Source organism: Lactuca sativa, chromosome 7 (assembly GCF_002870075.4).
Source record: "Lactuca sativa cultivar Salinas chromosome 7, Lsat_Salinas_v11, whole genome shotgun sequence".
Lineage (NCBI taxonomy): Eukaryota > Viridiplantae > Streptophyta > Magnoliopsida > Asterales > Asteraceae > Lactuca > Lactuca sativa.
In genome coordinates, this window is record NC_056629.2 from 93,044,867 (window position 1) to 93,116,955 (window position 72,089).

The 72,089-nt window shown below is 38.3% G+C and overlaps 1 protein-coding gene and 1 long non-coding RNA gene across 4 annotated transcripts; both read left to right on the forward strand.

Moving 5' to 3' along the window:
- The first annotated feature begins 18,118 nt into the window (after positions 1-18,118).
- LOC111912363 (leucine-rich repeat extensin-like protein 3) lies at positions 18,119-18,883 on the forward strand. The gene has a single exon (XM_023908098.2). The coding sequence runs from the start codon at positions 18,209-18,211 to the stop codon at positions 18,764-18,766; it is 558 nt and encodes a 185-aa protein (XP_023763866.1). The 5' UTR covers positions 18,119-18,208; the 3' UTR covers positions 18,767-18,883.
- A 3,654-nt stretch (positions 18,884-22,537) lies between these two features.
- On the forward strand, positions 22,538-24,718 carry LOC111912133 (uncharacterized). Of its 3 annotated transcripts, none has more exons than XR_002857090.3 (5): positions 22,538-23,140; positions 23,749-23,834; positions 23,952-24,023; positions 24,251-24,319; positions 24,393-24,718. It is a non-coding gene; the product is annotated as an uncharacterized LOC111912133 (long non-coding RNA). The 3 variants fall into 3 exon arrangements; XR_002857091.3 differs by having other exon boundaries at positions 24,483-24,718; XR_002857092.3 differs by lacking the exon at positions 23,749-23,834 and having other exon boundaries at positions 22,539-23,140.
- Positions 24,719-72,089: the final 47,371 nt, after the last annotated feature.

Consider the following 72,089-nt stretch of genomic DNA (forward strand, 5'->3'; position numbering starts at 1 on the left):
CCTGGATGGGGTCGAGGACCCAGATGACTTGCGGTTCAGAGCATCCCCAATCACGTTCGCTTTACCAGGATGGTAAAGGATCTTGCAATCATAGTCCTTGACCACATCCAGCCACCTGCGCTGCCTCATATTCAGGTTTGGCTGATCCATGATGTGCCTCAAACTCTTGTGATCCGTGTATATAGTACACCGAACCCCATACAGATAATGCCTCCAAATCTTGAGAGCAAAAACCACCGCTCCCAACTCAAGGTCGTGCATAGGGTATCTCGTCTCATGCAGATTCAGCTGCCGCAATGCGTAGGCTACCACTCGTCCTCTCTGCATGAGGACTGCCCCCAAGCCTGTTATGGATGCATCACAAAATACCACAAAATCCTCCACTCCCTCGGGGAGTGTCAACACCGGCGCCTCGCATAAACACTGCTGGAGGGTCTCAAACGCCCTCTGCCGCTTAGGGGACCACCGGAAATCCACCCCCTTCCTCGCTAGACGAGTGAGGGGTACGACAATCTTGGAGAAATCACGAATGAATCTCTGATAATACCCTGCTAAATCCAAGAAACTCCTGATGTTTGAGGGAGATTTCGGGGTCTCCTACTGCATAACCGCCTCCACCTTGGCCGGATCGACCAAAATCCCCTCCTGGTTAACGAGATGTCCGAGGAACTGGACCTCTCGTAACCAAAACTCGCATTTCGAGAACTTGGCATACAACCGTTCTTGCCTCAGAACCTCCAGCAGCTCCCTGAGATGCTCCTCATGCTGCTCTCGAGTCATGGAATACACCAAGATATCATCTATGGACACACTGACCGAGCGATCGAGCATCTGTCTGCAGACTTGGTTCATCAAATCCATGAACACTGCCGGCGCATTGGTGAGCCCAAACGGCATCACCATGAACTCGTAATGACCATAACGAGTCCGAAACGTGGTCTTCTCCACGTCTTCCTCCCTCACCCTGACCTGGTGGTATCCTGATCTCAAATCAATCTTGGAAAACCAAGATGCTCCCTGCAGCTGATCAAAAAGATCGTCTATCCCCGGGAGCGGATAACGGTTCTTCACCGTTAACTTGTTCAGCTCCCTATAGTCAATGCACATCCTATGCGAACCGTCCTTCTTCCTAACGAAAAGGATTGGTGCTCCCCAGGGTAAGTGATGTGTGTAAAACCCACAAGTTTTAAACCTACTTTTAATTATCAAATAACACACAAAAGGCAGTCAACCTATCAATTGTGGTATAGCTAAATAAGCAGGGTATCGAACACAGGGAACGGCAAATTAAACTAAAAACTAATTTAATCTAATTTAATTAAAAAGCAGAGGTTGTTCTCTAGTTTTACAAGACTAGAAACTTACTAATTATTACTAATTTAAGCTAGAAAATAACGATTTAACTAGATTCAATAATTGGAAAGGAACTTCTGTTTAGTTCAACTTGGTTAACTCTATGGTTGATTTTTAAGGTAATAGTGCAATGGATTAATTCTTTCGTTGGTTATCGATTCAAGTGATTAGGTTCATGTTCACTACCCTAATCCTTAGCAAATAAAATAACTCAAACAGTGGCCAATTGTCTAATTTAATTATATTTACTAGATTAATTATTCGGGTTAAGTTAGACTTGCAATAGTTAACTAATTTAGTCTTTTTAATTAACCTCTTGTTTGATAGTCATCTTACAAGCTTGCACATGAATTTACTCAATTTTCTTATTAATTCTAGTTTCATATTCATTAATCCTAGACATATAACTATGTGGTCACAATATATCATATGAGGACAATAATCAATAGATGTTCATTCTAATCAATTATCTTCCTATTAACAGAAAATTAATTATTATTCATACACAAGGTTCTTTAGCAAGCTAAAATAACAAAAATTCACCAACTTAGAATTAATCCTACCAATCAATCAAACCATATTGTCAACTTTGTATCCCCAACCAGAAGTCTAAAGGTTTTATCTCATCATTAAAGTAAATAACAGCAAACAATCAAAGTCAAATTGCTTAGTCATGATGAATAAACAAAAGAATAAATGGAATGATGAAATTTTGCCTTAATTACTCTCCGGAATTGAATTCTAGCTTCCTTTGTCGTCTTCTAGGGTTTTTCAGGCTTCTCAATCGTAGCAAGATACTTCTGAATCGTCCCCGAACTCCCCTTATCGATCTGTGGAATTATCTTTAAATAAGCAATCCGACTCGTCGAGTCAAGTGGTGACTCGTCGAGTCCCTCTCACATTCCCCGTATTGCGATGACTATCTGGGATCCCGAGTCATTATCCTTCTGATTCCTCGACCGGACTCGTCGAGTAGCTATCTGACTCGACGAGTAGAAGCTTTTTTTAAGTGTTTTTCCTTCTTCATTCCACTCTCGATCTCCTAACCGCTTCTCTTGCTTCCTTTTGCTTCCGAGCTTCATCTTTGGACTGAAAAACATAATTTAACACTTTTAAGTACCTTTTGTCCATAATATGCGATAATTTAGCTAATATATGAATAAAAAACTATACTAAATACACACTAAATATGCACATATCAAAATACCCCACACTTGTCTTTTGCTTGCCCTCAATCAAAACTGAATTTTAACACATTAGAATTATGTATAACAACTCCAATCTAACCCAGCCATTATGCCAAGACCGCAACGCATGCATTTGTGTCTAAAATTTTTCCTATAAACCTCCCATACTCTAAATACTCACAATCCTCATAAACATTCGCCCACTCACCCCGAACTATGCTCATTTTATGCAACCCTCCGAATCCATCCTCAGAAAACCTCTTTACCCTCAAGGTATTTTTAATTGAGCAACCCAAGCATACATATTCTAGAAAATTACAATTTTTCGATACCACTATAAAATTTTTTGAATTCTTCACTTTCTTGATAATTTGATCTTTGATATCTTTGAATTCACCAACTTGTATTGACTTTCGGGTATCTTCAACTTTTTTGGATTTCTTGGAATTTTGATCTTTTGATCTTCACTTTATTTGCTCCAAAATTCTTACAACTTTTCTTGTAATTCTCTCTTTTTTTTACATGTATACCTCACTTTTTTTCACTCAAAACCCTACATGCTTAAGCAGGGGCGCTCAATCTCAACCTTTATTGGCTAATGATAAAAATTTTCCAGGATACATTTCAGGTTTAGGCTGCTAAACATATTGCATCCTTCAAACTAAGCAAGGTCGTGTTTTTGTCTCATGATTTCACTAGAATAAGGAAGCCACAAATGCACTAGAACGTATATAGGCTCAACTAAACATTTGGGTTTTCATGCAATTATTAACACAATCCTAACATGGAATCCTAATTTTTTTACCAAAGTTTTCTAATTAAGTCCTAAATAATACTTTTGGTATGCAATTTTTTTTTTAAAATTGACTATTATGTAACCAACCCCCTACCCCACACTTATGTGATGCAATGCCCTCATTGCACATGATGCATAAAAACATATAAAGACTAAAGAGGGAATTGGAACAAACTCCCCTGGGATAGCAGTGGATAGGTTGATCACTCTCATTTAAGCTCCAACTTCAATCAACTTTAGACATGGTAACATCTCATCCATGCCTTGGGTGTCTCGTCTCGTGTGGGTCGCTCCAAATACGCGGAAATCAGTGTAAGATCTTCAAGAATGGATATGGAAGAATAAGTGAGCAAGTGGGACAAGTAGCAGCATCAAATCAGCAGTCTGTCGGTACAAAAATTGAACGACTCGTCGAGTCTTATGGTGGACTCGTCGAGTACCAGCGCGCCTTCTCAGAATATGTAGAAATACAAGGCGACTCGGCGAGTCAGCTTAGTGCACTCGTCGAGTAGGCCACTGAACGAAAAAACTTGGTATTTTGCAACTGTTTTAGCCTCTAAAAACGTCTCTAACTCTTCCCCATGTTTAGACTCAATTTCTCATACCCCCTAAAAACCGGACTCGACACTTTGACGTTAAAGTTCCACTTCCTTGACTCGCTTTCACTCGTGATAACATCCAAGCTATAACTCTAAACCATCCTAAGCAAGCAATCCTAATCCAATCCTAAAAAATAACTAAAGCATACAATCATTAAACACAATAAAATCTCAAACAAGTCATACACTCCAAATAAGAATAAAAACAAAACAAAAATAAAAATTGTTTAATTAAAACACAAAAATCAATCTTCGTCCTCCTCATCATCATTGGCGGCTCCACTTCCTTCGGCTCCACTTCGTCTCGCAGCAATCACCTCATCCCAAGATGGAATAAAGGGGTAATTTCCACCATCAATATGTGGGATATTGAAGTGGTCAAAAAGTCGTATATGGGATTGGTTGCAAAAGTTCAGCCCCCTCGCCATTTGATCTTGCATCCGCCTCATCTCCACATTGTACCAATCCATTGGTACGTCTTCATTGTCGACCGGAATCACTGGCGGCTCGTCCTCCACATCCCGCTCTCTTCTTGATCTTACCCTCCTTCCCGGTGCTTCGGGACCAACAACGGGGTCATCATTTAGGATGGCATAATGGCCACCACCATAGTCTTCAATAATCCGTGCTCTTCGGAAAAGAATGGGATTAAACGGAGGTGTCGGGATTAATGTCATGAAGTTCCATGCACCGCGGTTCATCAACCCGAATGAGTTAGCCAATCGGGTGACAAACATCCCACCATTAATACGGGAGGTTTTGCGATCCTTGACCGCACCCTCCGAAAGGTATGAAGCTATACACCAAGGGATGTTGCAAAAGACGCCGGGTGTAATTATACTCCATAAATAGAAGACGTCAAGGTTGGAAACCTTGTCATCATCTTTTCTTTGATTTATGGTGGAGGAAATAAGGCGGTGAGTTGGGGATCGGATGCTCCCTTCCTATGCAGACTTCGGGATGTAAACTTTATTTCCAATGGTATTCCACCAACCCGTGCTTGTAACTCCATCGGGAAATGCCATATGTGCTTGTGCTAAAAAGGCCCGAAAGATGTTTGTTGAAACCAAGGGCTGATCGTAGATCCCTAGTCGACAGGCAAGATCCACTACCGAGCATTGACGAAATTCTTCCCCAAGGCAAAAACTAAAGCTTGTTGGGTGAAAGACATCCACTCCCCCGGTGAAAGACACCGTGGAGAAAAACTCCAAACAAAGCTCTAAATAGATCGGCTCTTGTATACGGAAGACCTGGCTCCACCCGTCGCAGATCATTGTTTGGCCTTCATGTTGGAACTCCTTTAAAAGGTAAGGAGCTAATTCCTCCTCATATCGAACACTTTGCAGCCACTCCCAATCAATCCTGTTTGGCACATACACCTCCTTCTTCTTAATATCAGATAGCTTCTTCTTCCATTTCCGCATTGTTGAGGCGGACTCAATTTGTGGGAAGTTTAGCCATGGAAACTCCCCTTGGTTGCCACTTGAAGTTTGTCCCCTTCTGAACATGATGTCTGCAAAATAAACACACAAAACCCAGAAAACACAGAATATAATTAAAAAAAATGTCTCCTGTCTGTTACTCGACTGGACTCGTCGAGTCCAGGCCCGACTCGGCGAGTCGCGCAACCTGCACGAGTCGGTCGACGGGTCACTACAAATTGGACCATAAAACCTGTAAATTCTTTCAAGGGTTTTGACTCAACACTTAGTATTGATGTATTAAGGCCAAAATAGACATTCAAAACAACTTAATTCATGAAAAATCAAAACCCTAGAAATTTAATACTTCTCAAAAACGGGTTTTTCATGCAATTACTACCATGGATGGCCTTATAATCATGCTCTTAACAGAAAATAGGAAGAAATTTGTTACCTTTTTGGATTGGGCTTGAGAAATTTGAAAGAACTTGAAGAAGAATGATGAATGCTTGAGAGAGAATGAAAATTGCGGCACCCGACGAGCGTGGTTTGTGAAATCTGATTCTTAGGGTTAAAACCCTACTTACCCAATGTAAAAGTAATTTCGAAAAATTATTTTTTTTTCTGTAAATAATACCGACTCGTCGAGTCGTGGGCAGACTCTGCGAGTCAGGTCGCGAAGTCAATTCTTTTCTGAAATTCATGTGGACTCGTCGAGTTGTGGTCAGACTCGGCGAGTCGCTTAAAAAAATGCATAATTTTCAAAATTTTGTTATGTATTGTAAATCATTTCACCCCACACTTAGCTTATGCACACTCTCAAGCAGACATGCCCGATGATTTGGAAGATTAAGAATTTAAAAACAAACGAAGGGAAAATAAATAAATAAAAAGAAAACTAAGACGTAAAAGAAAGCAAACTCTATATAACGGGTTGCCTCCCGCCAAGCGCTTCTTTTTGAGGAGTCATTAGCTAGACTCCTTCCCATCTACGTTTTGTCATCTTCGAGTATCGGGAACGCACGCCTAACTTTTTGTGATTTGTACTTGGTCTTGTAAGCGTGGATCTTTTTCTTGTAAGCCCTTTTTAATGCATCCCTTTTTCTTTTCATTGCCTCATCTTCAGCTGCTTGGGCTTCCCTTTTTCTCTTTTTCTTCTTTACCCCCTTCTTTTTCACCAACTCTTGAACCTCCTTCTCTTTAAATTTAATAACTTCATATTTCATAATGGTCCGTGCTCTAGGTTTAGTGGTGAATAGGTGACCAGCTTCCTCCCTCCTTTCCTTTTTCTCTTGGCTCGTTTCAGTGCTTAACCCATCTTCAAGATGAACCGTATGAAGACATGCTACATCGGCGTATTGGACTCTCCTTTCCTTTCCTCTTTCTGCTGTTTGTTCTTCTAAAGAATCCTGTATATTATTGAAATCCAAGGTATGTGAAGGACTAGTAACAAGCAGATCTAAGTCGGCCAAGTGTTTGCCCAAATCGACTGGACTCGTCGAGTCCATTAAAGTGACTCGGCGAGTCGGTACGAATTCCATAAATTCTTGGGTTTTTTCTGAGTGGGCTCCTTCCAGTAGCTTTTCTAATTCATCCAAGTCCTTGTTAACATCTCCTTCTTCTTCAGAGTGTATCACAAACTTGCTTGGGTCTTCTTTCATCAAACGTGCAAGCTCTTGTTCTAATATCTCATCATCCAATTGGATCATTGAGACTTCATCAATCTTTTCCTCTTCTTGCTTGATTTCTGGAATAGCTTTAAACGTCATAGCCTCATCACCCACTCTCAATGTCAATGTAGACTCACTTATATCAATTAAAGCACACGCGGTGTTCAAGAAAGATCTCCCCAAAATAATTGGAATTTCGGGGTCTTCTTCCATATCAACAACCACGAAGTCTACTGGGAAAATAAACTTGTCAACTTTTATAAGGAGATCTTCACAAACGCCTTTTGGATGGATTGTTGTCTTGTTCGCCAAATGGATCTTCATATTCACCGGTTTTGGTTCTGGTAGATTCAACTTCTTATAGAATGACAAAGGCATCATATTGATGCTTGCCCCTGAGTCAGCTAATGCTCGTGTGAAGACTTTATTACCAAATTGGCACGGAAGCACAATATTTCCTGGATCACCCTTCTTTTTAGGCAGTTCACTCATCAAGACTTCTGCAACTTCAGCCAAATCCTTCCTAGCAGCAAAAAGGCCCTTAAGCAAGTTGAAGTATTTAGGCGTTTGAAGTATTGTTTCCACAAATGGCACATTAACTTGTAAAGTGTTAACATGATTCATGAAGGTTCTGTATGCTTCAACTTTTTCTGCAGGCATGGCTTTGGTTGGGTATGGCAGTGGAGGCTTATAAGGTTTTGAAGAACTGATGGGTTTCTCAATTTCGCATGGACTCGTCGAGTCCATAGGAGTGACTCGGCGAGTCGGGTCGGGTTTGGCTGGCTCCGATTCTTCTACCTTTTCTTCCTTCTTCTTGGAGATCCTTAGTGCTTCTGTAAGTTTTTCTTCACTGTTGGAGGTTATTACACTCACGTTCTCCATTTTTGGATTGGGCTCGGTGTTGCTCGGAAGTTGACCCGGTCTTCTTTCATTCACTTGATGTGCAAGCTGTCCCAGCTGTTTCTCAATGTTGAGAATGGAAGCTTGCTGATTCCTCAACATGTTTCTGGTTTCTTGCATTGCTACATCGTGATCATTATGCCTTTTCTCGGACGCGGTTATGAACCTTGTGAGTATATCTTCTAAATTTGCCTTCTTTTCCGTCACCGGCTCTTCCTTTTGATAGAATCCCCTCTCCCTCTGTTTGTATTTCTCCTCCTTAGCCTTTTTATACTCTTCGTATGGGAGCCATTCCTTCTTTGGTTTCCTCCAGTCTTCATCGTATCTATCGCCACTGGAATAGAATACTTGAGCCTTTTTATTTCCATTCTCGTCTCGATCATAATCCTTGGTAAGATGGGGGCCGCCACAATTTTCGCATCCTACCCTAATAGCATGGATCGTTTGATCCATTTTCGTCATTCTTCGGTCGAGGCTATCGAGTTTAGCTATTACCGCCGCCATGCCATCATTCACCGAGTTTACTGCTCCACGACTCACTTCATTCCTCGGATTGTGGTATTCTCTAGAATGCTTAGAGAATTCTTCAATTAATTCCTTTATTTCCGGAGGTGGCTTTCGGGTGAGCGGGCCTTGTGAATCGAGTAGTTGCCTTGTGGTGACATTAACTCCATCATAAAAGATGGAGACCTCTTGTTGGCTATTAAGATCATGGTGTGGGCAATTTCTAAGTAGGCTCTTGTACCTTTCCCAAGCTTCATAAAGAGATTCACCGGGTTGTTGCTCGAAGTTGGCAATGGCTTTCTTTAGCTTGGCTATCTTGGAAGGTGGGCAGAAATGGTCAATGAACTCTTCTTTCATCTTGGCCCATGTGGTGACCGATCCGGGAGGAAGTGATTTTAACCAATCTTTTGCAGCGCCTTTAAACGTGACAGGAAGAATTCGAAGAAGCTGGGTCTCGCGTGGAACATTAGGCACGTTGAAGTAATCGGCCACATCATTTACTTCGTCCAAATGCTTGTAAGCGTCTTCATGATCTCTCCCATAAAAAGGGATCTCCTTGAGTTGAGCGAGAATATGGCCCTTTAGCTCAAACGTAGCGGTTGCGGGAATTGCGGGTTGCACAAGTCCCGGTCTGGTGTCATCACGCATCCTTTTCTTCCACTCCCCCATGGGGACTTCATCGATGTTAGCCATAATGATAGCTAACTCTTCTTCAGAATTGGTTTCGTGCTCGGAAATATGCTCTTCTTCTTCCTCGGTCTCGTACTCGATATCTTCGTGAATTGGATCTTCAATTTTTAACGAGGCACTGGATGCTCCTGATTTGCTGCCTTTCTTCTTGCTGAAAACGGATTTCAAGTTCTTGAGTGGTGAGTTCTTTGAAGTTGCGGTTTCTCCTACGGCTTTTCATTTGCTTCTCTTTAGTGCGGATTCCGGGTCTTCCAAAGGTGGTACTAGAGGTGTGTCCGATCATCGGGTCATGAAACAGCTGAAAAAAAAACGAAACAAAAGAAACGAAACGCGTAAAAGGAACAAAAACGAAATAAAAAATAAATACTAAAACAACGATGGACTCACCGAGTCGGCACGAGTGCACTCGGCGAGTGCAAGGCAAAAACCGAAAAGAAAAATTTCTAGTAAAAAAAAAAGGAATTGTAATAAAACTAAGTCTACTTACTGGATTTGCTTTGTAAATAACTTTGTGTAAGATAAATCCCACACAAAGGATCGATTAAACTAGACTTTATTATTAATTTTAGAACCGTTCCCCGGCAACGGCGCCAAAAACTTGATGTGTGTAAAACCCACTAGTTTTAAACCTACTTTTAATTATCAAATAACACACAAAAGGCAGTGAACCTATCAATTGTGGTATAGCTAAATAAGCAGGGTATCGAACACAGGGAACGACAAATTAAACTAAAAACTAATTTAATCTAAGTTAATTAAAAAGCAGGGGTTGTTCTCTAGTTTTACAAGACTAGAAACTTACTAATTATTACTAATTTAAGCTAGAAAATAACGATTTAACTAGATTCAATAATTGGAAAGGAACTTCTGTTTAGTTCAACTTGGTTAACTCTATGGTTGATTTTTAAGGTAATAGTGCAATGGATTAATTCTTTCGTTGGTTACCGATTCAAGTGATTAGGTTCATGTTCACTACCCTAATCCTTAGCAAATAAACTAACTCAAACAGTGGCCAATTGTCTAATTTAATTATATTTACTAGATTAATTATTCGGGTTAAGTTAGACTTGCAATAGTTAACTAATTTAGTCTTTTTAATTAACCTCTTGTTTGATAGTCATCTTACAAGCTTGCACATGAATTTACTCAATTTTCTTATTAATTCTAGTTTCATATTCATTAATCCTAGACATATAACTATGTGGTCACAATATATCATATGACGACAATAATCAATAGATGTTCATTCTAATCAATTATCTTCCTATTAACGGAAAATTAATTATTATTCATACACAAGGTTCTTTAGCAAGCTAAAATAACAAAAATTCACCAACTTAGAATTAATCCTACCAATCAATCAAACCATATTGTCAACTTTGTATCCCCAAACAGAAGTCTAAAGGTTTTAGCTCATCATTAAAGTAAATAACAACAAACAATCAAAGTCAAATTGCTTAGTCATGATGAATAAACAAAAGAATAAATGGAATGATGAAATTTTGCCTTAATTACTCTCCGGAATTGAATTCTAGCTTCCTTTGTCGTCTTCTAGGGTTTTTTCAGGCTTCTCAATTGTAGCAAGATACTTCTGAATCGTCCCCGAACTCCCCTTATCGATCTGTGGAATTATCTTTAAATAAGCGATCCGACTCGTCGAGTCAAGTGGTGACTCGTCGAGTCCCTCTCACATTCCCCGTATTGCGATAACTATCTGGGATCCCGAGTCATTATCCTTCTGATTCCTCGACCGGACTCGTCGAGTAGCTACTCGGACGAATAAACTGCTTACCCAACAGCTCCTACAACTGAGATGATAACTCCTGCATCTTCGGTGGTGCCAAACGGTACGACGCCTTGGCGATAGGGGCCACACCTGGCACTAGATCAATCCTGAACTCAACCTGCCTCACCGAAGGCACTCCGGGTAACTCCTCCGGAAACACATCAGCAAACTCTCTAACCACCGGAACCTCTGAAACTGAGAGCTACTCTCTAACCTGTGTATCTACCACATACGCTAAATAACCGGCACACCCGTGCTGAATATACTGTTGAGCCCTGGCTGCCGAATAAAAACCTGATCCCGACCTAGTGCCCTCACCATATACTACTAGTTCTCCCCCACTTGGGGTTCGAACCACCACCCGCTGTCCCTAACAGTCGAACATGGCGCCAAAACGGCTAAGCCAATCTATCCCTACAATCACGCGTACATCCCCCATGGGGATAGGAATCAAATCTACCGGGAAGGACACCCTGAAAATCTCCAACTCGCATCCCCGGTAGACTGAAGAAGCAAAAACCCCGTGCTTGTTGGCGATCGAAACTCGCAACGGACACTCAAGATCATCTATCGACACACTGAACCCTTTAGAGAAGGTCTAAGATACAAATGACCGACTCAACCCCGAGTCAAATAATACCAAAGCGGGCAAAGAATTCACTAAAAACGAACGTAACCACAGGCACAATCCATAAGCATAACATATATACAATAATTGAGACAAAGAGTAGAAACATACCAGCAACCACATCCGGTGCTGCCTTGGCCTCCTCGGCCGTGAGCTGGAAGGTGCGACCCTGAGCCTTCGGAGGCTCCACCTTGACTGGCCTCCCATCTCCAATCCTCACAGTAGCTGGCGCGGAACCCTGCGCCGAATTGGCGGCGAGCTGCGGACAGTTGGTCTTCACATGACCAACCTGATGACAATGATAACAAATCCTCATATCTGCAGGAGGGGCGAACTGACGGCAGTCCCTGGCATAGTGCCCCTCCTTGCTACATTTGTGGCACCCACCTCCCGCTCGACAAACTCCCGAATGACCCCTGCCACACTTTCCACAAGTGCGGCTCTGCTGACTCCCAGATCGAGTATCAACGGTCTTAGACCGCTTAGGCGCCGACTGAGACTGTGTCGGTGCCTGACGCTGCTCCTTCAGCTGCAACTTTATCTCCAACTCACGCCGCCTCGCGGCTTCCTATAGATCCAGGAGGGTATCACAACGTTGTGTAGCCACAAACTGCCGTATATCTGTCTTGAGCATACTCAGATAATGAGTCATCTGAGACTGCTCTAACGCAAACTCCGGGCAAAATATAGCCCTATCAGTGAACATCCGGGTAATCTCCATCACAAACTCCCCATCTTGTCTCAATGTCAAAAACTCTTGAGTAAGCCGCTCCCGTTCCACGCGTGGAACGTAGCGGGTGCGAAACATATCCCGGAACTGCTCCCAAGTAATAGCAGCTCGTTGATCATCAGAATATGAACCTGTCGTCAATCTCCACCAGTCCTTTGCTCCGAGCCTAAGCAGGTTCAGAGCACACCTGACCTTCTGGTCAGCAGGACATGAGCACGTGAAGAAACAGCCCTCCACGTCAGACAATCACCGCATAGCTCTGATCGCATCCTGAGTACCATCAAATGTCGGGGGCTTCGTATTATCGATGTCCCGGTACTGGAAAGCCCTGCCGACTCCTCCTCCAACCCCTGCCATAGTTACAGCCGAAGCGGCTGCAACGGCTGCTGTCTCTGCCAGAGCAGCATATCGCTCATCAAAATACTCGACCATTGTGGTCTTGATCGACCCAAACATCTTTGGTAGCTACGCTCGGAAAGCCGCAGCGACCTCATCGTGCATAATCTCCCGGATCCTGGCATCCAGCTCCTCAGTCCCTATCTGAACCACGGGCTCAGTTGCTACCGGCACCTCTGACTCTCTGTCTCCCGACCCTGACCCCGACCCGGATCCCGATCCTGATCCGGATCCAGCAGCAAAACGTCTCGTCACCACCATACTGAAAGGTACACTCAAGACATCAGATAAACAACATAATGTCGGGAGACGCAAACCCATAAACCCTAGGGGTTGTGACTTCCTTGCTACGCGTATGGGTCCTGTGCTTTCAGTAGTATGGGCCCATAATACCTTCCACACCTACCCATATTTGTCTCAAGTATCACCACAACACCCTAACAATAAAATCAACATAGAAATGCGTTCAACCCTCACTTCTAGAGGAATACCAACTATCTCGCATCTAGTCTCACCACTTCTCATGACACACACACACCCATGAAACTTCCATCATCCCTTGCATCGCTAGTGCATGCTAGCTGCACATAACGCTGGACCCAATAGACTTTCTAATATCCATTCCTACCGAAGGCCGAATCAACATTCTCAGGCTATAAGGTTATTATTATGCACAATCATGATGCATACACTAAACATCTGCAGTTATGATGTCAATTCCATATACAAGAAATCCCTAGGCTAATAGGCATCATATAATCAGGCAAATCTATCATGCGATTCCTGAAGATCCCTAGCCTAGCACTAGCATGTTGTTCTAACATATCAGAATATCAAATAACTGTATGGTATTTTTGGGTTTACTTACTGGCTCCGGCTGATCGTACCCTCTGCATCCTCCATCCTTTATTTTGAAAACCATTTTTAAAACTTACTTTCCGAAAATATCCTTGATTTGAGATTGGATTCACACGAGTGTTCCTCCAATTCACTCAAACCAAGGCTCTGATACCAACTTGTAACATCCATAAATTTTTACGCCAAATTTAAACTTTTGAATCATAAATAAAAATCAAATATCATTGTTTACAAAAATGTTCTCAAATCAATATCCATCAGAGTGTCCCAAAATCATAACATAAGGATGAGGAGCGGTACGGTCACGCCTTCGCCTTGCCATGATCTCCTGAAGTACCTGAAACAATAAACTAAAAGCTATAAGCCCGAGGGCTTAGTGAGCTACCCCCCAAATACCAATACCATAATGACAATGCCACATCAGTAACAATCAATCAATCAATAAATCAACATGCATACTGGCCATCGGCCTGACTGGACCGCCCTACTAGGCCTATAGTCTATCTGAATCTATCTCGAGCCTTCAGCATGACTAGTCCGCCTCGTGGGCCTGCAGTCTCCCCGGACCGCTCATAGGATATGTTGGCCTTCAGCATAAAGTAGGACCGCCTCAAATCAACCAACAAACACATAACCATGTGCGCATAACTATCATATACTGGCATATACAAACATCAAACATATCTATCACACTGATCATCAATTATAGAGTTCTCTCGTAACTAGAGTACCGACCTAGCAGGTCACTATCATACCAATCCCTACGGATCATAAGAGCATAACATATACCCTAATTCCGATCTAACAGATCATATCCACATATAGAATACTATAACAATAACAACCAAAGGGCCGACCTTGGTGCCGTAGACCCTATCGATATAGTGAGGATAACTCACCTTGTAAATGTCGACTCGGAAGATAAACTCCAACTCTCGGATCACTTGACATAGGCTCCACCACCTATGATCATAATACCATATACTCATAAGTCCTTAACTTTATAAGGTACTCCATAACCCACCAGTCAAGCCCTGGTCAAAGTCAAAGTCCTCAGTCAAGGTCAACAGTCCATGTTGACCCCAACTCGCCGAGTACCCTCGACTACTTGTCGAGTTCCTCGAAGTACAAACCAACTCGCCGATTCATTGGGGTGACTCGTCGAGTTCCTTCGATTCTCGTTCAAACATTAAGGCCACTCGTTGAGTTCCATCCTTACAACTCAACGGATACACATACATACATATTCTAGGGAAAACTCATCCGACTCGCCGAGTTGTTCTTCAACTCGTCGAGTCTTATGGTAATCTTCATCGGACTCGCCGAGTTGTTCATCAAACTCGTCGAGTTCACGGCCATCTTCATGTGACTCGCCAAGTCAACCTTGCGACTCGCCGAATCCATTCAGTCCTTTTTCCATAAAAACTTACTTTGAGCCATGCAGCGGCTCCAAATCATAGATCCAAGTTTCTAGGGAATGCTTATCACGTAAAGTTGCAAAATTTACGTCCATGCATGGCTATAAAGGCTCTAAATGCCTATTTTAAGTTCTTAATGGAACTTCATGCTCAAGAGGGACCTTAAACATGACCAAAACTGAAACTTTATGCTTCTAGAATCCAAGTAGGGTCCAGATCTGAAGTTACAACCTCAGATCTAGCCCATAGCTCATCTTCCCAAATTGTTATCTCACCAAAAACCCTAAAACTCAACCAATAGAAGATATTCACAAGGAAAAGGCGATGTGGTTACCTCAAAAAGATGATAACTGAGATAAGAGTTGATTTCCACACTCTACTTGCTCCAATCTCCTTCTCCTCCAAGCCTTCTCCCTCCAAAGATCCTCTTTTCAATCTTCAAACACACAATGGGCACACACACACACACGCATATTAGGGTTTTAAGGGGCTCTCAAAGACTGCAAAGAGGCCAAAGGAGGCTGAGGCTCCTTTAAATGGAGGAGCAAACCCTGGGATTTAGGGTTTCATCTGCCAGCTCCTACTCGCCGAGTCCCAATATGGACTCGTAGAGTAGGTCACTTAACTCGCGATCCCACCCCGCTGCTACTCGACGAGTAGGTCAACCAACTCTTCGAGTAGAGCTTATCCTAATAAATCTTATTTAAACAATACCTGAGAATCGGGGCGTTACCTAAATGATAATATTTTTAATAATAGTAGGGTCTATTTGGTTGCCCTCATGATCCAATTAAGTAATAAGGAATAAGAAGAAAATAAGTCGTTAATTTTTTATAAATTAATAAATTAATTAGAAATTATTTTGGAATTAATTAAATAGTTTTAATTAATTAAATAAGTTGAATATTAATTAATTTATTCTTAATTAATTAAATATTACAGAATCTTCCAGAATATATATGGGATCGATTTTATCCTAGAGATAAAAAGATATGGATTGATTCATATAAGGATAAGGATTATACTTGGAAATTTTAATTCAACAGGAGACTATACATATGGATTGATTTGTCAACCTTTCCCTTTTATTTATATATATATATATATATATATATATATATATATATATACATATATATATATATATATATATATATATATATATACATACAATGTATGTATATATATGGATGTATGTATATATATATATATATATATATATATACACACACACACGGAAATCATAACTCTTTTCTAGGGTTATAGGATTTTCAAATGAAACATGCTCTCTCCAAAAGTTCCTTCTTGCTAGTTGGTGTCTTGAGTGTGATTCCACTAGAGGGATTCATGGTTTGTGTCCTTGTTGTTAATTGCAAAGTGGTTGTAATTGGATCTGAAGCTAAGAATCAAAAGTTTAGTTTTTCTTTCATGTTTTAAAGTAAATTGCTACAATAGTAAAACCTAGATCTTTATGATGCATGTACACATAGAATTTAAATATTAACGCTGTGCAAACTAGTGTGTATAGAGTGTATCAATTCGCATCATATATATATATATATATATATATATATATATATATATATATATATATATATATATATATATATACACATGACTATTATATGTTATAAATTAACAAGATTTTGATAAGTGAATCGTATATAATTTCCCTTTAAATGGCGATGGCAAGGCAACGACAAGGCGAGGGTTCCGAGTCACCAATTTATTTCACCACCAAAACCCTAGGAGCACTAAGAGAAAATGAGGTAAGAGTCGACATTGATCTTAGCATGTAGAAACCAGATATCAAATGAATAAAAGACTACTACTTTTATAATGGCGATGATTTTAAGATAGAGAAAATGACGTATATTTTTTGTTTCAATTTTCAATTATGACATTAAACTATGTCATACATGTTTTGTATTCTTATATTATTCAAAAGACGACGTACGTTTGATGTAAATCCTTTAGATTTTGCAAAAGATGACATTATTTTTTATTTAATCCGTTTGTGTGTCATAAAATGAATAAAATGAGTATGTGGCATAATTCGTATGACATTAAATACCCTTATTCTAGCCGTGTTTGTTGGAGTGTGGTTTGGCAAACGGTACTTTTATAAGGTTAAATGCAAGAAATGGCCATATACTTTTCTTGATTTTTCTATTATATCATTTTACTTTCATCTCTCTTGTATCACAACATCTTACTTTGAAAAACTACCCCTATTACATCAATGTCAGCCAAATACAGAATAATTTTCAATGCTATAATTATAATGTTATAATAAAAAAAAAGAATTAGATGTACAATGCCATAATTAATTCAGACTTTCAAAATATAATTTAGTAATTGAAAGATAAAAAAGAGGATGCTATAATAGACAAATAAATAAATATACATGGCTACTTTTGGCAATTAGACCTACAAAGTAAATTAGCTAAAAATGAGTGAAAATTGAATAAAAACTCCTAGAAGAAGACCCTAAAGTTGAAAGATACTTTGGATTGAATAGAAGTATATGGAAGGATTTGATGCATAATCCACGTCTTTAAGTAAAGGATATATGTTGTGCATGCAAAGAAGAAAGCATAAAGGGCGGCAGAACATATGCTTAATAAAAGGTGGATTGTGCATAGAGAAAGGCATGCCAAAATATTACTAAATCTATAACTAATTGGCTTACTCTACTAAAATTGTTTAACTGTAACTAACATTTAATTTATGGGTTCTGGAATAAGAATTAAAAGAGTTTTTTTTGAAACGAAATTTACATAACTAGAGTTCCAAACCAGCTTTTACATACCGACTAATCTCCCGTTACAAATTTAAGACAAAAATTAAAAGATTTAGCATACGTAATTTTTAAAGTTAAAAATCTGAAAATATATAATTTTTATAATGATTCGGAATATTTTATAATTACTTTCTAATTTTTGTCTTAATGATTGACAAATTGTTTGGAATAGCAATATATTTTACTCTTATTTCTTGTATAAATGTCGTACTCATATATCCTTATATATAATAACAACTTACTTATATTTTATTAATAATGGTAATATCCATACTACTATATAAAGTATACTATTTCCTATAGTTTTCTTTAAATGATTATACTTCCAAAATAAGCATCTAAAATTGAAAAGCACATACACCCTTGATAGAAGTCTATAAAGTCACAAAGCAGGTGAGTACCACAAGTTTCTCTCCACACCACCACTCTTAAACTCTTAGTTCTTCAAAGTATTACATTTTATGCTTATATGGAACAACTCCATACTTCCAACGCAGTAACACGTAAATGGTACTTCTGTTTCCTCTTGATCTCTATATTTTCGAAAGTCGAACCATCAACCACACCAGACGCAAATTTACTATGCATTAGTGAGTGTGGCACGTGTCCTGTCATATGTTCTCCACCACCTTCACCACCGGCCCAGTCAAAGTCACCATCACTGCCCGTTGAGTCAAAGCCGCCACCATCACCATCAACAGATGACTCAGAGCCACCACCTTATCTGACTCCCATATATCATGCAACACCACCGCCACGATCACAGCCTATGCCTTCATCTCCGCCACACACTAAGTCATGTCCACCACCGTCGTACATCACAATGGGTACCAATGCACCTCCACCTCCGCCTCCACCCAAAGTGGTGGTGGTGCCTTCGACTCAGGTTCCGGCTGTCGAACCGAAGAACAATCCATACCCGTATTACTACTTCTACGCCTCGAAGGGTGTTACCTTTTCTCTTGATTTTACGGGTTTTGTTATTGTGTTCGTGTCTTTTCATGTCATCTTTCTTTTGCTCGGGTGATCATAGTAGTGTCGATGGTTTTACGTTTTGGTTCGAAGAAGGATTTTTATTGAATTTTGTTTCCTATTTGTTATTTATACGAGTTCATAGTGAAATATACGCTTTATTCATTGCAAATTTTCCTATTTGTAATTTATACGAGTTCATAGTCAAATATACGTTTTATTCATTGCGAATTTTCGTCTAAATTGTTATAAAAGACTAAACTATTTTGCAACAGATAACCACCAAAACTTGTTTTTAAGATGGTCCCAAAAAGAAAAATAGTTTACTCTTTTTTAATGCCAAAACATTCTTCCTGCACTCCAAATTGTTCTTCATATGCGAATTGTTAATATTATTGCTAAAGTATATATATAGTATATTTTTTCTTTTTTTAATCAAAATTTCATCTTTTAATTTTTTGTGGGGATCTTTAAAAGAAATTTTCGCACAAAAAAAGCAATTAAAGCTGCATTAGCTATTGCGAAAATTGATTGTATATTTGTTAAAGACGGTGAAACTTTTAATCTGTAGATGAAGAAATATAGGTCGATATCATTGTAACCCAACTAAGTATTGGGTTTGTCATAGTTTGGTGTCTAAGTAGTTTTTATATATTGTAGGTCATCAAACTTCTAAATATGGCCGAATAAACCATTTTCATATTTTCATAGATATGAAGTAATTAATCCGGTTACATGACATGTTGTCAACTAAAAGTGGTCTGGTGTACATGTGGCGCTGAAGTCCTCATGAATTTATTATTAAAAATTAATTGTTATTTAAGAATTAGTTATTGATTAAATTTATTATTATTATTATTATTTATTATTATTATTATTATTATTATTATTATTATTATTATTAGATTTAATTCAATATATAATAATTATTAATAAGTTTAAATGTTTGAAGGTGTTGACAATATGAAGAACATCATTACCACAACCACCGATAAGTATTATTCAACATCATTCCTGTATTCAACCAAAGAACATTTGGCATAATGGTAAAGAATAACTCTTTTGGTTGATAGATCATAGATTGAAGTCTAGTTTGAGACATAAGTGATAATTTAGGAATTTGTTAACATGTCTTTCCAAAAAAAAATATCACTTATACTACAAAAACAACACTCAATTGGCAGTTTGGCACTACTAGAAAAAAAAGCTTTTCTTGGGAGACAGCATACATGATACAACAGTTTTATGACAGACATACAGGTCTGTCATAGAATTTATGTCATATATAGTAAGATATCAATGATTTACGACAGATATAAATATCTGTCGTAAATTTGTGTCATATTTCAAGAGTAAATTAAATTATTTTTTTTGTTAATACTATAAGAAAAAGTTGAAATTAAAAGGATATATAATGTAACATAATTGTAAGATAGAGAATTTTTTTTGAAAATTAAAATTCAGTCTAGCAATAATTAAAGTTTTTAAGATAATATATGATAATTTTAATTATAAAGATACTATCTTAGATGGATAATATTAAATATAGGGTATATGTGATAAAGTTTGGTAGAAACTATATATAACCGTTATTTCTTAAAAGATATAAAAAAGAAATGAAATAGTTGTACGTTTCTTAACGATGTAAATTTGAAATTGATAATTTAAATATATGATTGACGATTTATATTCAGGAGATAAATTAAAGTAGCATGTCTTAGATAAAAAAAAACATAAAATGAATTTCTTAACAATTTGTATAGTGATATTTCAACTTATTATTTATAGTCTATAAACATATTTTTGCATTAAGAAAATACCAAATCACTATTTTATCTATTTAAAAACATATTTCATTTCCAAAGAATATTCTATATTAGTTAAAAAAATAATGGCAAACAAAATATTAAAATGGCAAGATAAAAAAATTGGTTGAATATATTAAAATGACATTTAAATTTCATTTCTAAAGGATAATTTATATTAATTAGATAAGGTCAATAATATCATACAGATAGATAGATGTTATTAACTATCTATTTAAATTAGATATAAAAAAGTATTATAAATATGAAGGATGAAATTCAGATTTTTCATATCTCAAGGGACTAAAAGGGAAATTAAAAGGAAAAAGAAATCATTGTTTTGCAATTTCAAAGTCATAAACTTCATTTTTATTTCTCATTAATTTCATTGATAAGAAAATGGCTTATAACTTAACAACTAATATTACATTATCCATAATGAAAATTGACAGAAATATATGCCTTAAATTAGTTTTGTTTTTTTGGGTAAGATGGTATACTTTTATATATTTGTTTTTTTATATAAATTAAATAATCAGACAACTATCAATTTATTTGATAAATATTTTTTTTAGGGGCTGATAATTCCATTTTCAATTTCTATTCTTCCACTTAATATAAATACATTTTTCCTTTTATGTCCCTTTGGAAACAAAAACCCTCCTCTCCTCTTATTTTGATTTTACCACTTATTCTATTTTTGAATTTTATACATTTTATTTGGAAACTCATGAATTTCCCATCGTGACCTTAATTTGTTTTATTTTTGCTTTATTTTTATTATTTGTTTTAGTTTCATTTTGATTTTATTATATGTTATTAAAACAAAGTATATATAAATAATAATAATAATATTTAATATTTGAAGAAAAATTAGATAAAAAAATATATAATGTGACACCAACATCATACAAAGGTATTAATATCTTTATTTGTTTATCAAGTATCATATATAAGCCAAAAAGAATAAATTTTTTTATTAGTACTGTAATCTAAACAAATATCACGGTCATAAGTAAAATAATAGTCATAGATTGCGATTTGAAATAATATCTCGTTTTGTATTAGTTTAAACATTTTTGTGACATGTATTGTTTTGGAATATTTTTGGCGGACATCTTACCTCAGTGGGATGAATGCATCATTACTGCCATTATTACATCGCGAAAACTGTTGTTTCAAGTTGAGTCCCCTGACTGCTATTTAATTTATGGTTGTCCCTTTCCAACCAAAACTCGTCCCTTTCGACCATGCTAAGGATGATCGTGATACCTGGTTAGATTACACCATTAATAAGAAACAAAATTAATTTCTTTTTAGTTTATGGTATGACACTTAATAAATCAAATAAAGATATTTAACCGATTCCAATAATACGTACATATGATGTTGGTATCACATTGTATATTGATTATATATCTATTTTTTGCTTCAAACATTTATTATTATTATTATTATTATTATTATTATTATATACTTTATTTTAATAACATACAATAAAACTAGGATTGACTAAAAAAATAACAATAAAAACAATTAGATATCACCTTAGGAAATCATAGGTTGTCAAATAAAATGTATAAAAATCAGAGACGGTGGCAAAAATCAAAATAAAGGGCGATGAGGGTTATTTTGTACAAAGGGCATAAAAGGAAAATGGTATTTTCATTATGTGGATGAATAAAAATCAAGGTTTTAAAAAGCTCGTCATGGCGCGTTACGACTCCAAAGCTTGTATCTGCCGCCAAGCTTTGCCAAAACGCCGTCTTAACTCATATATGTGTATAAAAATGGATAATAGTTGAAAATACATATAAAAATATTAATTATATAGAAAATTACCGCCTTAAGTCACGCCTTACAAATGTCGTAACTCGCCAAGGCTCGAAAAAGTTTGAGGCTTGACATTGCCACCAAATCACGCTTTACATTATTTAGAACCTTGATAAAAATTATAAGTGGAGTTATCACCTCCCATTTTTTTTATATAAAAGCTTTTTTCCACGTAATAAAAATGAATACGAACCGGACTTTTTTATGATCCATTAACCCGTGTTTTCCCCACTCCATCTCCTCACATCCCTTCTGGATCGCCTTTGCTACCGTTGAATTGATTATCCCGACGAATCTCTCCTTACAGTTAGCCGTAAATTGACACACCAACCATCGACAGTTCGGAACCAGCGTCCTCGGTCAGACATAAACTCTCTTCTCCGCTCCGACCATCGATGTAGCTACATCTATTGCTTGCATGTCGCATACATCACTTTCCTGCTAATCAATTGTTCAATTGCTAATTAATCGGGTCCATTACTTAGCTTACATCGAATACTATAAATCACTTGATGCGCTCCTTCTCCTCGTCCGGGTTTGGTATTCATCTATTGCCTTCGACCTATATTTTCAGCATATAAGGACTAGAGTTCATCTTCTCCCCCATTCAATATCATGTGCACAACAGTTGTTCGATGAAATGCTCACATGAATTGGGAGTGCATTTGTACCGGAGGTCTGCATCTCGTTCGACTTATTGCAAATATAGTTCGCCGTTGCAAGTTGCTTCCTAAAGTTTCCTAAAGAATTGGTTGTACCTGAGTATATCCATATCCGTTAGTTCATAATTTGTGAGCACTCTGTCTCTCTCATATTTTTTTGAATTTTTCAAATCGATTTCTCTCCGTTTTCCCACAACTGAATCACTTGTTGGTCCTCAATCGATTTCATCATCGAGGATAGTGATTCACTCAATAATTTTTTTCTTAACTAAGTTCGTTCTATTAACTACAATTAGTTTTGTTTCTTTTGCTTTCTATAAAGTTTTAAATGTTGATTTCTGTTTTGCTGAGTAATTTGTTCTGATTTTTGCAAAGTCTGTATATCATATGTTCATCACTCTTTCTAATTTTTGCTGATACCTGATTGTCGAATCCGCAACTCTGCATATAGCTTCAGTGCATCACTCACCAGTTTTGATTTTTGTTGATACTTCATATTTGATCAGTTGATTATTCATTTGTTCCTGAATTGTAAATCAATTTCAGTTTGTTTCTAAATTCTGAAATCTTGTTGATTGTTTTTGAATTCTTGCTGATTGTAACTGTAACCACTAATAATATCATCTGTCATCGGTGTTTTTCTCTATGAAAGAGAGTACTGCAAGCATCTATAGATAATGTTCAAATATCATATGCATGGAAAGGGCAACAAGTGAGTATAATTGTTGAATTTTCAGGTCTACTAAGAGATTTGACTCTGAAAAGGAGAGGTTTGAGCATTTGGCATTCTTAAACTTGGCAAACGTGCTGTTTGTTTATAATGGTCCTTCATTAGAAAGCCTTTCTTGTGTTTCTTTATTTAATTTCTTCTCGTGATTTTAAATCTGAGTCACTACCATATGTAACTATTAATACTAACAATTTCTATTCATTGCATTAGTGATAAAGCTCTGGGGAAAATATAGAGGTGTTTGTGCTCTATGCTGCAGTTATTACAGTACTGGAATTACAGGTATTTAAACAGTATAAAAGCAAGTGATTTTTCAGAAATGCATTTTTTTTTACAATTTTAGTCTTTTTTAAAGAACCTGGTCCTTATAAAACTTACATGTCTTGGAAATATCTTCCAAAATGATTCTAGGTGTGTGATATGTTCTTTATAATTCATCACTTGTAAAACCTAGCTTCATAATCATACAATTTTTACAAAATATGAATCAATCTTAATCTTGTACACAGTGATGCTGATGGGGTCGCTAGCTTATGTTGATGATACCATTTAAAAATAATGCAGTTTCTGCACCTGAGGTTTGTTTTTTTGTTATTAATTTTGATGTTGTGAAACATGTTTTTTTAATGCATTTAGCTCATGAAATTCTAGGTTAAATACACGGATGTAAGGAGGATTGATCAACTTCTAATTCCTATTACATTATTGAAATAAAGGATATGTATCTTCCACCATATGCAGGTGGTAGCTGCCATGTACCCAACAGTCCCTTATGTTAGCAAAGTAGTCATGAAATACACTAGTTCTAGTAATGTTTTGTGAAGAAAATATGAGCAAGTTTCAAGATCATGGAACTACATTTATTGGAAGCTAATATGCGGTTTGATTGGATTGTATTGGATTCAGTTATTGTAATTTTATTCAAACATTATCACTAAAATATTTAAGTATTTTTTAATTTATAGCAATTACATCAACATAGTCAGTATGTTCCTTTCTTGTATTTTCCTGGTTAGTGGCCACCTTGTTTGGTCTCTAACAATAAATATTTAGTGACCACTTTTTGGTCACTATAGTCATTAATATGGTAAAGAAAATCGGTGACTTTTTTGTGGTCTATATATATATATAATTTATTTATTAAAAATGTAAAACCATGACATACAAATGTAAAACTATGTCGAAAATCATGTTGTACAAAACATATGTTGTAATTTGAAGTTGTAAATGTCTATCATAATTACAAATTATGAAATACAAAGTTTGTCGTAAATGTATGTCGAAAAACAGTTGTATATGTATGTCCTAATTGTAGGTCATAAAGATTTGTAGTAAATTTTATGACCATTTTATGACAGGCCAAATGCCTGTCATTTTCGTTTATGATATGACTTGCAATGACACTCTGTCATGATAGACATTTAAGACAGACATTTTCGATTATGTCAAGGAAAACCTTTTTTCTAGTAGTGTGGGATCCCAAAATCAACTTGTACAAAATATAAACCCAAAGAACCTTTTACAAAAAAATGAAATAATAAGAAAATTTAGGTTAAACCCCAAAAAGATCCGCACCCAAGAAAACCCAAAAAAACTTGTTTATCATCTTCAAAGAACAAATCAACAAAGAAACCAAATTTTTTTACAAAACATAAAAAACCAAAAAAAAAATCCGTTAATTATTGTCTACGAAGATAAAATGAACAAAGCAACCAAAAAAAATGATTTCATACAAAAAAAACCCCAAAGAAGAAACAAGAACACTCATAAAAAATGATTACATAAACAAAAGAAAACAATTCTAAAAAGAATCATAAACGAGTTAACCTAGTCAGAGTCGAACAACATAAAGTCTAACCTAGAAATCAATAACACAGATTTAACCTACAAAGTAAAGACACAAAATCTAATGCACATTTTAAATCTATAAATTCAAAACAAAATCTAACATCTCTTAAGTTACTAAAGAATTTCCAACCTATTGGAACTTCAAAAAAATTTAAGTCGAGACTTTTTGCTATAACATTAAGTGTTTAGGGGAAATTTAAGGGGTTAATAAAATGGTTTTTGGCATTTTAGCACAATAAAGTCTGACGAAATTATATCTTTAGCCACTCAAGTATTTTTGTGCCCAGTTGGTCCTTAATGTTAGAAAATACCGGCTAATTAAGGGTCTAGGGGAAATTGTATTCTGATGTGGATTGGCATACCCATATGAGGTTTTTAGTACTGTAGCACAACATAGTTTGACGAATTTACACATTTAGTCACTCAAGTAACCGGTTGTTCCTGTATCCGGTTATTCCTATATTAGACCATATAATGGTGTCATTGATATGTAAAATTCAACTCTAATGAGCAAAAAATACTTGAGTGACTAAATGTGTAAACTCATAAAACTTTGTTGTGCTAAATGCCAAAAACTCTTAATAATTAAACTGCATGATTTTTTATAAAATAAGAAAATATGAAGAATAGCGACCCAAAGACGCCCTTTCAACCAAAAGAAAATTAGGGAATGGATTAGACTGCACCGGTAGCAATGATGGAGACAAAATCGGAATGGGTAACAAAAAACATTATGAAGCTAGTTAGTGTTCAAGCCATCGTGAAGTGAAGATGGGGCTTCAATAAGTACATGACAATTCCAATGCGTCACTGTTTTTTTTTTCATATTTAAATAAATGAAAAACAATAAATAAATCATGTGGCAGTCCAGGTGAGCGCTTTTGTCTACTAGGCACTTCTTAGCCATGTCAACATGTGCATATATCATTCTACATGGTGAAACCAATGTTGAATCTATATGGTCAAGCATCATTTTAGAATGATATTGTCAATAACGTATGATCCTATAGGGTCACATCGATAAATAGTTGACACACATATATAAATGTTTATAAGAATTTGATTGAGAAATTATTTTACCAACAAACTTCCCTTCTCTAGTTCCCTGTTTAGAAGAAGAAATTCCTCTTACCCCTTTGTGACACATGATGCGAAGCAACACATGGAGCATTAGTGGGAAGTCTCATCACCAAGCTTAAAATTGGAGCAAGTTGAGACTTGAAAGTTTCTTCAACAGAAGATAAGCGTTAGAGATTTGCGCACAAATAATGAAGAGGAAGAATCCTTTGTATACAAAACAAGTTGTTCTTGACAATTTTTAATCTGAGAATCAAAATATTTGAACATAGAAGAATCATAAGCTTCTTTCTTGCGTAACTCACCCTTATATTCAACATGAATGCACGAATATCCTCCAACAATGCCTTAGCACTTGAAATTAATTCCTCAAAATTCTTCTGTACTCTAGAAAACAACTCCCCAATCATTTGAACTTCCTTTGATATCGAGTTGTGTACACCTAAAATCTTCAAGGAAATTGACTCCTTAAGATTTTTTAGTTTCGTATCAAAAAGTGCAAATCGTTCTCTTACCACATTCTTTTCCTCAAAAACTCCAAACTTGAACGATGACAAATTATTAGCAAGTCTTCCTTAAATATCAGAAACAACTTCTTTCAACAAATCCTTAACCTTTGATTCATGACTCAAGAACATTGAATAAACATTAGTTTTACTCACTGAAGAATTGTGATTTGACGAAGATGAATCACATAGTAATTGCAAGATCATGTTTATCTTGAAGTTAAGAGTTCTGAATTGTTTGACTGACATAATGGCATCATCCTCAACATCATCATCATCATCATCCTCAAAATTAAGAGGACCAAAGTCAAAACCTTCATCTTGAGCTTATATGTTTTGAATTTGTGAGCCACCATTTCCAAGAATAGTTTGAGGATCCGTTGATTAAGATGAAAACAAGGAAGTGATAGGCTATTGAAGAAATCTGTCAAATATACATGAGTGAAATGGAGAAGTTGCAGTTGAAATGGTATTGTAACGCCGCAAATTTTTCGATTTAAAACTTTAAGTATTTATTTAATTTAGAACTGCAAGATCTTAAAACATTTATTAGAGTGTCATTAAAAGTTATCAAATACACAAGTCCCCTATTGATGCAATGCAATCGAGCCATGCCCCCTCCTTTAATATAAGAAAACCTAAAACATATAAAGAACAAATCGTAAGCACAAACCTTAGTGATTTCCCCAAAATACCACACACAACACAACATAATTAAACATTTATGGGTTATCGGCAACCTTGGAGACTATCACCAGTCTCAGTCACATATAAACAACATAATACAATAATAACAGCTAGACATAACTGGTCATCACAAATACATCTATTCTACCATACAAGCTCATACAACATGCGAGAGTCATAAAGACAGCTAGCATCTTACATACATAATTTATTGAGCCAACATTGGTGCCTTCGACTCACGAGCATCGGGAGAAGACTCACCTGAATCAAAGAAGCCTGAAACACTATGACACAATCCTTTTTTCTACACTGCTCGCTGTAACGACCCGTCTCCAGTATGATGATTCCTTGGTATTTATTTTGAAGTTTTGCAAGAGGGACTCGGCGAGTTCATAGCCTGACTCGCCGAGTAGGGTCGGGATTTCGAGCACGTGTTAGCTGGCGACTCGGCGAGTCCATATTCTGGACTCGGCGAGTCTGTCCGTCTGGGAGAAACCCTAAATCCCCGGGTTGCCCACTATTTAATCCACCTTATGGCCTCCATTCTCGCCTCCTTCACCCTCAGAAGCTGTGAGAAAACCCTAATTCGTTCTTGAGTGATTCTAAGTGATTTTGTGTGCATTTGTGAAGGCTTGAAGAAGGAGAAGAAGAAAGGAGCAAGGAGAAGCATTGTAGAGCAGAGATTCAAGGGAAAGCAAGAGCTCTTTGAGGTATTCTTCAGATTTCCTTCCCTTTTATGCTTTAAAACTCCTTCTAGATCTAGTTGATGCTTTTCTCAAGCCTTATGTTGATATGGAAGCCCTTTTATGCCGAGATATCCTTAGATCTGTTCATTTAGGAGTTGTAGAGCCCAGATCTATTGCCTTTATGGAGCTATTTTGCATATTAACCCTAGATCTACCCCTTTTAAGCATCTTTTAGCCTTTATTCCCTTGTTCATGTGTTTGTACACGTAAAGTTGGAAACTTTACTTGGTAAATCAGCTTATTGGACTCAGATCTATCTTGTGTATGTATTGGATTCGAGCAGAATCGAGTGTAGAATAGTTGCATGGCGGTGACTCAGCGAGTCGGAAGAATGACTCGGCGAGTCGAGTCGCGAGTCCCCGATTTCTTCCTTTTGAGCGGTGTCGAGTGGGACTAGTGAGTAGTGGAGTGGACTCAGCGAGTTTGAGGGTAGACTCAGTAATGGAGGGACTCGGCGAGTTGTTCATACAACTCGGCGAGTCCAAGGCAATCTTCTTAAGCTCAAGAACAACTCGTCGAGTTGTTCATATGACTCGGCGAGTCGAATGAAGATTTTCTGAGTTCTTGGATCGAGAGAGTACTCATCGAGTCGATGCCATACTCGACGAGTAGCAGCGAGTAGAGTCGAGGAGTGAGAATAGGGACTCGGCGAGTTGGCGGCCCAACTCGGCGAGTCAGGTCAACTGTGGGTTGACTTTCACCGAGAGTTGACTTTGACCGAGAGTTGACTTTGACCAAGGGTAAAAGAGTCATTTTACCCAGTGCAGTGTTTAGTATTTGATTGAGTGTGTTTATGGACTTGTAGCCGGGGAGATACCGGAGCAGCAGCAGTTAGCCCTCAGAGCCATTCACTCAGCAGCCAGTTCACGAGGTGAGTTTCCTTCCAGTAGGAACGGGTCTAAGGCCACAATGCCGGCCCGTTTAGCTAGCAGTAGTATCCGGATATTGATCCGATGCAGTAGTTAGCATGTTTGATGCCTTAGTGGCTCAGACAGGATTTATGTGTGTTCATGCTAGTGATATGTTTATGCTATGTTCATTCAGCTTCGGACTTCGGTTCGATGTAGGGGACAAGGTCCCAGTCAGCTTCGGACTTCGGTCCGATGTCAGCTTTGGACTTTGGTCCGATGGAGGGGGTAAGGCCCCAGTCAGTTAGCTTCGGACTTCGGTTCGATGTAGGGGACAAGGTCCCAGTCAGTCAGCTTCGAACTTCGGTTCGATGGAGGGGGCAAGGCCCCAGTATGTGCTTGATATGTTATTGTATGGTATGTGGTAGTTTGGGGGAGCTCACTAAGCTTCGTGCTTACAGTTTTAGTTTTGGTTTCAGGTACTTCCGCAAGCAGAGGGAAGAGCTCGGGATGATGGAATCGCACACACCACAACTTCAGCTTTTATCCTGGGAGTTGATTTAGTTTTTGATTTGATATGACATCGTTATGATACAGTTTTCCACACAGTGTTTTGTTATGTTTGAGATATATCACGTATGGTTTTATGATATGACACTCAGATTATGGTTTTTAGTTATATTGAAAAATGAAAATTTTGGGTCGTATTTTTGGGTCGTTTCACTCGCACCCGCGAATCTACTAATACCGAAACCAGATAAAATCTTAATTAATAACCCCAAACCCTCAAGTTTGACCTAAGGTCAAACTTGGTCAAAAAGCCAACGGTCAACGGAAGTCAAAGTTAACAAGTCAAGTTCAGGCTGAGTATGCCCAACGTACTCAACTCTTTTGCATGAGATACTCACCATTTAGAATCGGGACCCCATACAAGTGCACGCATCGTACTCGAAGGTACGTCCGACGTACTTGGCCAAAATGCACTTTTCCTTTAAGTGCTTAATCTCTTAAGTCCTTTCATCCAACACTTAGATCTAGTCCCACAACATCATTCTAAGTCACAAAGTTTCCACCTTTATGGCTTTCCATGTCTAGAGAAAGGTCCAAAAGCCAAAACCTTAACTTATAAATCCATTAAGACATCATGACACTTTCATGAAAGGTATAGAAGGATCAAGTTCACATTTTTATGGATCCTAAAAGCTCTATAATGGATAAAGTTTCCAACTTTATCCATTAGAATGGTCCAAACCACCAAGATCTAGCCTTTAAGCATCACATTTTCAACTTAATCCATTACATCCAAGTCTCCAACCATCATATTTGAATTACAAGGTTGTTTAAATGGATAAAGTTTCCAACTTTATCCAAAAGAATGTCACAAAATTTTAACATCTAAAATTTATGCACTAAAATGACCAAAAGCTCATAACATCCAAAACTAGCTACATCTAACAAATGCATCATCAATATTCAAACTTTATACCTCTAGAAGATATATCAAGGTGAACAAAGTCCAGATATACAAGCTCCAATGCAACCAAAACTTCTCCAAGAAGTTCCTTCTCCTCAAAGGTCGACCATACATACTCGAAACCAGTCAAAAACACCTTCTTTTAGCTCACAAGGCACAAAATAGGGTTAGGTTTTCGTGGAAGGGGTGTTGGGGAGGTGGAGGCTGAGAATAGAATGGTTTTGGGGGAGTTAAGGAGCTTAAATAGGGCTCAAACCACGAAAATAAGGATTAGAAACTGTTCGTATATGCCCTGCGTACTCAGGATGCCTTAGTACGCCCATCGTACTCCCCCTTGTATGCCCAGTGTACTCAGCTTAACCTAGAACCGTCCAAACTTCAAAGGATTATAACTTCTTCGTTTCAACTCCGATTTCGATGATCATTATATCCATGACAAGGTATTGAGGAGCTCTACATCCCTATATAATTACTTTTGACTTAAAACACATTGAACTAAAATCCATAATTCATAAAAGAAGTATGAAAAACTACTTTCCCATTTTACCCTTTAACTTCCAAGCAAAAACCAAACTCTGGGATCACACAATCTACATTACCCACATCCAAATGGGTCTAAACCTCTCGTTACCAAAGAACTAAGCCTTATGATACCTGATCATCGGGACACGACCCCGAGTTATGAAACAACTTGAAACAAGGTGTTACAAGTATATATTGGAATAGGTGAAGTAAGAGGTGGAAGTTGAGTAGATGTACCACTAGGAGGAATCACACAAGTATTTCCGTTTGAGTCCATATGAAATGTGTACTCAAGGATGTCTTGATTCCTAATATCCTCTGTATTGATCTGATAGTAGGAATGCATGTTGGAGTAAGGTTTTAATGTAGGTATTTATGGTGGGATCGATGTATATGTTTAGACATTTGTGATATGTGAGTCCATATTAGATGTGTTCTCAGGGATACCCAGACTACATGTATCCTCTATATTATATTCTAAAGTGGTAACCCTTTGTGGTGAAACATTCTGATCAGGAATATGTGTCGACAGAGTTACCTCAATAACAAGACGATCAACATCATAAACATTTGCCTCCAAAGAATACTGTGAAGACTGAAATTGATCAACAATCTCTATATCTATTTCTTCATCATCATCATTAGTTCCACCCTCATCCTCTAGATCAATAATCATCTTTTTGAGTCTCATTTTCAATGGTTTCGTTGTTAACTTTTTACTAGAAAAAGTTTTTAACACACTGGCTACCTTCCTCTTATCTTGTGGTTGTTCTTCAACAACTGGTTCCTGAGTCATCACTCCATTCGACTTTCTCTTCAACTTCTTTGGTTTTGAACCATGAGTAATACCCACTAACATCTCCATGCAACTTTGTAAAATTCGGTTCGATGCTGATACTACACTCATCATGTGACAACCCGAAATTTCTATCTTGAAAGCCAATCAATTCAATCAAAAGACAGACTTATTTCTGCTATCTTTTAGCCCTGTTTTGGGTCTATTTGAGAGTTTCTGAGCCTAGTGTAATGTATGAATGGATGCTAGGATGAGTTAGCTTCTGAACGGGAGGATTAAATCGAACCAAAAAACCACTCACAAGGTGTTCACGGCCGCAAACTAGGTTCACAGCCATGAACTACCTCCTATATATATATATATATATATATATATATATATATATATATATTAGAGTGACCTAATTTTCTTCTCATTTCTCCTCCTCCCAACCGTGAAAGCATCCATTCACTCTCAAAAAGCTTCAACTGTAAACACTCTAAAGCCTAAAAAACGTAAGTGTTTCATCCTTAATCTTGTCATACTTGAAAGGCTACTAGATCCTAGCCTTGATTTGTCATGTTTCATCATCATCTTCATGAACTTGAAGGGATCACGGCCGTGAACCCTTCATAAGGGTCGTAAACCCTTCATAGAATCATACGGACCGTGAACACCCCATGAGACCATGAACCCTTCTTAGATGCAAGGTTGGGCCGTGAATACATCATGTGTTCATGAATGTGACAACCTGATATTTCGAATCAATGTAATGACCTAAAAAGTCAAGAATTGTAATCTCTTTTGATATAACGAAATTAGCGTCCAAAAATAAAATGTTCAAAAGTCTCTATTGGGTTGCCTAAAATGATAGTTATCATGTCAGGGTTTTCAGAAATATAAAGAACACTAAAATCCGAGTTATAACAAAGAAGTTATGACCAACCTAAGATTCACAAAAAAACCGTCAATACGACTAAACGTAAAACGCGAAGTTTTAATAAAATACTTTTTAACCTTAAGTATCTAAATGAAAGTTGTAGATATCATTAAACCGTGAACATACATAAAAGGAAAGTCCAAATCTGACTTCGTATGAGGAAGTTATGATTTTTCCAAGTTTTGGATATAGCAGCAGATAGCTAAAATACTCGAAATAGAGATCAAGAGATTTTTAGCCGATACAACCTAAATGAGAATCGAAGATCTCAACAATAGTAGCACAACGGTATAAAGTCTGACGAGAACGAACATCACATGAAGAAGTTATGGATTTTTAATGGACTTTTCGTGTCCCGGCCTGTTAAAAATAAATAATAAAAATTAAATTCAAAATTAGCCAATGGAGTCTAAACGAGAGTTGTAGAGTATATTCTCACCTTCGCGTGCATATAAATAACGTCGAAAATGGAGCTCGTACGCGAAAGTTATGCATTTTACAAGTTCGAGTCCCGAAATCCGAGGCTGTCAGGCCTACCACGACGTGGTGAAGAAGCCAACGATGTGGTATTGTGACTGATGGGTGCCAGGTGCGTCAGCAAACATCTCGTCAACAGAAGAGGATAGAATCCCTCACCACGACTTGGCAAGGTGTACCACGACGTGGCGCCCAATTTGGGGCTATAAATAGCAGCCGAAGGTGTTTGGTTTCATTGCTCATTTCTTCTCTCTCTCTCTCTCTCTCTCTCTCTCTCGTGTCGAAGCTCTGCGTTTAAACCCCCCGAAGCCATCCCAAAGCCCTGGTCTTCATACCCAAGTTCCGAAGGAAGGTTTTTCACTCCCGAGACTCCCAAGATTCCCGAGAATCCCGAGAAATTCAACTTTCCTTAGTCGAAGTTCTGCTCAGTTTTCGTTTCACCTTCTTCTATCTATCAAGTGAGTTCATACCCTATAACTACGTTTTTAAATACTTTATAAATGCTTTTATACGCTTTCAAGAGGGAGGGGGGGATACAAGTAAACACTCAGTTACTCTCGTGTCGAAAACAATAAGCTTTTACTACACTTATCTTTATATAACAAATCATATGTGATTCTTAACTATCATATGAAAACGTTCGCATGCAACACCTATTCAATAACATCTTGTCCTTTAAGAATATAAACATGTTGTTATACGAATGTCAAACACTTCATTTATATTTTGGTGAATAAATGTTCAATAGGTTTATTATAATTGTTATACTTACATACCAAGCTGATACTGCCCTAGGGCTATCATACAAAGAATCATACATTTGAGAAAAACTATAATATGTATAATTACTAGATATTCAAGAGGTTTTACATACTATAAGTTCTATATCAAAGAAATAGTTTCATATACAAGAACAAACGAGCTTTTCATACGTAAATCTATTTGATACTAAGTTTTGTGAGACGTTCAGCTTCACATACTTTCGAGAATGCAGTTAAAGTCCTGTATTATATACCATAATCTCTTATAGGGAGAGCGTGATACTTGTGTATAGATCTATATGGGATTGACAATCCCGCACCTAAACTGTTAGCTACAGTTAGACCGACAGGTTTGGGGTGACAAACGTCATAACAGTCCAACGCCTGAAGAACATTGTTACAGGCAGTCTGGGTCAATAGCATGGTTGTAAAACTCACATGGAGGATTAAAAACACATTGATTTACGGGATTATTAAATGCCTTAGCGATTTTATATATACATAAATCTACTATTCTATGCATGAAAAACACTATTGCATTATAGTTTTTGGAACTTTTAAATTACCATACACTTATGGAAAAATATTGAAATTTTAGAAACAATATTCAAAACAGTAGGGACTTGTAGAAGACTACATTTATATTAGTAGGAAATATGGGATTTTCTAGGAGTTTTTCAAACATATACAAACAATCTATTCAAATTTTTACAAACATTGACATTAAATATTTATGAACTCACCAACTTAAATGCTGATCTACTCTTTCAAATCTACTTGTATTTCTAAGGGATTCAGTAATACAGGTAAAACTTCAGCTTTTGGAGAAGTGATGCTAAGGCGTCAGTCTTAAACTCATTTTGTCATCATATTGTAATTTGTTTTTTGAAACAAGTATCTTACAACAATGAAACTTTCAAATTATATATATGATGGTTGTGCTTACTTTCTTTACTATGTATTCAATTGTTTCGATACTATATGAAGTCATCCGCCCTCGAACGTTTTCGCCGTTCTGGTTTGGGGTTGTGACAGATTGGTATCAGAGCATTGTTTATAGTGAACTAAGTATATCGAACTACATAAGATATACAAACTATAATTGCATAAGGGACTAAAACTCTCTGACAAAACGTTTTTACACCTAAACCGCGTTTCATTTAACTTAAATTATTTGGATTGTAAAAGTACAAATACATGCATACAATGATTTATTTTCATAGTTAGAACTATACAAGAAGTATTAAGACAAGTTGTACACTACGACTAAGCCTCGGAATATGTAGTCAGATTTGGGACGAATATAGCCTGATCAACTATATTTATCCGAGATCGGACTAATGTATGTCGAGGAATGGTTGTAGACAGCAACAAGTCAAAACTTACCAAAAATGACATTAGTATCAAACATACAAATTTAAATACTATAGGAGTATTTAGTAAATACAATAGTTTAAGTTACGTGTTTAGATTTACATGTATTAACTTCTAGACAATTCTCATACCTCTATTCTCGCACAGACACAATGGCTGGATTCCACCCACTAGGGGATCCCTACTACCCAAATCAGGGCAATGGAGGATGGGTAGAGGAGGACCCCGAAGAGGATGAAGAACCTATCGAGTTGGAAGAAGGGGATGACTCTAGGACAGACTCAGAACCAGAAGTAATTGACCCTCCAGCCGCTCAACCTCCCGTTGTTAGGAGAAACTTTCAGGGACCAAGTCTCGTTTGGGGATGTCACCTTCACCATTGGAGCCAACAACAAGGGTTACGTCCTCCCTACGGTATGTGTCAGGACTTCTATGACGTCAGGGATGGACGTTCAGCCGACCGAGCACTCCCAGTCATGGTAGGCAAACTAGCCAACTAGTCCTATCAATCCAGGGTTCAAGCTAACCGGATTTGTGAAGTCAATGTGGAGGTACAAGTTCACACTTCCGACATCCGTCGACTGGACAGGGCATAAGATAATGCCCAACTCCGAACCGACACATTCCAAGCACAACTGATTGCAGCCCTCTCTGAGATAAGGGAACAACAAGCCACCTTCGATAGGCGTCTTATGGAAGCAAAGTAATCAGACACGGAGTCAAGCTCCAAGCGCAACCTACGTCGCAAGTAGTACTTGCGGAATCCCAAAATTTTGTTATAGAATAGGAAATCGGCTAAAAGTCTTACTTTTCTTTAACTTCTGTATCAGAGATCCTTAGAAGGGTCGAAATTTTCCTAACATCAAATGTAACTCAGCATGTGTTTAATATATATGAAGAAATTCCTTTATGTGTAAATTCTTTGACTACCACTCAGATTCATAAGTTTATCTATCACAATGCAAACTTTTATTATGAGTCAAACTCTAAACCTTGGATAGGTCAGTCGAATTTATAAATTGATTAAAAAAAAGTAACAAATTTATTAACACACAACTTCCAATCATTAAAAACTTATGTTCTTCATTCTATTTCTTTAGCAGCACAATGCCGCCCCGTAGATCTACACGCCGTGTCAACAACGCAACACCTCCACCACCACCCCCTCCATCGACGGAAAATGCCGCATTGATAGCTGCCGTAACAGATGCAGTGACAGCATCAATGGCACAGATGAGTAATAATGGGTCTGGAGGAGGAGTAAATAGCTCTACGAATGGCCAACGTCAGGGTCGTTTATGGGACTGAACCTTCAAGGACTTCACTAATAGCAAGCCCATGACTTTTAACGGATCCGGAGGGATAATGGCTTTATCACAATGGATAGAGAAAATAGAAGCTGTTTTCGAGATCTGTGCATGTTTGGAAGTGAGCAAGGTAAAATTTGCCGCTTGTACATTCTCTGAGAGAGCTCTGACGTGGTGGAATGGACACGTCAAGTCACTAACTCTGGTAGTGGCAAATTCTATGGGCTGGGAGAATCTAAAGCAAATGTTAATGCAAGAGTACTGTCCAAGGGGCGAAGTACAAAAGCTAGAGCAGGAACTTTGGGGCCTTACTATGGTAGGCTCGGACATCACAACCTATACCAATAGGTTTAGTGATTTGGCAATCCTTTGCCCAGGGATGGTTGCTCTAGAGAGCAAGAAGATCGAAAGATACATCTAGGGACTATCACCCCAGATTCGAGGAAGTGTACTAGCTTCCAAACCAGTCACTTTCGATAGTGCCAAACAGTTGGCACAAGCTCTCGTTGACCATGGAATCTTTCAGGGCTTCATAATTGCTGTCCCGGAGCAAACCATAGAAAAAAATAACAAGAACATCAGTACCAACAACAACAACAACAAGAAGTTTTGGAACAAGAGGAAGAGTCAGTTTTCACAGGAACCTTCCAAGAAGCAACAAATAGTGGCAGTCCATGCCGCTACTAGCCCCACTGCTACTCCTGTTACCTCTGCACCAGCGAAGCAATATGCTGGGAACCTACCGAAGTGCAGAAAATGCAATTTCCATCACAACAGAAATTGTCGGGAGATGCACTATAACAGCTGCAAAAAGAAGGGGCACACTGCCCGTTTCTGTAAGGCACCGGCACGAATAATCACTCAAGTCCCTGGGGCCGGTGTGGGCCAGGCGTGTTATGGGTGTAGGGAGGCTGGACACTACAAGAGGGACTGCCCTAAGACAAGGAATGTTGGCGGCATAGGAAGAGTGATGGCAATAGGGCAGAACGAAGCAATAGCTGACCCCACGGTGGTTATGGGTACGTTTCTCCTCAATAACGCTTATGCATGCATAATCTTTGATTGTGGTGCGGAGAGGAGTTTTGTGAGTCATAAATTCAAGCACATACTAAAACAGAACCCTCAATCACTCAATAAGATATTTACAGTAGAAATGGAAAACGGTAGAACAGAAAGCACAAACGATATGTACATAGGCTGCACACTAACTCTAAACGAACATTCATTTCAAATCGATCTAATGCCGATCACTATAAAGAGCTTTGATGTCATCATCGGTATGGATTGGTTAAGCCTACACCATGCCGATATACTTTGTCACGAAAGGGTCGTTCGCCTAAATCTGCCAAACGGCGAAACTCTTGTCATTTATGGTGACAAGCCCGATACCAATTTATAGATCATCTCTTGCTTCAAAGCCCAAAAATACCTGCGTAAGGAGTACCATGCCTTCTTAGCCCACGTAGTAGATAAGGAAAAAGAAGTGAAAGAACTCAAAGACATTCCAGAAGTCTGCGATTTTCCTGATGTCTTCCCTGAAGATCTTCCAGGAGTCCCACAAAAACGACAAGTCGAGTTCAGGATCGATTTAATTCCCGGAGCTACCCCAGTAGCTAAGTCGCCATATAGCCTAGCGCCAGTTGAGATGCAAGTATTATCCAGCCGTGACATCCCCAAATTCTCGGTCAGAAAAGACCGATTTTCATTTATGCTTTTAAAATATTTTCAGAGTAAATCCTTTTGATTTGAAAGAGTTGCGGAATTTGTTCCCAAAACAAAACATGATAAAACAATATTTATCAAAGCATTTCATCAAGAGATGCATTTTCATTATAATCAAAACTCGGGATTTCATGTTCCGATACAGACCATAAAGCATAAACGATAAACATTACAAGTCATTCAACAAATATATACATAAACAGACTTGTAAACAAAACAACAAGATGATCCATCCATCTTATGCCCTTGCGCCACTTCCTGTAATTCAAATAAAACTGAGTGGGTCAGGCTTGGGAGCCTGGTGAGCATATAGGGTTTTCAACCCACAATAAATAAATTAAATTTAATTTCTCCAACCAATCACTATCCCGATTACCCATTCCCGTTATCCTCACTTTATGTCCCTAAAACAACATCTATCTCAAGGGACCTAATCTAGGATTTTCATCGGGACGGACATCACTGCTAAGGGGTTTCCTCAACAATAGATATCCTAAAGGCAACCATTAGGGGGATAGAGTACACTGGTGAACACATCGTTCACAACACCTACAGGTTATGAGCCTGCTAGCGTTCCACAGGACTGTCTAGAAAGAGTCCGTGGTCGTTATCCATACTCCGCTGAATAACTAGATCAACAACAACAACATCGAGGCCTCTCATCTGTTTATTACACACCAACTATCTACCCATGTTCTACCCAACATATTAGTAGATAAAAATATATATTTTCATACATAGTTTAAAACCTGTATAGCATTTTCATTCAATATATATTCCACGCAACAGACGAGGCATACCCACATAACACGTATTTCATAGAAAACAAATCAGATCTATGAGATAGAATAAAGTGAATATACATTCACACATATAAAAACAAAATATACACATAACAAGTAAATCTTATAAAATACTTCATAGTTATGCGTTAGAAGAAAGTAACTACACACTCACACATATAAACCACAATTTACTTAATACACTCAAACCATACTTGTATTATTATCGTGTTTATGAAAGGTAGTATACACTCACTTGATCAGAAGATGATCGGACAGCACTACGACTTGCAGAAGTAGTAATCCTCAGTAGATCTGGAAGATCTCTACAAAAATCAAACTTCTCGCGGGTAGAGCTTCGACTCGGGAACCGCACTTCTCGGGATCTTCGGGATCTCGGGACTTGCTTCCGGGCTCGAGAATAATACCGGGGCTTTGGGGTATTTCTAGCACGCAAAACGATGCAAAACGGGAGAGAGAAGAGAGAAAATTAGCAAAAGAGCCGGCTACCCTCGCATCCTATTTATAGGAGGCTGGAGCCTCGGAGTACGCGGGGCGTACGCGTCCGAATTCGTCACTGCATGCATCATCCGAAGCCACTTGCTGCGAGTGTCGACACCTTCGGTGTACGCGGGGCATACACGAGTATGCGGGGCGTACTTTGGATCGGATCGCTGACTCCCCTTCGGATAATGCCGTATTAAATAATTAAATTTAAATACAAAATATTTAATTAACTTCGGAAAATCATATCTTCTTCATACGAACTCCGTTTTCGATGTTCTTTATATCCACGCGTAGGTGAGACTATGCTCTACAACTTTCGTTTAGACATTAATATTCAAATATATCAAGTTTATCTTACACTTGAATTTTGACGCTTATTTTTATTCTTAATTAATCAAACCACATAATTAAGCAATTAAGCACAAAACACATAATACTCAAATAATACACTTCTATTATTTCAAAACTGGTTACAAAGGTTAACCTGGACTATTACATTGCTAAAAATGGCAAGCCCGGAAACACAGGCGTTACAATTCTCTCCACCTTAGAATGATTCCGTCCCCGGAATCACACATCAACAAACAAATGCGGATAGCGACCAAAAACTCGTAGTGTCCATATCGTGTTCTGAATGCAGTCTTCTCTATATCCTGCTCTCTTACTTTCAAATGATGATATCCTGTCCTTTGGTCGATCTTTGAAAAATAACTTGAACCTTGCAATTGATCAAACATGTCATCAATCCTTGGCAACGGATATCTATTCTTTATTGTTGCCTTGTTCAGCTCTCGGTAATCAATGCACATTCTCATACTTCCATCTTTCTTCTTCACGAATAACACCGGAGCTCCCCAGGGTGATGAACTATGTCTAATGAAACCCTTGTCCAATAACTCCTGAAGTTGCATCATTAGCTCCTTCATGTCCGTTGGTGCTAATCGATAAGGTGCTTTTGCAATCGGCGTCGTTCCTGGCAACAAGTCAATACAGAATTCCACTTGTCGATCAGGCGGTAATCCAGGAAGATCTTTGGGAAATACTTCCAGATAATCACACACCACTGGAATATTCTGCATCACCTTCTTTTCCTTCTTAGCATCGATCACGAATGCTAAGTATGATGTACACCCTTTGGTCAAACATTTTCTAGCTTTCATTAGAGAAATGATTCCAGAATTTACTCTGCGTTTATCTCCACACACCATAAACGAATCTTTCCCAGGCGGGTTCACTTTCACTATCTTCTTCTTGCACAAAATCTCAGCATCGTTGGCGCTAAGCCAATCCATTCCCAATACGATGTCGAAACCATTAAGTTCGATAGGCAATAATTCCCCGTGGAACTTATTCCCATTCAGATCAATTAAGATCTTTTTCATACGATGGCTAACAGGTACAAACTTGCCACTAGCAACTTCGACTAATAAGGCATTATCTAGTCTATCAACAAGAAAAGCTAGCTTTCTACCAAATTCATGCGATATAAAGGAGTAGTTGGCTCTAGAATCAAATAAAATTTGGGCAGGCAAATTGTTAACAAGAAAGGTACCTGAAGCGACATCAGCTTCATCTTTAGCAGCTTCCAGTGTCATATGGAATGCTCTCGCCTTTGGCTTTGGCGGAATGTTGGGTCTAGCTGCCTCCTTCTTCTTCGGGCAGTCCCTCGACATGTGTCCCTCCTCACCACAACCATAGCAAACCTTCTTAGAGAGGGTACAATCATTGGCATAGTGCCCTAGCTTTCCACATTTGTAGCACATGGCCCTACCTCACATTTTCCATGATGCTTCTTCTTACATTTGTCGCACCATTTCGCTTCGCCTCCACTTCCCCTCGAACCAGACTTCGAGAACTTGTTTTTCTTGTTGGACCCTGAATTTCCATCGAACTTCCTCTTTTCACCAACATCTATCCTTTCCAGACCCTTTTCCTTCTGCTGGGCCTCCACATTCTTAGCTGCACGAACAACCGTTTTCAGAGTAGTTGCCATCTTGACTGTCAGACCAAAGTCGGCAGGCAGTCCATTAGCAAACCTCTCAATCTTGGAGAGTTCCGTTGGCACTAGGTACGGAAATAACTTCATTTTCTCAGTGAATGCAGTAGCATAATCATCTATGCTCATCCTCCCCTTCTTCAAGTTTTGGAACTCATTGTTCAGATCAATCAGATCTATCTCTGAACAATACTGCACCCTTAGCTGTTGCAAGAACTCCTCCCATGACATTTTCAGGGCTTCTCCTCGTGACAAAGTATCTGCCAACAACTTCCACCAACTCAAGACTCCAGTCTTCAGTTGTCTAACCGCAAAGACGGTCTTCTGTTTGTTGCTACAGTCGCAACTTTCAAATATCATCTCCATTTCGGAGATCCAATCCATTATCTCAATAGGCTTTGGGCTTCCAGAAAGACTTGGCGGCTTGGCGCCCAAGAAGTTCTTGTACATTCGCCCATCCTTGTTGTTTCTCCTTTCCGGATCGTTCCTTCGTTCTCCTTGAGTCCCAACTTGACTCATCATGCGACTATTGTTCCCTTCCTCCGATTGCTCGGGAATCAATTCAGGTTCCTCAATAGGTATGATAGGTTCATCCCTATTATCCAACATCTGTCGCATCTCATCCCTTTGTTCGGCTAACATAGCCCGAATCATGGCTTGCACCCCAGCCATTGTTATTGGTTCTGGTGCTGCTGCTATAACAAGTATTTGCTCAATCACTGGCGGTTGATTCCTGTTTTCATCCGCGTTTCCAACACCACTCCTTGTTCTCACCATTTTTGATCTACACACCGAATAAGGTGAAATTAGATCCTCTTTCATGATAGATATTCAAATCATCCATATTACTCCGAAACGTTTACATGCTAGTTCTAATAACGTAGGCATACACTTAGAATCCTACACACATAAGGTTTCCAGATCCGGTCGGCAACAGACCGTAGATCCGAACAAATTATATCATATATGGCAACATATAACATTTAGCACATAAAAGCATTTTAAGCAACTTTTCTAAAATAAACTAGTGCTCGTGTCTAAAATCCAACAGACACACATCTCAAAATTCCACTTAGCATTCTAAGTTTAAGTCTAGAAATCCTACAAATTCCTAGTTCGCTTAAACTAATGCTCTGATACCAACTGTGACATCCCCAAATTCTCGGCCAGAAAAGACCGATTTTCATTTATGCTTTTAAAATATTTTCAGAGTAAATCCTTTTGATTTGAAAGAGTTGCGGAATTTGTTCCCAAAACAAAACATGATAAAACAATATTTATCAAAGCATTTCATCAAGAGATGCATTTTCATTATAATCAAAACTCGGGATGTAATGTTCCGATACAGACCATAAAGCATAAACGATAAACATTACAAGTCATTCAACAAATATATACATAAACAGACATGTAAACAAAACAACAAGATGATCCATCCATCTTACGCCCTTGCGCCACTTCTTGTAATTCAAATAAAACTGAGTGGGTCAGGCTTGGGAGCCTGGTGAGCATATAGGGTTTTCAACCCACAATAAATAAATTATATTTAAATTCTCCAACCAATCACTATCCCGATTACCCATTCCCGTTATCCTCACTTTATGTCCCTAAAACAACATCTATCTCAAGGGACCTAATCTAGGATTTTCATCGGGACGGACATCACTACTAAGGGGTTTTCTCAACAATAGATATCCTAAAGGCAACCATGAGGGGGATAGAGTACACTGGTGAACACATCGTTCACAACACCTACAGGTTATGAGCCTGCTAGCGTTCCACATGACTGTCTAGAAAGAGTCCGTTGTCGTTATCCATACTCCGCTGAATAACTAGATCAACAACAACAACAACATCGAGGCCTCTCATCTGTTTATTACACACCAACTATCTACCCATGTTCTACCCAACATATTAGTAGATAAAAATATATATTTTCATACATAGTTTAAAACCTGTATAGCATTTTCATTCAATATATATTCCACGTAACAGATGAGGCATACCCACATAACACGTATTTCATAGAAAACAAATCAGATTTATGAGATAGAATAAAGTGAATATACATTCACACATATAACAACAAAATATACACATAACAAGTAAATCTTGTAAAATACTTCATAGTTATGCGTTAGAAGAAAGTAACTACACACTCACACATATAAACCACAATTTACTTAATACACTCAAACCATACTTGTATTATTATCGTGTTTATGAAAGGTAGCATACACTCACTTGATCAGAAGATGATCGGACAGCACTACGACTTGCAGAAGTAGTAATCCTCAGCAGATCTGGAAGATCTCTACAAAAATCGAACTTCTCGCGAGCAGAGCTTCGACTCGGGAACCGCACTTCTCGGGATCTTCAGGATCTCGGGACTTGCTTCGGGGCTCGAGAATAATATCGGGGCTTTGGGGTATTTCTGGCATGCAAAACGATGCAAAACGGGAGAGAGAAGAGAGAAAATTAGCAAAAGAGCCGGCTACCCTCGCATCCTATTTATAGGAGGCTGGAGCCTCGGAGTACGCGGGGCGTATGCGTCCGAATTCGTCACTGCATGCATCATCCAAAGCCACTTGCTGCGAGTGTCGACACCTTCGGTGTACGCGGGGCGTACTTCGGATCGGATCGCTGACTCCCCTTCGGATAATGCCGGATTTAATAATTAAATTTAAATACAAAATATTTAATAAACTTCGGAAAATCATATCTTCTACATACGAACTCCGTTTTCGACGTTCTTTATATCCACGCGTAGGTGAGACTATGCTCTACAGCTTTCGTTTAGACTTCGTTGGCAAATTTTGATTTTATTTTTATTATTTATTTTTAATAGGCCGGGATAGAAACTTTCGTTATAAATTCATAACTTCTTCGTTTGACATCCGTTCTCGCCTAACTATTTATCGCTTCGATACCAACAACGAGACCTTCGATCCTCGTTTAGATTGTTCCGGCTAAAAATCGCTCGATCTCAAATCAAGTATTTCAGGCTGCATACCGCTAAGTCGAAACTTTGATAAATCATAACTTCTTCATACGAAGTCAGATTTGGGCGTTCTATATATATTCGGAAACCTCGTTTCAACTACTACATTAATATTCAAAGATATCAAGTTTATCTTACACTTGAATTTTGACGCTTATTTTTATTCTTAATTAATCAAACCACATAATTAAGCAATTAAGCACAAAACACATAATACTCAAATAATACACTTCTATTATTTCAAAACGGGTTACAAAGGTTAACCTAGACTATTACATTGCTAAAAATGGCAAGCCCGGAAACACAGGCGTTATAATTATCTCCACCTTAGAATGATTCCGTCCCCGGAATCACACATCAACAAACAAATGCGGATAGCGACCCATCATGTCACTCTCTGTCTCCCAGGTGAGATTCGGCCCATTCGTGTGTTTCCATCGGAGAAGCACTAACCCAACCATCTTGCGTCGCAATTTCTTAGTCTTTCGGTCAACAATTGCCTCTGGTTCTTCAATCAACCTTTTGTTCTCATTGATTCTCAACTCCGAAATTGGAAGCATGTCGGGAACTTCCCCCGTGAACTTTCTCAAATAACACACATGAAAAGTGTTACGAATTCCATTCAGTTCTTCTGGTAGTTCGAGCTTGTAAGCTTGGTTCCCAATCCTCTGAAGAACTTTAAACGGTCCAATAAACCTTGGACTCAATTTTCCCCTTTTACCAAATCTTATAAGTCCCTTCCACGGCGAGACTTTAAGCAAAATCGAATCTCCAATTTCAAAAGTTATCGGTCTTCGCTTTTTGTCAGCATAGCTCTTTTGACGATCCTGAGCTGTTAACATTCTTTCCCTAATTATTTTCAACTTTTCAGCAATTTGATAAACCATCTCCAGTCCCATAAACTGCTTTTCCCCAGCCTCAAGCCAACAAGACGGCGTACGACACTTCTGTCCATACAAAGCTTGTAAGGTGCCATCTTAATGCTCGAGTGGAAACTATTATTATAGGAAAGTTCTACCAAAGGTAAATGTTCATCCCAATGGAAATTCGACAATTCTTGGGCCTTGCTGGCTATTACCGAAGATTTATACAAAACTTCTCAAAGATTGCTAAACCACTTACCACCTTGACACAGAAGGGTGTAATTTTCAATTGGGAAGAAAGACAAGACGCTGCATTCCAAACACTGAAGCAGGCACTATGCAGCGCGTCTATATTGTCCTTGCCAGAAGGAACAGAAGACTTCGTGGTCTACTGTGATGCATCTAATCAAGGTCTTGGATATGTTCTAATGCAATGAGGAAAGGTCATCGTCTACGCCTCGAGACAACTAAAGACACACGAGGTCAATTACACTACACACGACCTCGAACTGGGAGCAGTCATTTTTGCCTTAATGATTTGGAGACACTATCTCTATGGCACAAAATGCTCAATCTTTACCGATCACAAGAGCCTTCAACACATCCTCAATCAAAAGGAACTCAACATGAGACAAAGATGATGGGTTGAACTGTTGAATGACTACGAATGTGAAATTCGTTATCATCCAGGAAAAGCGAATGTGGTGGCTGATGCTCTTAGTCGAAAGGAATACTCAGGCCGCCGAGTGAAATCCTTAACCATGACGATCCATTCACACTTGTCCATGCAAATGAAGGAAACTCAGAGGGAAGCCTTGAAATTAGAGAATGTGACGGGTGAAGCCTTAAGAGGAATGGATAAGAATCTTGAAGTCAAGGGCGACGGAGTTCGTTACTTCATGGATTGGATCTAGACACTGAAGTTTGGTGGATTCAGAGACGTGGTCATGAACGAGGCTTATAACACTCGATACTCCGTGCATCCAGGTTCGGACAAGATGTATCTGGACCTCAAGAAACTGTATTGGTGGCCGAACATGAAAGCAGAGATCGCTACCTATGTGGGCAAGTGTCTGACTTGTGCCAAAATCAAGGTAGAGTACCAAAAGCCATCAAGATTACTACAACAACCGAAAATACCCGAGTGGAAGTGGGAGCGGATAACCATGGACTTCATAACCAAATTACCCAAGACAGCAGGTGGGCTAGACACCATCTGGGTAATCATCGATAGATTAACAAAATCCAAACACTTCTTACCCATAAAGGAAACCGACAAGATAGAGACGCTAGCTCGAACAAACATCCGAGAGATTGTACGACTACATTGTGTACCAATATCCATAATCTCGGACAGAGATAGTAGGTTCACCTCGCGATTCTGACAGTCGCTAAAAAAATCTCTTGGAGCGAAACTAGACATGAGTACCGCTTACCATCCACAAACCGACGGTCAAAGTGAGAGGAACATACAGGCCTTGGAAGATATGCTAAGAGCTTGTGTAATCGATTTTGGTAAAGCATGGGATACCAATTTACCACTAGTCGAATTTTCATACAACAATAGCTATCACTCCAGCATTAAAGTTGCTCCATTCGAAGCCCTCTATGGACGGAAGTGCATATCACCACTGTGCTGGGCTGAAGTGGGTGACACGCAACTAGCTAAGGGAAAAGTACCCGACAACGCTCTCACGGGCCCGAAAATTATAAGAGAAACGACTGAGAAGATTGTACAAATTCGGGAATGACTAAAGGCTTCAAGATATAGAAAAAAGAGTTATGCAGACAAAAGACGAAAGCCCTTAGAATTCAGGTTGGCGACCGAGTGCTATTGAAGGTCTCGCCCTGGAAGGGGTTAATACGTTTCGGAAAATGTGGGAAACTAAACCCAAGATATATCGGACCATTCGAGATCCTTGCAAGGATCGGCCCGGTAGCATACAAACTTCGACTGCCGCAAGAACTCAATAATGTACATCCTGATGAGTTTTGGTCATAAGACATCCTATGCGCTCATACAAACCCTAATGCTTGGATCTAGGTTTCTCTATTGTACATGCTTTGAATCCAAGACTATAAACCCTAATTCTAGCATTCAAATAATCATATTAACATGAGAATAAATTTATAATGTTACCTTCATTGTTATGTAGCAATAACAATCCCAATTCCTCCTTGATTGACTTTGGAAGGCTTAGAGTCACAAGTGTCACTCCTCTAATGGTTCACAAACACCATAAGCAAGAGGATGAAGAGGAGAGAGGATGGAGGCTGCCAAAACTCGTGTGAAACCCTAGCAAGAAGCTTAGCCACGTTTTTGGTCCTTAAGGGTTCTATATATAGTTAGGCTATTAGGGTTATCTAACAAGGAAACCCTAATTTGGTTACTTAAGCCCTAAGCAACCCATGGAGCCTTTTCCTTAAGGCCTTGGACGATTTCATATGGGCTTCCCCTATAGAATTCGTCCACCTTATAATATAAGGCAATCCACGACCCAAATTGCAATTATCTTATAATTATAATTTCAGTCCCTTAAGTTTAATTAATCTCTTTTAGTCACAAAACTAATTACTAAATAATTCTTGACTAATATTAATTAAACAATATGATTTCTCCTTTAATATATTATTCCCATAATATATTAATAAATCATATTTAATCCTTTCTCTCCATAATTCATCCTATCAAGTTGCTTTGGTGAAGGCAACCCAAAAGGACCATGCACCATCGGGTCAAGTACATACCAAAATAGTTATGGACTTAGACACTAATCCAATAGTCTCCCACTTGGATAAGTCTAACAACTATTCTCCGTATGACTTCGGATCCCGATCTGCAATCGTAGCTTTCCAAAGCCGCTGTCAACTCTGATCATATCAAATACGCGTGTCCTTAGATACGGGATCATATATTCCTCCATTCTAGATATCATATGAGATATGATTTCAAATCATTCTCTTTGTACTATATCTCGATTTCCGATTTATGACGACGGACTAATTGAACAAATCAAATTAGCCCTAGCCCGACCGAGCATTTATGTTTGTCATCACTAAACCATCGAGGGGCCCAAAGATATCGCTTTTATTCTACTTTGAATAAAAGGAATGGATAAACTTTGATACAATGCTCGCTTGCACTCACTAACCAAATCACACACAACAATATGTTTTATAACACCAAGTTACTAGTGCGTTTACATATTATCAATGTGCAACCGATTCGCAAGATACAACTCACACATCTCGGTTTCAAGAATATAAGATGTTATCGTCTCACTAATCACTCGTGATACAATTCATGGAGTGATCCAAGTGAGCGTGGGTTTAATCCAATGCTCAAATCATATTCGTAAGCACTCATGAACGTTGCAGCAAACATTTGCTTATATCTAATGCTCTTTAGACAATCCACACACCAATTCACGACAGTCTTCATTCATATCTACTTCCAACATATGAATGACTGTGGCCCGTTCGAATAATTCGATTATTCTTAATAAACTCAATTATTCTGGAAGTCAAAACATGCAAATTATGTGAAACACAAGAATAATACTAATCCCATATGGCCTCAAACCTTTGAGTATAAATAAAACGCCTTTTATTTATCACCATATTGATTACTCATTATTTGTCGTTTCGGGTAATCAACTTCTTACTTGAATTATTACACTTGTCCCATGCTCCTAGCATGCACACAATGTTTACCTATGGTTCTTACTTTTGTGAAATAGACAAATTGAACACATTTCCAATCATTCTCATTTTACAACTCCAAATCCTTTTTCATAAGTGTAAGAATATCAAATTCTTGCTACTTATAGAATATGCTAGATTCTAACACTTTATGCAACAAACCTTTCGTAATGTAACTGCACCAAAGTCACAAAGACTATTGCCAATGATATTACAAAGTCCTCTATCGGAGATTGTTACAAGACAATTCCTTAGATATGATGTCTCTCTTTCAAAGTACATTCGTTTGAACATCCTTTTGCATAAAAGTTTCTAATCTAGACATAGATTTTCAATATTTACTTCCTAATATGAACACGCTTCCATATTTTCCTCATGACAACTCATTCTTAATAGAATCTTTTCTATTTGTAATGATGTCGATATGATCCATCCAATATGGAAACATTTCCATAATTTCCAATACTATACTTCCAACTACTCACAAGCGACCAATTCTCGTCGAACTTTGAATTGTCCTTTGATAGTTGTTTAATTATTTTAGTCAAAACCGATTCTAGTCCCTTTTTCCTCTAAATGCGCTAGACATTTGGAAAATTTTAGAATGGTCAAACATTAAAGCATTTGCAATTGATCCTATACCCGAAGCGTATGGGACACGGCGCATAATGTTTTATTTGCTATGTTCTCAAAATTCGAATTATGAAGAGGAATGCCGTAATCATAATCGAAATTTTAAGAACACACTATGTACCCTTGACTAAGTTTATTAACATTTCTCAACCTAATCCTTTAGATTTGAAATGAAGCATAATATTCTCTCCCTTAATTATAGCAAAACAACCTTTCAACTATTACAACTTTGCAAAGTATGACTCTTGTTTTCTATAATTAATATTGCTAACCTTGCAATACTTTCCTTAATAATCATAAAATCATAACTTTTATGCTCCCACTATCATGATGATTACTATATAAACATAACACTTATGCTCCTACTAACATCTTAACTTCCAGAAAGACAATACTTATTAAATCTCTTAAGTTCATGTTTCAAATACTTAGTGCTTTGATAATCTTTTATCAAGGCTTCTTGAACTTATACACTTTTTCCTTCGATAGTTCATATGTGTCTTAAACAATTAAGACCAATTGCCAAATCTCACAATTCGAATCATGGAGAGGGATACCGTAACCATAATCAAATTTGAGAATGCAATTTTACTATCTTTTTAAAATCTTTCTTAGTGAAAGCATTTCCTCACAGTCATTTTCATGAAGGAGGAAATCTTATGAAACTTAGATTTAAACGGTGTATGTGTTCCTATCCATGTGAATTTGTTAAAACCAAAGTTTACGACAAATTCAAACTCATATGGACCGAACTTTCTTAATCTTTATTTCTTGCCTTATGGTAGCATAGTTGCCCACCATGACTTCCAAGTAGTTAAGCAGCTCACCATTTCCTATCAATGTACCTTTCATTGATTAAGGTTATTTTCCTTTTATGCATTCAAAATGAGAACTCATAGAACTCTCATGCATAATTAACTCGATTGGATTTGCACAGAACCAAAATAATGTCATCACGATAGGTTGTAAACCTCAACTCGTGTGCTAGTGATGATCGATAAGGTTTATTTGATTTGTTCTTGAAACCTTTCAAGACCATTAAGGCTCCCACTGACTCCTTGACATATAAGATTCTTTTGTCAATAAACATTTCTTGACAAACAAATAGTCAAGAGTTAGAGTAGCTTTTATCAAAAACACTTCATAAATTGGTCCTAGTCGGTCTTTGTCTTATTCAAGACATCACAACTTTCCACATTTGATGAATGTTATAAACCTTTAATACTTTTCACTCATTGTCACAATCTTAACTTTAATACTTGTTATTGGGACGAAGTATGATTGACTTCTTGATTTAACCATTTCTTCAATCCTTGATTCCTCTTCTTAGACATACAATTGTACTAAGACTCACTTAGAGGATCAATTGAGATATGGTTCTTAATCATTAAGACCTATCATAAAGCATAAAAGCTACTCTCCCTTCTTCTTAGAATGGAGAAACTTTTATCTTTCTGCCTACTTGATTCTTCTTATTCGTTCTGCTATTGATCTAAACCCTTTAATCAATTCAGAATTACACCTAATCTTGTAAGTATAATCGTATTTACTAAACCTTTAGTAAATCATGACGAATATCTTTGTTACTCTTATGGTGGACTTGATCAACACGCAACTTTGTGTATTCGATCTCCAAGTCCTTTACTTTACACTTTGTCAATGAATTAGTCTAATTTCCAAATATGAAATTTCTCATTCATCGTGCAACCAAGTTGCATGATTCCAAGTTTCCGTCCAATTGAAACTTGGGCGATGAGAAACTCTCCCTATTTGGTAAATTCTCGACTTTCCATAAATAACATAATAAGAACCAAATCCATTATTGCAAATAATAGAAACATTTTAACATCAATTTTTTTTTCATACTCGCCATTGTAAGGATAAATAAATAAAATTTAAAATCAAAATTTATTTTATTGCGGAAAATTTTTTCCTTACAATGCAACTCATTGAAAAACTTATGCTAATACATCTTTCTTAGCAATCTAATTCTAACTCTAAGTAGTAGCTCAAGAATCTAATCTTCGAGAAACGCGATCGAAATCCATTCCTTCACGGTTAGATTCTGCTCACTTCTTCTCTTAAGCTTCCTTTCTTTTCTTTGATCCTACAAAAAATCAATTGTAATCTTATCACATTATGTATTCAGAATCTAGAATGAAGCTTAAAAGAGTTAGTCAATGGATTTTACCTAAATTAGAGTCATACGTTTCGACTCTCCCATCTCTTAGATCTCTTAGGTAAATGGGGCAGCTTTGTCTCCAATTCCCTTTCTCTTGGTAATAAAACCAAATTGACTCTTTTGGAACATGACATGGAACTACTTCAAACATTGTCTTTCTCTTGTGATCAAACTTTTCGATCATAGCATGTCTTTCGTTGCCATTGTCTATATCCATAGAGGTCTCGAAGGCAGATTCACCAATCAACTTTGCTTTTCTATTGCGCCAAATCATTGCAGATTCAGCAGCAATAAGCATATAGGTGGGATCTATAAGGGTCACGTCGTAGTTCATCATATAGTACTCTCTTACGAACTCACTATATGAGTTGGGAAGTGACTGAAGAAGCCAATCAACAGCCATTTCCTCACAGACAACGGATCCCAGCATTCTTAACCTATCAATGTGTGACTTCATCCCTAGGACGTGTGCACACACGGACTTTCCTTCTTTATGTTCACTTGCCAAAAGGGCTTGAGTGATCTTGAACTTTTCAAGCCTTTGAACTTGTGGGTTAAGGAGAATAATTGGAGGAGGAGGAGGAAGTGAAGAATGATTTCTTGCTCCTCGATCGAATCGTGGAATATCATCTTCATGTGGAAAGCTTGTTCCACGGGATTTGGGAAGACCGTAGTTGTCGAACTTTGACATCTACAAAACGGGAGAAAACGAATTCAAGTTAGTTGATTGATTGAGTACTTAGTAAATCACCCAAATGAGATACTAAGGCTAGGACCCAACACAATATTCTACAACTCGGGAGAGGGATGCCGTAACCCTATGTCACACCCCCGAACCAGACGGCGGAAACGTCCGGGGGCTGTCGTGACTCAATTGAATACCATAACATTGAATATATATGAAACATAACAACATTCGTCACCGTGCATTAATATATTACAACCAGTAGTGTTTACATGTCATACATTGTTTAAACATTACATTCCCAAAAATTAATTTGTTCAATTCATACAAAACTAAACTGCAAGCCATCACTGAATAAGATTTCCTTTGATTCACCGGTTCCCTGAGAATACAAGTATTTTGAAAAACGTCAACATATGAAATGTTGGTGAGTTCATAAGTTGTATTTGAAAACAATGCTTCGTATCGTTTGAAAACCACCAGAAAATCCGATATTTTCTGAAAATAGTATAGTCAAAAAGGTGTGAAGATCCATAAGTATGCTTGTTTGTTTTCTATACTTGTAAAATATTGTTTATTGAAATCGTATGTGTTCTGAATTTGTATGTATTGAAAACCCTATGAAAACCCGATGTTTTCCTAATTCTTTGAATTCCATGAAATTACTTGAAACCATTGCAACGCATGAAGTTATCATTCCAGACGACATTGGATTATTCTTGAGCATGACTATCCGCCACAAACACGCGTTACACAAACGACTAGTCTATAGCAATACTAACGATCCCGAAGGCGTCGTCCGTACTAGTCACGTTATCCAACCGTCCTGTTGTCCCACATCCGAAGAGAAGGAGGACACGAAGGCCTCGACGACTCCATTAGCCGGTTGGGGATAAAAAGGTACGAGGGGTCCCAGACCCGCCTCGCAAAAAGGCAGACTCTACTAGCGACACTAAAGGACCCTTGGGGACCAGTAGTCTACAACCATTGAAAGTCCGGTTACGTCGTGTCGGGTTGGTAAAACCCAACACTTCGTAAGATGAAGTCTTTGGGCCTTAAGATCAGGTCGTCGGGCTAGCTAGGCTCAACGAACAAGATTTTACACTTGTGGGGCCCAAAGATAGTGCGTAGACGTCTGTGCACATGTATAATGTATTCCGAATCGTTATTTGTATGAATCATAGTATTGTAGTATCATAGTATCGTTGTGTTAGTGGTTTCGGATTTTTATTGGTTCGAGACCGAACCAATTCGTTTAACAACGACTTTTGGTATTGTAGTGTATTGTATTTTGTCGATAGTAGTAGTACCATTATTTGATCATACTGCATGTATTGAATTAGTCTTGGAAATTTTCTGTTTTCAGCCCCTCCTCGTTTGTAAAATTTACCTTTTCAACCCTTTATTTAAAATATTTTCCGGTTTGGTCCTTAAATCAATTTTCTTGACATTTTAACACCAAAAATTATTGAAATACACATTTTCCAGCATATTTTTCATAGAAAACAGCTTAAGACCCTGAAAATGCAGTTTTCTCGGTTTTAGTCCCTTCTTTTCGCAACTTTGACAATTTTGGCCCAAATTGGAAAATTTTTGCAACTTTGGTCCTTTTTAAATTTAAAAAGCATTTTAAACCTTTGAAAAGGATTTGGAACACTTATAGTCCACTGTTTTACAGAAAATTACAGTTTTGGCCCTCCAAAACAGAAAAATTCGCATAATGGGCCTCATTGGGCCGAAATTTTCATTTTTAGCCCATTAGGCTTGAAATTTATGTTTTTAACCCTCTAATTGAGTATAATTCCAGAAATAGTTTTGTGGAAACTGTTTTGGCACACTTCATCCATCAAAATCTGTGAAATGTCAATTTGGGCCCTTAATTTTGTAATTTTCACATTTTTGGCCCAAAATTTGGGTTTTTAGCTTAAAGAAAATTGTTACTAAATCATTTAGCTATCTTTCTTGAAACACTTTGTATGTAGAATTACATTTCATGCTAAAATCATAAAACTTAAGTTATATCTCGGTTTTGAGGAGTTTTATGGCTAGATCCAACATTAAAACCCATAAAAGCATACATATAAGCATGGAAATCATACAAGGCATATAAACACATATAGATCTACACTTTCACTTGTATTCCCCCCCCCACAAAACTCATAAAAACAGAAAATTGGGGGTATGAAGCTCACCTTGGGTGTTGATTCGGTTTTTGAAGAAAGATTGGAAGAAATGAAGTGATTTTTGGCCTTTGCACTCCTTGATGAACTTTTCGAGTTTATGGGGTCTCTAGAGTGCAAGATCATGATTTTTGCATGGATTAGGAAGTGATTTTTGATAAATAAGGAATACAAATCATAGATCCAAGCAAAACCTTACCTTAGATGATGATTTTGTGGAAGAACCTCCTTGAATGCTTCCTAATTTTCGAGATTTTGGATGGAGAAGAGGAAGAAGTCTTGAGTGAATTTTAGAGAGAGTTTGTGAGTGTTTTGTGTGTGTGTGGTGTTGCTCTCGGCCGAGAATGAGAGAGGAGAGAAGAAGAGATGTGATCTTGAAGTGATTTGCATGGAAGAATGGGAAATAATGCATGGAAGTCCTATGGGTAATAGTGAGGTGGCAAGCAAATAGTCAACTCTTTCTTGGATTTGGGCCTTGGGCCGAGATTTTGGAAGGGAAAAGAAAAATTTGGGGCTTAAATGCTTAATCCCAATTCTCATGGTTAAGTTGAGTGATTTTTGGTCCAAATAAATATAAAGGTGATTTTTATAACTTGTTAGGGTCAAATTAGGTCAATTATGGATCAAAGCTTTCAATTTATTTCATTCTAGGCCCAATATGGCCCATAATATTGAAATAAATTAGTGTGGGTCCAAATAGAGCCCAATTAGGGTTCTAAGCCCATGATAGTCTAATTGGAAGCTTATTGGTCCATTTGGATCCAATAAGGAAGTTCTAGTCCAAGATAGACTTAACAAGAACTTCTAGGGTTTTCCAATTGTTTGATGACTACTAGTAGTAATTGTATGATGTATTTGATTGAAGTTTTTGATTCACACTAACTTGAATGTACAGATTACATGGCTCAAAATTTTCAGTTGTGACACCCTAATTGCAGAACATTTGAAGGTAAGTGAATGACGATTCACTAATTTCCATCACGAAAAACGAAAAAGAAATTTAAGTTTTAAATCTATGAAAACTCCTAGATCCTTTGAGATTCATTGAACTTTCAATGGCATGTTTAAATCTCGATATGCCCCTCTTGTTTGTGATTGGGATGCCGAGGATCACAAAGCGGGTGTGAATAACTATGCAAACTTACATGGTGCCCTTACATGTTACAGTCACCTATTCGATGTGCCGGTAAACCACACACGCTCCACCGAACTATGACAAACATTGAGTCACCCTTTGCTACCTTTGCTTAAAACCATTTAGTGTGCCGGTAAACCACACACGCTCCACTAACGTCTTCGCAAGGGCACAAAGTGTAATTTCATGGAATTGCATCAATTCACTTTTGCCTAAGTAACCAAGATTGGGAATTTTATGAAAATATTTAGTTACTTGTACTTCATTATACTTATAATGGAAGGTTTCGTCCTATCCTACCCGTTCGGCTAACGACCCTCCACTAGTCAAGAGTGCGGTGGGTAAGAGTGGATACCCATTCAATCGCCATTTTATAGGCAATTTCCTTAAACACCCCTTATAGACTAGCTTCGTGAATGAGGCCTACTAACGGTAAGACTGAATTTTACTCATACATATATATAATGTTAGACCTTTAATATTATATATAGTATAGGGTGTATTTTATACTTTCAAAATACTAGGTGGTCTAATTTAACAATTATATTTTTAATTCAATTAAATTGTAAACCTAAACTTTTATGAATTTATTAAACTTGTTTTAATTATACACCTTAATTAATTAACAAAACCATTTGAAGGTAATTTCGTCCCGAAATTCTGTTTGAAAGCTAGATTTGAGAATGCTAGAATAGATGAGGGTACTTCTGCTTCATTTGATCCTCGCGTTCCCACGTGAATTCTGGCCCACGCTTTGCGTTCCACCGTACCTTCACGATCGGGATGCGGCTCTGTTTAGTACGCTTCACCTCCCTGTCCATGATTTCGACTGGTTCTTCGACGAACAGAAGATTCTCATTGATTTCGATTTCGTCAAGAGGAATGACAAGGGTTTCGTCTGATAGGCACTTCTTTAGGTTTGAGACATGGAACACGGGGTGTACACTGTTGAGCTCCGCGGGTAGTTGTAGTCTGTAGGCTACTGGGCCTATTCGGGCGACGATTTCGAAAGGTCCAATGTATCGCGGGTTCAGCTTTCCCCGTTTTCCGAAACGTATAACCCCTTTCCAGGGTGAGACTTTCAACAATACTCGATCACCGACCTGGAATTCTAAGGGCTTTCGCCGTTTATCAGCGTAGCTCTTTTGTCGGTCACGCGATGCTTGTAATCGAGCTTTGATCTGGACAATCTTTTCTGTGGTCTCGTGAATGATTTCCGGTCCCGTTAATGCCCTGTTTGACGTATGCGTTCTTGCTAGCTGGGTGTCACCTACTTCAGCCCAACATAACGGTGATCTACATTTACGCCCGTACAGTGCTTCAAAAGGGGCCACCTTGATGCTCGAATGATAACTATTGTTATATGAAAACTCGATCAACGGTAGGTGGGTATCCCAAGACTTTCCGAAGTCTATCACACATGCACGAAGCATGTCCTCGAGCGTCTGGATGGTTCGTTCGCTCTGACCGTCCGTTTGTGGGTGATACGCAGTGCTCATATCAAGATGAGTTCCCATTGCCTTGTGGAGTGATTGCCAAAACCGCGACGTGAACCTACTGTCCCTATCCAAGATGATAGATTTTGGCACTCCATGGAGTCTTACGATCTCTCGTAGGTACAACCGCGTCAGTCTCTCCATCTTGTAGGACTCTTTGATTGGTAGGAAATGGGCAGATTTTGTCAGTCGGTCGATTATTACCCATATGGTGTCCAGTCCGTCCGACGTCTTGGGCAGCTTGGTCACGAAGTCCATAGATATCCCCTCCCATTTCCACTCAGGGATTGCCGGCTGCTGTAACAATCCTGAAGGTTTTTGGTATTCTACCTTTACCCTAGGGCACGTAAGGCACTTACTAACATAAGTTGCGATTTCCGCCTTCATGTTAGGCCACCAATAGTGCTGCTTAATGTCCAAATACATCTTGTCCGAACCAGGGTGAATGGAGTATCGTGTCTTGTGGGCTTCCTTCATAACGGTCTCTCTAAATCCTCCGATTTTTGGGACCCAAATACGGTTCATGAAGTAGTATACCCCATTCTCCTTGACTTCTAGATTCTTCTCCATTCCGCGTAATGCCTCGCTAGTTCTATTTTCCGCTTTCATAGCCTCTGACTGGACTGATGCGATTTGAGTGGCCAGATGAGATTGAATGGTTATCGAGTGCGTTTTCGTACGACGATTTGTGTACTCCTTCCGACTTAATGCGTCAGCTACCACGTTGGCCTTGCCTGGATGGTACTTGATCTCGCATTCATAGTCATTTAGTAATTCCACCCATCATCGCTGTCTCATGTTCAGCTCCTTTTGATTCAAGATGTGCTGGAGGCTCTTGTGGTCTGTGAAGATGGTTCACTTTGTACCGTACAGGTAGTGTCTCCAAATTTTTAGAGCAAAGACCACGGCTCCCAGTTCTAGGTCATGGGTCGTATAATTTACCTCATGCGTCTTTAGTTGGCGGGACGGATATGCTATCACTCTTCCACGTTGCATGAGAACGCAGCCTAGGCCCTGATTCGACGCGTCACAGTAGACTACAAAGTCTTCTGTTCCTTCAGGTAGAGATAGCACAGGAGCGCTACAGAGAGTTTGCTTCAAGGTTCCAAACGCAATCTCTTGTCGGTCGGTCCACTCGAACGGCACGCCCTTTTGCGTAAGCAAGGTAAGTGGCTTGGCGATTTTTGAGAAGTTTTGGATGAATCTCCTATAGTAGCCTGCTAGGCCTAAAAACTGACGAATTTATGTGGGTGTAGTCGGAGTTGCCCATCCTTCTACAGCCTTGACCTTAGAGGGGTCCACATGAATTCCGTCTTGGCTAATCACGTGGCCTAGCAAATTCACACTCCGAAGCCAGAACTCACACTTGGAGAGTTTGGCGTAAAGCTTTTCCGATCGCAGAGTGTCTAGAATTTGTCGTAGATGCTGGCCGTGCTCCTCCTTGCTTCATGAATAGACGAGAATGTCATCGATAAACACAATGACGAAGTTATCAAGGAACGGTCGACAGATTCGATTCATTAGGTCCATAAATGCGGCAGGTGCATTTGTTAGACCGAAAGGCATTACGACGAATTCATAATGTCCATAGCGGGTTCGGAAAGCGGTTTTGGGAATATCCTCTTCTCGGACCTTGAGCTGGTGGTATCCGGACCGTAGGTCTATTTTGGAGAAATAACTAGCTCCTTGGAGCTGGTCGAATAGATCATCGATTCGGAGGAGTGGGTAGCGGTTTTTAACAGTGAGTTTATTCAACTCTCTGTAATCGATGCACATTCTGAAAGATCCGTCCTTCTTTTTGACAAAAAGCACTGGGGCTCCCCACGGCGAGTAGCTAGGTCGGATAAATCCCTTGTCCAGAAGCTCACTGAGTTGGCTGGACAGTTCCTGCATTTCGGCAGGAGCCAACCGATATGGTGATTTAACGAGAGGAGTCGCTCCTGGAACGAGGTCGATTTGCAACTCAACCTGTCTCTCTGGGGGTACTCCCGGAAGATCTTCAGGAAACACGTCCGGGAATTCACACGCTACCGGAATGTCTTGGATGTTAGTTTCTTCTTTGGTCCTGTCCACTATGTGAGCCAGGAACACCAAATTGTTCTTTCGCAGGTGTTTTTGTGCTTTGATGCACGAGATGAGGTGGAGATTCATACTGGGTTTGTCTCCGTAAATCACTAGGGTTTCGTGGTTCGGAAGACGAAGGCGAACGGCCTTCTCGCGGCACAAAATCTCAGCATGGTGGGGGCTTAACCAATCCATGCCGATAATTACATCGAAACTCCTAATTGATACCGGCATTAGGTCTATTCGAAAGACATGCTGGTTAAGGGTTAGGGTACATCCAGTGTAAATCTCTTCAGTGGATTCGGTTTTCCCATTGGCCATTTCTACCGTATATGTTTCATTTAGCCTCTGTGGTTGTTGCTTTAATAAATGTTTAAACTTCTCGCTCACGAAACTTCGTTCCGCTCCGGTATCAAATAAGATGCATGCATAAGTGTGGTTTAGGAGGAACGTACCGGTCACAACTGCGGGATCCTGGACTGCATCACTCTGACCCATAGTCAGCATTCTTCCTGCTCCTATGTTTCCTGAGTTGTTGTTAGGGCAATCTCGGCGAAAATGTCCCGTCCTTCCGCACCCGTAGCAAGTGTGGCTAGGCCCTGCATTATTGCCGCCGGCATTGGTGTTGTTGTTATTGCGGTAGTTGTTGTTGTTGTTGTTGTTGTTCTGGTTGTTCCCCTGACTCTGGTTCCTAGGAGGGTACGTTCTGCAGAATCTTGCAGTGTGTCCCCTTCGGTTGCAACTGGTGCAATGGAGTTCCCTGCATTCGCCGTGATGGTGGAGGCCGCACTTATTGCAACTAGGAAGATTACCGGAGTAGCGTCTTGAAGCATTTGAAGCAGCTGAGGCTGGAGCATGTGGTCTGACTGGAACCGTTGTGGTGACAGCGTTAACTGCCACTGTTTGCTGCCTTTTAGAGGTCTCGGGGCCCTGACGCCCCTTCCTCTTGTTGTTCCATCCTTTCTTACCACCACTCTCCTTCTTCTTCTCGGTCTCCATTGGTTTCTCGCCTCTTTTGTTGTTATGATCGTACAGCCTCTTTGCCAATCTCTTCGCACTGTCAAAAGTTTCAGGGTTCGCAGCTATCACATTCCCTTGAATGGGGGATGTCAGTCCCCAAATGAATCGTTCAACCTTCTTCCCTTCTGACGTGATCATACCCGGGCACAATAGGGATAATTCGCTGAATCTCGAGATGTATGCGTCGATGTTAGCATTCTGCACCGTGAGATTCCATAGTTCCTGCTCCATCCTTTGAATTTCGCCTCGGGGACAGTACTCAGCCATTAACATTTCTTTCATTTCTGCCCATGGGATAGAGTTGGCGACAGGAAGTGTCATAGCTTCCACATGTCCATTCCACCAAGTGAGGGCTTGGTCCACGAAAGTGCAGGCCGCGAACTTCACCTTCATCTGCTCGGGGCATTCGCATATTTCAAACACCGACTCTACCTTCTCGATCCATCTCTTTAAGGAAATCACCCCTCCCGTGCCGTTGAAAGTTCGGGGTTTAGCGTTCGCAAAATCCTTGTAGGTGCACGTTTTAGTGAGTCCTTGGTTCGTCCCGTTGTTCGAACTTCCGGAGCCTTGACCATTGCCTCCTCCGTTGTTCCCTCGGTGAAGTTGTGCCATAGCTGCGGTGACTGCAGCGGACACGGCTGCCTGGAAAGCAGTGGAGTCAACTTCGGGCGGGGTTGGTTCGGGATTTCCACGAGTAGCTGGGCGAGGCATCTTTCTGTCATGGAACGGAAAGATGTTGAGTGTAGGTGGTCTCTGTGAGGTCGTGATCCTACTAACTAGATGTATGATACGAACCTAAACATTACTACCATCGAGCATATAATCATTACTTCTCATCGCATAACATCTTGTAATATCATAGCAAAACACATAAAAGTTTACTTAATATTATCCGAGTTTAGTACAAGAAAATTTGGTCGTAAGAGCTTACATAAGTAACACTAATCTGACAGCATAACGGCTCCATGAGTAGTGTAGTCACTTAAACATAGAGCTGAAGTACATAATATAGTTCCTAATGACCTACTATGATAAGCCTGTCCCTAATTGCGATGAGCTGCGTCAGGAGGTGGTGCCGAGGTCATATGCCGAAATGTTGCGCCAGTAGCTGCGCCATCTCTGCCATGTCTCCTATAACTTCGTCCCTCTCGTGCTCTGCTCTCACTGCCCGAGCTTCCATAGCGTACAGCTGTTGTCGCAGCGCGGCGATCTCCGCTTCGAGAGAACGGTTCTCTCTTGGGGAATTCACTGGCGGAGCGGGGTGATCTGGCTGTGTCTCGATCTCACATGGTGGGACGGGGTCCTGATCCCCGACCTGACCTTCCTCGTCGTCGTCGTCGATTTCTCCAAACTCGTAGTCAGTGTCTACATATTCGTCGGGTTCGACACTGTGTGCTTCCCCCGGATTCTCCTCCGGTTCCTCCCCAATTATCTCTTGAGCTACTAGAGCCGGATGAAGCTGGATACCCTGCTGTTCTTCCTCAGGCTCCTCCTCCTCTAGCCACCCGTTGTTTCCCTGATTAGGGAAATAGGGGTCTCCAGGGTGATGAAAACCAGCCATGCTGTCTGCGCGAGCACGTAAATATGCTAACATTATTCCTAGGTTCTATGACTATTGTACAGGCCAAGCAAACGTTCTCTTGTTGATGATAAAGGGTATAGTTTTAGGTTCCCTAGCTATCCCGATCTCATCAAGACGTGTGTTAGTTTTACTTTGGAGGGAATGTAGTTGATCAGGCTACATTCACTCCTTCGCATCACTAAGAACAGTCTCGAATTATCCGAGATACCAGCATTATTGTGTTTGATTCGGCGTTAGGCTCTTATTCCTAATGCAAGCAAGTGTGTTTTATTTACTTGTTTTGTTCAGAGTTATGTTAGTCCCTCTTTTTGGTTTATAGTTGCATATCAATGTATGGCTCGACATGCTAGTTCACTATAAACAAAGCTCTGATACCAACCTGTCACACCCCCGAACCAGACGGCGGAAACGTCCGGGGGCTGTCGTGACTCAATTGAATACCATAACATTGAATATATATGAAACATAACAACATTCGTCACCGTGCATTAATATATTACAACCAGTAGTGTTTACATGTCATACATTGCTTAAACATTACATTCCCAAAAATTAATTTGTTCAATTCATACAAAACTAAACTGCAAGCCATCACTGAATAAGATTTCCTTTGATTCACCGGTTCCCTGAGAATACAAGTATTTTGAAAAACGTAAACATATGAAATGTTGGTGAGTTCATAAGTTGTATTTGAAAACAATGCTTCGTATCGTTTGAAAACCACCAGAAAATCCGATATTTTCTGAAAATAATATAGTCAAAAAGGTGTGAAGATCCATAAGTATGCTTGTTTGTTTTCTATACTTGTAAAATATTGTTTATTGAAATCGTATGTGTTCTGAATTTGTATGTATTGAAAACCCTAGGAAAACCCGATGTTTTCCTAATTCTTTGAATTCCATGAAATTACTTGAAACCATTGCAACGCATGAAGTTATCATTCCAGACGACATTGGATTATTCTTGAGCATGACTATCCGCCACAAACACGCGTTACACAAACGACTAGTCTATAGCAATACTAACGATCCCGAAGGCGTCGTCCGTACTAGTCACGTTATCCAACCGTCCTGTTGTCCCACATCCGAAGAGAAGGAGGACACGAAGGCCTCGACGACTCCATTAGCCGGTTGGGGATAAAAAGGTACGAGGGGTCCCAGACCCGCCTCGCAAAAAGGCAGACTCTACTAGCGACACTAAAGGACCCTTGGGGACCAGTAGTCTACAGCCATTGAAAGTCCGGTTACGTCGTGTCGGGTTGGTAAAACCCAACACTTCGTAAGATGAAGTCTTTGGGCCTTAAGATCAGGTCGTCGGGCTAGCTAGGCTCAACGAACAAGATTTTACACTTGTGGGGCCCAAAGATAGTGCGTAGACGTCTGTGCACATGTATAATGTATTCCGAATCGTTATTTGTATGAATCATAGTATTGTAGTATCATAGTATCGTTGTGTTAGTGGTTTCGGATTTTTATTGGTTCGAGACCGAACCAATTCGTTTAACAACGACTTTTGGTATTGTAGTGTATTGTATTTTGTCGATAGTAGTAGTACCATTATTTGATCATACTGCATGTATTGAATTAGTCTTGGAAATTTTCTGTTTTCAGCCCCTCCTCGTTTGTAAAATTTACCTTTTCAACCCTTTATTTAAAATATTTTCCGGTTTGGTCCTTAAATCAATTTTCTTGACATTTTAACACCAAAAATTATTGAAATACACATTTTCCAGCATATTTTTCATAGAAAACAGCTTAAGACCCTGAAAATGCAGTTTTCTCGGTTTTAGTCCCTTCTTTTCGCAACTTTGACAATTTTGGCCCAAATTGGAAAATTTTTGCAACTTTGGTCCTTTTTAAATTTAAAAAGCATTTTAAACCTTTGAAAAGGATTTGGAACACTTATAGTCCACTGTTTTACAGAAAATTACAGTTTTGGCCCTCCAAAACAGAAAAATTCGCATAATGGGCCTCATTGGGCCGAAATTTTCATTTTTAGCCCATTAGGCTTGAAATTTATGTTTTTAACCCTCTAATTGAGTATAATTCCAGAAATAGTTTTGTGGAAACTGTTTTGGCACACTTCATCCATCAGAATCTGTGAAATGTCAATTTGGGCCCTTAATTTTGTAATTTTCACATTTTTGGCCCAAAATTTGGGTTTTTAGCTTAAAGAAAATTGTTACTAAATCATTTAGCTATCTTTCTTGAAACACTTTGTATGTAGAATTACATTTCATGCTAAAATCATAAAACTTAAGTTATATCTCGGTTTTGAGGAGTTTTATGGCTAGATCCAACATTAAAACCCATAAAAGCATACATATAAGCATGGAAATCATACAAGGCATATAAACACATATAGATCTACACTTTCACTTGTATTCCCCCCCCCCCACAAAACTCATAAAAACAGAAAATTGGGGGTATGAAGCTCACCTTGGGTGTTGATTCGGTTTTTGAAGAAAGATTGGAAGAAATGAAGTGATTTTTGGCCTTTGCACTCCTTGATGAACTTTTCGAGTTTATGGGGTCTCTAGAGTGCAAGATCATGATTTTTGCATGGATTAGGAAGTGATTTTTGATAAATAAGGAATACAAATCATAGATCCAAGCAAAACCTTACCTTAGATGATGATTTTGTGGAAGAACCTCCTTGAATGCTTCCTAATTTTCGAGATTTTGGATGGAGAAGAGGAAGAAGTCTTGAGTGAATTTTAGAGAGAGTTTGTGAGTGTTTTGTGTGTGTGTGGTGTTGCTCTCGGCCGAGAATGAGAGAGGAGAGAAGAAGAGATGTGATCTTGAAGTGATTTGCATGGAAGAATGGGAAATAATGCATGGAAGTCCTATGGGTAATAGTGAGGTGGCAAGCAAATAGTCAACTCTTTCTTGGATTTGGGCCTTGGGCCGAGATTTTGGAAGGGAAAAGAAAAATTTGGGGCTTAAATGCTTAATCCCAATTCTCATGGTTAAGTTGAGTGATTTTTGGTCCAAATAAATATAAAGGTGATTTTTATAACTTGTTAGGGTCAAATTAGGTCAATTATGGATCAAAGCTTTCAATTTATTTCATTCTAGGCCCAATATGGCCCATAATATTGAAATAAATTAGTGTGGGTCCAAATAGAGCCCAATTAGGGTTCTAAGCCCATGATAGTCTAATTGGAAGCTTATTGGTCCATTTGGATCCAATAAGGAAGTTCTAGTCCAAGATAGACTTAACAAGAACTTCTAGGGTTTTCCAATTGTTTGATGACTACTAGTAGTAATTGTATGATGTATTTGATTGAAGTTTTTGATTCACACTAACTTGAATGTACAGATTACATGGCTCAAAATTTTCAGTTGTGACACCCTAATTGCAGAACATTTGAAGGTAAGTGAATGACGATTCACTAATTTCCATCACGAAAAACGAAAAAGAAATTTAAGTTTTAAATCTATGAAAACTCCTAGATCCTTTGAGATTCATTGAACTTTCAATGGCATGTTTAAATCTCGATATGCCCCTCTTGTTTGTGATTGGGATGCCGAGGATCACAAAGCGGGTGTGAATAACTATGCAAACTTACATGGTGCCCTTACATGTTACAGTCACCTATTCGATGTGCCGGTAAACCACACACGCTCCACCGAACTATGACAAACATTGAGTCACCCTTTGCTACCTTTGCTTAAAACCATTTAGTGTGCCGGTAAACCACACACGCTCCACTAACGTCTTCGCAAGGGCACAAAGTGTAATTTCATGGAATTGCATCAATTCACTTTTGCCTAAGTAACCAAGATTGGGAATTTTATGAAAATATTTAGTTACTTGTACTTCATTATACTTATAATGGAAGGTTTCGTCCTATCCTACCCGTTCGGCTAACGACCCTCCACTAGTCAAGAGTGCGGTGGGTAAGAGTGGATACCCATTCAATCGCCATTTTATAGGCAATTTCCTTAAACACCCCTTATAGACTAGCTTCGTGAATGAGGCCTACTAACGGTAAGACTGAATTTTACTCATACATATATATAATGTTAGACCTTTAATGTTATATATAGTATAGGGTGTATTTTATACTTTCAAAATACTAGGTGGTCTAATTTAACAATTATATTTTTAATTCAATTAAATTGTAAACCTAAACTTTTATGAATTTATTAAACTTGTTTTAATTATACACCTTAATTAATTAAGAAAACCTTAAGGGTGTGATTTGAACTTTTTCAAAACTATACTAGAATTTTAAAAATTTAACATTCCTAATTAAACTTTTAATCGACTTTTAAATTCCAAAACTTGAGGGCAAGTTTTGAAACCTTTTTTCAAAACATTAGGGTTTCAACTATTTAAATTTCAAAACTACAAAACTATTGGGTTCAAATGTAAACTATAAAACCTAAAGGGCAAAATATGAAACTTTTCATAACAACAAGGATCAAATAACAAATAATCTACACTAACATTTAATTACATAATTATCTATATTTGATTTGTTTAATGATTTCTTGCAAAACAATTTATCAATTTACTCAAAATAATTAATCAATTATCTTATAAGGAAACAATTATCTTATTAATTGATAAATATCTTCAATTAGATCAAAAATATAGTCAAATATATCATATAATTAGATTAATATTGATCTAACATGATAAGGTAACTATCCCAATGCAAAAACAGCAAGAAATCCCGAGATAAGCTCTATCTGACGAGTTGACTCGTCGAGTCAAGCCTGGACTCGTCGAGTCACCTTGGACTCAGCGAGTTCAGCTATGGACTCGGCGAGTCCAGCCTCCAAAACACCAAAAAAACAAATTTTTTAGATATACAATGCCTCAATACAATTGAATCCAGTCTAGGCTCTGATACCACTGATGGGTTTTGGTCATAAGACATCCTATGTGCTCATACAAACCCTAATGCTTGGATCTAGGTTTCTCTATTGTACATGCTTTGAATCCAAGACTATAAACCCTAATTCTAGCATTCAAATAATCATATTAACATGAGAATAAGTTTATAATGTTACCTTGATTGTTATGTAGCAATAACAATCCCAATTCCTCCTTGATTGACTTTAGAAGGCTTAGAGTCACAAGTATCACTCCTCTAATGGTTCACAAACACCATAAGCAAGAGGATGAAGAGGAGAGAGGATGGAGGCTGCCAAAACTCATGTGAAACCCTAGCAAGAAGCTTAGCCACGTTTTTGGTCCTTAAGGGATCTATATATAGTTAGGCTATTAGGGTTATCTAACAAGGAAACCCTAATTTGGTTACTTAAGCCCTAAGCAACCCATGGAGCCTTTTCCTTAAGGCCTTGGACAATTTCATATGGGCTTCCCCCATAGAATTCGTCCACCTTATAATATAAGGCAATCCACGGCCCAAATTGCAATTATCTTATAGTTACAATTCCAGTCCCTTAAGTTTAATTAATCTCTTTTAGTCACAAAACTAATTACTAATTAATTCTTGACTAATATTAATTAAACAATATGATTTCTCCTTTAATATATTTATTCCCATAATATATTAATAAATCATATTTAATCCTTTCTCTCCATAATTCATCCTATCAAGTTGCTTTGGTGAAGGCAACCCAAGAGGACCATGCACCATCGGGTCAAGTACATACCAAAATAGTTGTGGACTTAGACACTAATCCAACACATCCTACCTTTCATGTGTCAAACTTGAAGAAATGTTTGTCCGATGAGACCCTCATCGTCCCTCTAGACGAAATCGAAATCAATGAGAGTCTTCACTTTGTAGAGGAACCAATTGAGATCATAGATAGGGAAATTAAAAGAACAAAAAAAATTCGCATACCCATTGTGAAGGTCCGATGGAATGCAAAGCGGGGACCTGAATATACTTAGGAATGCGAAGATCAGATGAAACAAAAGTACCCGCATCTTTTTCCCTAATCCACAAATATTAGATTTATACTTAATTTCGGGATGAAATTCCCTCTAACGGGGGGATGATGTGACAACCCGATATTTTGAATCAATGTAATGACCTAAAAAGTCAAGAATTGTAATCACTTTTGATATAATGAAATTAGCGTCCAAAAATAAAATGTTCAAAAGTCTCTATTGGGTTGCCTAAATTGATAGTTATCATGTCAGCGCTTTCAGAAATATAAAGAACACTAAAATCCGAGTTATAACAAAGAAGTTATGAGCAACCTAAGATTCACAACAAAACCATCAATATGATTAAGCGTAAAACGCGAAGTTTTAATAAAATACTTTTTAACCTTAAGTGTCTAAATGAAAGTCATAGATATCATTAAACCGTGAACATACATAAAAAGGACGTCCAAATCTGTCTTTGTATGAGGAAGTTATGATTTTTCCAAGGTTTGGATATAGCAGTAGACAGGTAAAATACTCGAAATAGAGATCGAGAGATTTTTAGCCGATACAACCTAAATGAGAATTGAAGATCTCAACAATAGTAGCACAACAATATAAATTCTGACGAGAACGGACATCACATGAAGAAGTTATGGATTTTAACGGACTTTTTGTGTCCCGGCCTGTTGAAAATACATAATAAAAATTAATATCAAAATTAGCCGACGGAGTCTAAACGAGAGTTGTAGAGTATATTCTCACCTTCGCGTGCATATAAAAAACGTCGAAAACGGAGCTTGTATGCGAAAGTTATGCATTTTACAAGTTCGAGACCCGAAATCTGAGGCTGTCAGGCCTACCACGACGTGGTGAAGAAGCCCATGACGTGGTATTGTGACTGATGGGTTCCAGGTGCGTCAGCAAACGACTCATCAACAGAAGAGGATAGAATCCCTCACCACGACGTGGTGAGGTGTACCACGACGTGGCGCCCAATTTGGGGCTATAAATAACAGCCAAAGGTGTTGGGTTTCATTGCTCATTTCTTCTCTCTCTCTCTCATGCTGAAGCTGTGCGTTTAAACCCCCCGAAGCCATCCCGAAGCCCTGGTCTTCATATCCAAGTTCTGAAGGAAGGTTTTTCACTCCCGAGATTCCCGATAATCCCAAGAAATTCAACTTTCCTTAGTCGAAGTTCTGCTCAGTTTTCGTTTCACCTTCTTCTATCTATCAAGTGAGTTCATACCCCTAAAACCACGTTTTTAAATACTTTATAAATGCTTTTATACGCTTTCAAGGGGGGGGGGGGATACAAGTAAACACTCGGTTACTCTCGTGTGGAAAACAATAAGCTTTTACTACACTTATCTTTATATAACAAATCATATGTGATTCTTAACTATCATATGAAAACGTTCGCATGCAACACCTATTCAATAACATCTTGTCCTTTAAGAATATAAACATGTTGTTATACGAATGTCAAACACTTCATTTATATTTTGGTGAATAAATGTTCAATAGGGTTATTATAATTGTTATACTTACATACCAAGCTGATACTGCCCTAGGGCTATCATACAAAGAATCATACATTTGAGAAAAACTATAATAGGTATAGTTACTAGATATTCAAGAGGTTTTACATACTATAAGTTCTATATCAAAGAAATAGTTTCATATACAAGAACAAATGAGCTTTTCATACGTAAATCTATTTGATACTAAGTTTTGTGAGACGTTCAGCTTCACATACTTTCGAGAATGCAGTTAAAGTCCTGTATTATATACCATAATCTCTTATAGGGAGAGCGTGATACTTGTGTATAGATCTATACGGGATTGACAATCCCGCACCTAAACTGTTAGCTACAGTTAGACCGATAGGTTTGGGGTGACAAACATCATAACAGTCCAACGCCTGAAGAACATTGTTACAGGCAGTCTGGGTCAATAGCATGGTTGTAAAACTCACATGGAGGATTAAAAACACGTTGATTTACGGGATTATTAAATGCCTTAGCGATTTTATATATACATAAATCTACTATTCTATGCATGAAAAACACTATTGCATTATAGTTTTTGGAACTTTTAAATTACCATACACTTATGGAAAAATATTGAAATTTTAGAAACAATATTCAAAACAGTCGGGACTTGTAGAAGACTACTTTTATATTAGTAGGAAATATGGGATTTTCTAGGAGTTTTTCAAACATATACAAACAATCTATTCAAATTTATACAAACATTGACATTAAATAATTATGAACTCACCAGCTTAAATGCTGATCTACTCTTTCAAATCTACTTGTACTTCTCAGGGATTCAGTAATACAGATAAAACTTCAGCTTTTGGAGAAGTGATGCTTGGCGTTAGTCTTAAACTAATTTATCATCATATTGTATTTTGTTTTTGAAACAAGTATCTTACAACAATGAAACTTTCAAATTATATATATGATGGTTGTGTTTACTTTCTTTACTATGTATTCAATTGTTTCGATACTACATGAAGTTATCTGCCCTCGAACGTTTCCGCCGTTCTGGTTTGGGGGTGTGACAGTGAACCATCCTAAGGCCGTGAACATCCCTTTGTTTGGCCGTGCATTCCTTTAGGACAATCATATGTGATTTCAACACTTTTATCCAAGTGTTTCCTAGTCCCTAAGGTTGTTCCCTATCATGATTAGTTGTTATATACACTAATTATACACACATATGTGTCATTATATGCTTAATAGGATCCGTTTGTGCTCGAGACTTCACTTGGCACACTTAACATCCTATATGTATCTTACTTTCAAGATCACTCACAATCAGGTGAGTTCATACCCCGTTAACTTATCTTTTAAATGATTTTAAATGCTTTTATGGGGGGGGGGGGAGGGGGATACAAGTTGAAACATTTTAGTTATTGTATCAATCACATGTGATTAATAACTATCAAACAAGTGGATTTCTTATACTTCAAACTGTTTTATCAAACGAACTATAGCAAAACATTTTATAAACCAACGTCAAGTCATCTATAACCATTCAAATAGTTAAAATTCATTTTTATGATTAAAACTCTTTTATATGCTAAACTCTTTATCAAAGTCTTTTAAACTTATATATTGTCAAAATCATGTCTATATAGATATAGTTATATAAATAAGGTTGAAAGGACTTAGGATTGATAACTCACTTTATTTATTGTTCCTTGTTTGGTTGTGGACTTAGGGTATTTGGTTATTTGTCTGAGTTTCGTTTGAATCTTAGTTATATATTATGTATATGTGTATAGATATAAAAGTTCTTACATCAGTTCAACACCTTTGGGTAGCAAAGGTGTACAAACATACTCAGTCATTCAAACAACATTACTACTAAACTTAATAGGTACAGTTCAAACATACTATAATGAGAAACAGAAAGTAACATACTATAATGAGAAAAAGGGAGGAACATACTACACACTAGAACAAAGAGAACATACTATACAAATACAAGAATACTATAACATTAATGTGAGCCACTACTTCATGGCAGGACAATATACTGTTGTGTCACGTTTTGTAACCAGAGTCTCCTGGAGGTAGAGCGTGAGTTT

Excerpts from the sequence above, each read along its gene's own strand:
- LOC111912363 (XM_023908098.2), top strand. The coding sequence starts at position 18,209 with ATGGAACAACTCCATACTTCCAACGCAGTAACACGTAAATGGTACTTC.